The sequence below is a fragment of the Pelophylax lessonae genome, assembly GCF_965119305.1.
Source record: "Pelophylax lessonae genome assembly, chromosome: 1".
Classification (NCBI taxonomy): domain Eukaryota; kingdom Metazoa; phylum Chordata; class Amphibia; order Anura; family Ranidae; genus Pelophylax; species Pelophylax lessonae.
In genome coordinates, this window is record NC_138768.1 from 53382009 (window position 1) to 53454097 (window position 72089).

General features: G+C 45.6%; 1 protein-coding gene across 1 annotated transcript; it reads right to left on the minus strand.

The window, feature by feature from the left end:
- Positions 1-4530: 4530 nt before the first annotated feature.
- LOC309551900 (acyl-coenzyme A amino acid N-acyltransferase 2-like) lies at positions 4531-49227 on the minus strand. Its single transcript, XM_082252614.1, has 3 exons — positions 48753-49227; positions 20287-20489; positions 4531-5147 (listed from the first exon to the last, which is right to left on the minus strand). Exons 1-3 carry the CDS (start codon positions 49213-49215, stop codon positions 4551-4553), a joined length of 1263 nt encoding a protein of 420 aa, XP_082108740.1. The 5' UTR covers positions 49216-49227; the 3' UTR covers positions 4531-4550.
- Positions 49228-72089: the final 22862 nt, after the last annotated feature.

Here is a 72089-nt window from a genome sequence, read left to right on the forward strand (position 1 = left end):
ATGCTGTAAAGAAATCTGTTGACCATGCATTTGATGACAGTGGGACATTTTTCCAATACAGTATGGCAAGTCTTGCCTGTACAAGTGCTGTGAATAGGAGTGTCAACCGTGCAATGCCTGACAGCGGGACAGTTCTACTACATAGCAAAGAGAGCCAGCTGGCTCAGAGTGATGGAGGAGTAGCTGGGGCCTTGGTATAGACAAGGATGGCGGATGCATGCAAGCTGAGAGGCACGGTCTGCTTTACAGTAACTTCCATGCAGGCTGAGCTGAAATGGAGTAGCATCGGAAGGGTTACTGTACCGCGCGGGAAAGGGCACGCTGGAAAATCTGGAGTTGTGGGCGGAGATGCCGCTCACGCACAGCCAATCTGGAGAAGGAAGGAAAGTCTATAATTTACATCCGCCTCCGGGTGTCTGAGAGGGAGACACGTGTGCGGATGAGCAAGATGGGGAGTACCGGAGCGAGTGGGAGCGCAGAGGCTATACCGCGTGCTGGCGGAGAACCTGCGGAGCAGACCGGAGAGCCGAAGACATCCACCCTGTGGGATACAGGGGTGCGGATGGTGCCCGACGGGAGACTGGCATTGTGCACCGGAGGAGGTATGGAGCATTTGGGCCTGGTATGTCCTTCGTGTCTGAATGTTACCATACGTATGCAGGTGTGGGGTCAGTGCAGGCATTACAGCAATCTACTGCTGCGGGCGGAAGAGAGTGGAGGTCGGCCCAAAAAGTTGAGTCAGGATTATTGGGGAGATTAAATAAAAGAAAAATGGAATTATATAAAGGCCATATATATTCAGTCTATATAGAAATTTTGAGCAGCTTGGCATCCATCTTGTGTTGGGGGTGAATGAAAGTTCATATTTTCTTTTAAACAAAATGTCTTTTACAGAGGGTCTTATAGTTTCAACAGAAAATTCAGTTTTTTTAGTCATAAATAAGTAGTTTACTGACGTTTTTTTTTTTAGATAAGAGTCAGCCATTCTGACGTTGTACCAGATACTACTGAATGTTAGAGTTATAATCTTATCTGTGTATAACAACGAACAATAACTTCAGTATGTCCTTATTTTTGGATTCATTTAAAAATATATTTGAGACACAACATTATTATGAGTAAGTAGTATATAGCACTATTTTGTATATTATTGATATGTTGGAATGAACTTTAGATATATATGTTGGGTAGATATATACATACTATTATTTTTATTTCTCTTATGTGTCTTGAACAAATTACTTGATTTTAAGGTATGTTTATGGTCCTGTAAGTTTTTTATGGTCACCATAATTACTATACTCTCGCCACAAAGTCTGAACCATTTGACAGAGTTTTGGAGTTTAAAGTTTTACACCAGCCTAAGGTCAAAGGGTTATCTGTGGGAAAATAATGTAATTATATTCTATATCCTGAATCTAATAGTAATACAACACTGCCCTCTGGTGATTGCTTAATTTTGGGTCCAATTATTAGGAATAAAGGGGCCGGGGGTGCCGTGTAAAACCCTGAAGAATAGGGAAAAGAGGGTGCCAAGCAGGGCCGTGAAGAGTGATTCACAGTATAGTTCGCTTAGTATCTACTTCACTATAGTGGAAAAGTGAAGCAGTGGCCTTTCCACATTCAGCTATTTTCAGAAGTCCCAGTAATTGTGCATAGTTTATTCAGTTGGAGTATCCCACTCATCTCTTCTCCTATCCCAGTTTTAAATAAAAACAAACAAAAAAAAAAAAAACATCCCCTGGATTGATTATTGACTGAGTCAAGGACTTTTAATGCTATTTGTCTGATATCAGTTGCCAAGGGTAACCCAGGGGAATCCAGAAAGTGCAATTCTCAGCAGTCCTCTAGGGGGCAGTGCTACATATTTAACGGCCAGACTAAAGGTTGTCTCAATGAATGCAATCAGGGACTCTCTTGCCCAGTGTACAGAAAGCTGACATATTAGAAGCCCTCACACCTACCGCTTTTGTGAATATACCCAAGGCTGATTTACCCATTACTCCAGGCATAGGAAGTTTTGTTGACTCCTTACTAAATTTAGATGGTTTTGTGTTTGGGAATAATGTTGTGCTCATAAGCTTACATACCCTGGCAGAATTTATGATTTCTTGGCCATTTTTCAGAGAATATGAATAACACAAAAACTTTTCTTTCACTCATGGTTAGTGTTTGGCTGAAGCCATTTACTATCAATCAACTAGGTTTACGATTTTTAACAACTATATAGATCAGATCAAAATGAGGGACAAATGAGGAGGAAAGAGGGACAGAGGTACTTTGTTCCAAATCAGGGACAGTCCCCTGAAATCAGCATTAGTTGGGAGCTATGCAGGAGGGAGGGGGGGCAGGAAGGAGAAGTACAGAGGGAAAGGAGGGCACAGCAGGGGGGAGGGGGGGGTCAGGATCTAGAATGCCTTGTCACTAGCCTTCAACTGTAGAGGAATCTAAGATCTCAGCATGACTTGTGGCACTCATAAGGAGTCTATGGCTGGACCAGAGAGTCCATTGTAGTTCAGAGCCATCTTGTAGTTGGTCAGATCAAGTCTACTGTTCACTTGGCCCCGCCCAACAATCAGCAGTCCCTCAGATGGTGCTGCCGCCCCCCCCCCCCGATCCTCTATTTAAGCCCGCCATCCTCCCAGAGTTGTCCCGCAGAGCCCATCATCCGGAGCTGCTCTTTTGCATTCACTAGGCTCAATCTGGAGGATTTACTACCCACAGTACAGTGTTGTGGCTGCTGGTATGTAGCTGCAGGTTGCCATATAAACTGGAGATACGAGGTTGGTCACCTGACAAATACATTTGCTCACGTGACCTCTGTGGCTGCAGAAGATTAGTGCAAAGTGCTAGAGCAGAGCCGGGAACTGCAGGGGCCCTCCATGCACCTGGAGCCCCTGGGCAATGCCCATGGTGGTCTGTGGATTAAGGCAGCCCTGGGTTGGAGCCCCTACATGTGTATTGGCTGTCCCCCCCTGATGGTGGCCCCGACTCCATAAAAACCTAATGCTATGAGCAGTGGTAATTTTCAAAAATGTAGAATTCAGCTGAACCTCATGCATACAGTATATACTGGAGAACGTGGTCTTTGTCATAGAAGGAAGTAATGCCTAGGCCTTGGAAACCTAGGGGACCTGTGTTCCCAACTGGCCTGTGTTTACAACAGCAGCCCATCCTCTCTTAGCAGGGAGCGATCACGGGTGCCTGGCGGCAATTGGTGCCACCGGTCCCGTGGATCGGTATCCCGCTGCCTAGTGGGGGTGGGAGCATGCCGCCGGTGGCACGTGCTCACCCCCAGGAGCGCTCCCGTGAATCGCCGTACAGGTATGGGGATTTGCGCAGCTGAGCCAGCCTGCCACAGTATATATGCGCAGGCGGTCAGCAAGTGGTTAAGAGCATTCAAGTTGCCAGCCTTCCTGTTTCAAGAATGTTACCTATGGGAGCCCCATAAATGATCAGGTTGCTCTGAAACCGCACCAATCACTTATCGGAAAGCCTTCCTCTGGGGCTCTTAAAGCCAATTTCAGGGGGGAGGGGAAAATGGGTACCTGTTTTTGACAGGCACCCTTCCCTACTTCCAGGAGACATCACCGCGGTGCTGCGTTTCGATGGTTCGGCCCCCCTCCTCCACCCCCTCCGCTGGGCCAATTAGAAAGTGCAGTGCTCTTTACGCATGTGCAGTAGGGAACTGGCTGTGAAGCCAAAAGGCTTCACTGTCCATTTCCCTTACCCTGAAGGGCGGCGGCAGCACCCGAGAGCCGATCCGAAAATCGGCTTCAGGTGCCAACATCACAGGAACCCTGTGCAGGTAAGTGTCCTAATTTTAAAAGTCAGCAGCTACAGAATTTGTAGCTGCTGACTTTTCATTTTTTTGTGGGGGGCGGAACTCAGCTTTAACAAGCAGAACTAAACCCATCAATTTAACAGTTTCAAAAAACAGTTACATCCCCGGTATGTGCCGGAAATGTAACTGTCACATTGGTTGTGCTCTCAACCAAACTGTCAAAACCATCCAATGGCTGGTGTAATAACTGATCACATGTGCAGCATCATGGCAGTTAAAGATCAAACAGAGGCCAAGATGGCAACTTCCTTGGCTGAAAACAATTGGAGGATTTAGTTCCACTTTAACTACTTCTCTACCATGTCATATATAAAAACGTACCATGGTAGATGAGTGGTCAATCACCACTGTTTTCTTTCCTATTTTTTACTATATAAAAAAAAAAAATCTAAGCCAGTCCGACAGCAAATTGTTAAAAAAGTATGTAATCCTATTAAAGTAGTAAATAAACCCTCCAATTCTCCAACATAAAAATATTCATGTCCATCTGGAAAACATAGAACAGAATTTGTGTTAAAAATGTATCCTCACTCACTTTTCAAATGCCTTTAACCTACAGCACATACATGACCAGCATTACATTTCAGCTGGTCTCTTCGACCCAAACTGCCAGCCAATCCTTGTGAGGAAAGTATGAAAACATCCAACAACATTTTTTTTTCTTTATTTTTTTTTGATAGGTTTCTTTTTCTCAACCAATCATTTCTTACAATTTATTTTTCTTAGAACATGGAATATTTTTACGTAAGAAGTCCTGTATTAATGGCCAGCTGATTTCTTGAGCCTGGCAGTGCGGGACAAGCTCCCCTCCCCACTTTACCAGAAATGGTGATGAAGTTGATCTTGATGCCGGACAGAAAGGAGAACATGGAGGTTCTAGGAGGTGTCCGGCTCCGGGATAACTCTCTATGTACACATCCATCTTGCCGCACTTTTTTGCTCTGGCTAGCGACGTCCTTGCAAAATGTAAGCTTTCATTGCTCTGATCATTTTCTCCCACCAGGAAGAGGATGGGACCTTTGGCCTTTTCCACTGGAAGTACATAGGCCTGGTTTTCTGGTTTTGTTGGGTCTCCGTATATGTGAGTCGTGTCAAAAACGTCAGCATGTGTAAAAAGAATCTTCTCTCTTTGGTAGGGAATTCCAGGCAGGATAAGATCCCCATAACTGATGGTGCTGCCGTAAATAGCCACGGGTCCATTGATGCAGACCGCAGCGGCAATCTGCGGAAAATAAGATGCCATGGCGAGAGCTATCTCAGCTCCTTTGCTCACACCTAAGACTCCAACTCCACTTCTGCACACCTGAATGACATTTAGTAACAAAAGGTTATTGTCTGTTAAAGCTGAGCTCATATACATATACATATATATATATATATATATACAGTGGGTACGGAAAGTATTCAGACCCCCTTAAATTTTTCACTCTTTGTTATATTGCAGCCATTTGCTAAAATCATTTAAGTTCATTCTTCTTCCTCATGAATGTACACATAGCACCCCATACTGACAGAAAAACACAGAATTGTTGACATTGTTGCAGATTTATTAAAAAAGAAAAACTGAAATATCACATGGTCCTAAGTATTCAGACCCTTTGCTGTGACACTCATATATTTAACTCAGGTGCTTTCCATTTCTTCTGATCATCCTTGAGATGGTTCTACACCTTCATTTGAGTCCAGCTGTGTTTGATTATACTGATTGGACTTGATTAGGAAAGCCACACACCTGTCTATATAAGACCTTCCAGGTCACAATGCATGTCAGAGCAAATGAGAATCATGAGGTCAAAGGAACTGCCTGAAGAGCTCAGAGACAGAATTGTTGGCAAGGCACAGATCTGGCCAAGGTTACAAAAAGATTTCTGCTGCACTTAAGGTTCCTAAGAGCACAGTGGCCTCCATAATCCTCAAATGGAAGACGTTTGGGACGACCAGAACCCTTCCTAGAGCTGGCCGTCCGGCCAAACTGAGCTATCGGGGGAGAAGAGCCTTGGTGAGAGAGGTAAAGAAGAACCCAAAGATCACTGTGGCTGAGCTCCAGAGATGCAGTCAGGAGATGGGAGAAAGTTGTAGAAAGTCAACCATCACTGCAGCCCTCCACCAGTCGGGGCTTTATGGCAGAGTGGCCCGACGGAAGCCTCTCCTCAGTGTAAGACACATGAAAGCCCGCATGGAGTTTGCTAAAAAACACCTGAAGGACTCCAAGATGATGAGAAATAAGATTCTCTGGTCTGATGAGACCAAATAGAACTTTTTGGCCTTAATTCTAAGCGGTATGTGTGGAGAAAACCAGGCACTGCTCATCACTTGTCCAATACAGTCCCAACAGTGAAGCATGGTGGTGGCAGCATCAGGCTGTGGGGGTGTTTTTCAGCTGCAGGGACAGGACGACTGGTTGCAATCGAGGGAAAGATGAATGCGGCCAAGTACAGGGATATCCTGGACAAAAACCTTCTCCAGAGTGCTCTGGACCTCAGACTGGGCCGAAGGTTTACCTTCCAACAAGACAATGACCCTAAGCACACAGCTAAAATAACGAAGGAGTGGCTTCACAACAACTCCGTGACTGTTCTTGAATGGCCCAGCCAGAGCCCTGACTTAAACCCAATTGAGCATCTCTGGAGACCCCTAAAAATGGCTGTCCACCAACGTTTACCATCCAACCTGACAGAACTGGAGAGGATCTGCAAGGAGGAATGGCAGAGGATCCCCAAATCCAGGTGTGAAAGACTTGTTGCATCTTTCCCAAAAAGACTCCTGGCTGTATTAGATCAAAAGGGGGCTTCTACTAAATACTGAGCAAAGGGTCTGAATACTTAGGACCATGTGATATTTCAGTTTTTCTTTTTTAATAAATCTGCAACAATGTCAACAATTCTGTGTTTTTCTGTCAGTATGGGGTGCTATGTGTACATTCATGAGGAAGAAGAATGAACTTAAATGATTTTAGCAAATGGCTGCAATATAACAAAGAGTAAAAAATGTAAGGGGGTCTGAATACTTTCCGTACCCACTGTATATATATATATATATATATATATTTATATACACACACACATATACACACACACAATATTATCAAAAGTATTGGGACGCCTGCCTTTGCACACACATGAATTTTAATGACATCCTAATCGTAGCCTGAAGGGTTCAATATTAAGTTGGCCCACCCTTTGCAGCTATAACAGCTTCAAATTTTCTGGGAAGGCTGCCCACAAGGTTTAGGAGTGAGTCTATGGGAATGTAACCATTCTTCCAGAAGCGCATTTGTGAGGTCAGAAACTGATGTTAGATGGGAAGGCCAGGCTCCAATTCATCCCAAAGGTGTTCTGTCGGGTTGAGGTCAGGACTCTGTGCAGGCCAGTCAAGTTCCTCCCCCCCAAACTCGGCATGAAATTGTCCAAAATGTCTTGGCATGCTGACGCCTTAAGAGTTCCCTTCACTGGAACTAAGGGGCCAACCCCTGAAAAACAACCCCACACCATAATCCCCCATCCACCAAATGATTTGGGTCAGTACACAAAGCAAGGTTCATAAAGACATGGATGAGCGAGTTTGTGCAGGGCAGTTAAGTTCCTCCACCCCAGAGTCCTGACCTCAACCCGGAAGAACACTGTTTGGATGAATTAGAGCGCAGATTGCGAGCCAGGTCTTCTCGTCCAACATCAGTGCCTGACTTCACAAATTCGCTTCTGGAAGAATGGCCAAACATTCCCATAGACACTCCTAAACCTTGGGGACAGCCTTTCCAGAAGAGTTGAAGCTGTTATAGTTGCAAAGGGTGAGCCAACTCAATATTGAACCCTACGGACTAAGACTGGGATGGCATTAAAGTTCATGTGTGTGTAAAGGTAATTTAGTGTATATACACACACACACACACACACACACACACACACACACACACACACACACACAGCAGAGCCTGATTGCCTATTATTGCTGCCTCTCCCTTGTTCAGTCTGAGCGCCGCTTTACAGGGAATCACAGGAAACTGACATGCATGTCATTTTAACCACTTGCCTACTGGTCCAATTCTGACATTTCTTGCTTACATGTAACAATCAACAATTTTTTTTGCTAGAAAATTACTTAGAACATCCAAATATTATATATTTTCTAACAGCAAAAGCCCTGGAGAATAAAGTGGCGGCTGTTGCAATTTTTATGTCATACTATGTTTGCGCAGCAGTTTATCAAATGCAAATTTTAAGAAATCATACACTTTAATACATTTTAGTGCACATAAATACAATATAATGCCCAATTTTGTTTTTTTTTTGTTTTTGGTTTGGTTTTTATCTTATTCAAGGGGAGTCCAATTGATGACATCCTTTGAGATATGAAATTCTATATGGGTATTTTCAACCTAGGATCACTTTACTACTGTGCCTTGTAAAGGAGATACATATAGTTCATGGTGGTTCCATGGTACAGGATGCTTCTTTAATATACATATTGATGGCTTAAAGGCCCGGCCGGAGAGATAATTTATACAAATACTCCGCTGAGGGTTTACTCACTTAATTCATAAAGACTTTTTTCATTAGATATGTTTTGCTGGGAGGGTACTTGTTTTGCATGTTGATTTTATTCACTTTGACCTAAGCTATCTTGTAATGTGTGTTTTCCTTCTTTTTGTTATATAAATAAATATGATTTTGTGGATTAAATATATGTGCATTATGACATTCCCATCTGACAGGTGCATTATGGTAGATTTTATTTGAAGATGGAGTCTTGAGTCCAAGCCAGGTTTTTTACTTTTATCACTTTTTTGTTTCTGGACACCAGCACTCCCAAGTTAGTCTGTGGTTCCAGCTTCCTGGCACCTGTACCCTTCTATTGCCCTAGCAGTCCCTGTCTCAGCCTCCAGGGTTACTTGGACAGGAATTATGCAAGTGGCCACAATAATCACCTCAAGCTCCACCTAAGCCCCTTAGTCTAAAGTAGTGCCACATCAACCTCCCATTGCTAGACAGCGCCTGCAAGAAATTCTGTAAGTAACAGAGTTGAAAATAAGACTGCTTGATATACGAAGAGCGTAAAGAACATAATTAGCCCCCAAGATTTCTGTCGGGATCAATTAATAATTTTTTTGCACTTTAACAGAAATAATGTAGCACTCTCGTAGGTAGGTACTAGGATTAGCTAGATTTAGTGCTGACTCACTGTGCTCAGTGTAGCTGGGTGTTTTGATAGGTAAATTTCGCTTGCCTCGCTTTAACCGGAGTGGTGTGGCATGGTGCTGGGGGGGGGGGGGGGGGTGAATCAGTTAGGCATCCCTGAGGGACTGGCAGCCTGAGGACTCTTAACTACCAAACTTGGACCTCCAGCCTTTAATGATCTTTGCCAAACATGGACTTGTGGATTATTTACTAATCATGGACTCTGCCTCTATTTGACATGAAGGACTCTCTGCTGTTATTCAGGTATAATTACCCTTTGGGCACTAAAGTACCTTGTACAGGAATTCATGTGAGAAGCTGCCTAATATGAACTGTTCCTGTATGTTGTCTTTCTTCAGTAAAGTTATTAACTGTTTAATGCCTGGTCTGAAGTCTCTTCTTAACCACTTAAGCCCCGGAAGATTTTACCCCCTTCCTGACCAGGGGGTTTTTTGTGATTTTTTTACTGTGTGACTTTGACGGACAATTGCGCGGTCGTGCGATGCTGTACCTAAACGAATTTCACGTCCTTTTTTTCCCACAAACAGAGCTTTCTTTTGGTGGTATTTGATCACCTGTGCGATTTTTTGATCATGCGCTATAAACAAAAAAAGAGCGTAATTTTTGCAAAAATAACAATATTTTTCACTTTTTGAAATTCCCCCCCCAAAAAATGTAAAAATCAAAATTTTTTAACATTTTCGGCCAAATTGTTTTACGCTACATATGTTTGGTAAAAAAAAAAATCGCAAAAAGCGTATTTTGATTGGTTTGCGCAAAAGTTATCGCGTTTACTAACAAAGGGAAAGATTTTTGTCATTTTTGGTGTTTTTTTTTTAACGAGTAATGGCGGCGATCTGCGATTTTTTTTGCGGTACTGCGACATTGCGGCGGACAGATCGGACCCTTGACTGACATTTTTGACACTTTTGGGGGTACCAGTGACATTACTGCAGTAATCAGTGCTATATATATGCACTGTTACTGCAAAAATGACACTGGCAGGGAAGGGGTTAACTGTATTGGACAGGGAGGGGTTAAGTGTGTCCTAGGGGCATGATTCTAACTGTAGGGGGACAGGTCTCCTAGTGTAAAAACAAAGATCAACGGTTCTACATAGTAGAACTGTCTGATCTTCATTTTTACACAGGGGAGAATGACAGGCGGCTTGTTTACATAAGCCGCTCTGTCTTTCTCCCGCTGTACCGGCGATCGTAGTGTGAGTGTATTGGCTCTAAAAGGAGTGACAGGCGAGCGACGTAGACCTACGTCACTCTGCCTGGCCGGGGCTGACTGCCGCAGTAAATATACTGTGAGCAGTCGGCAACCGGTTAAGTGGTGCATGGCATATCCAAAGAACAGGGCTTGTAACATAGGGACTGTAGTGTGGAGTAGATACAGTGCACTTCAGTCCAGCATGTAGTTTGCTGTCTAGTGTAGGCTATAATGTCACTGCAAGGGACAACCGTACATGTATCATAGCTGACGCAGCCAACCAGCCAGGAAATGGATGACTTACTGCAGGGTAATGTTTACTCTGGTAGTGAAGGGGTATTGTGCTTGTCCCCTTCACTAGCAGTTGGTTCCCCAAATTTTGGGACGAGAACTGCGGCACAGAGTACTTAGGGGCCTAGCCTGGGACTCAATGGAGAGATGTAGACGGACCCCAGAAATAGAGAGAGCGCAAGTATGTAGTTATGGAGTGTAGTACATTTCCTGTATCCATTGATAACTGCGCGCATGTCACCGGGAGGGAGGTCACAGGTATTGCCAGGTTGGTGGATGCCGGTCGGGCTCTGCGGTAGCGGTTCCTAAATGCTGCGCACCTAGGAGATAGTGTTACTGCTTGCAGTGCTTAGTGTAACAATCAGTTAGCCATAGGTTAATAGAGTTAACTGTGTTCATTGTGTCTCACTTCTAAGTCTGGAGTTAAGCCTTAATGCGGATTTTAGCATGAAGCAAAACTCCTGCCTAGAACCTAGTCAATTAGTAAGTGTAGTTCTACCCCAGATGGGCGGCTAAGCTCTACCCACATGCCTAATGCATCACCTACCTTATCCCAACTATTATAGTAATAACTCTTACCCATCTCATGGGTGACTATACAAAAATAAAGGCAGCTAAGTTCCACTTCCTTAATCACCTTCTTTAGACCATACTGATGGTCATTCCCCTGTTCCACCATCCTGCAAGCATGCTCACAACGTGACTGCACTGTAAAAGTGCACTGCACTTGTTTCAAAGAGTGTGGAAGGGAAAGTTCATGGTGCCACAATTGATGATAGAGTGTGTTCATATGCAGAGAACTGCTATCACTGGTGAGCAGATAGGAAGTGACATGTATTCCCTACTGCAAAGAACAAAGTTTCCCTCTAACCAGGACTTTTAAGGGCAATAGATACACCAAAGTATAAATTCAAATGAGTATTAGGAAAGTACAAAGAGAGAAAAAGGAAAAAATTCACAAAAAAATTACAAAGTTTATTACATGAAACATAAAAAAGATCCATACATCCAGAGAGAAACTCCGGAGTGATTTAAAACAATGTCATTCGGTTGAACAATAACATACACAACACTTGACAGTGGAGAAGAGCAATAATCTGAAACATAGGTAGCTGAGACCCAACGCGTTTCGAAAATAATGAGGTCAAATTCTTCCTGAGGGGTCTATATGAGCATAGCTATGTATAGATATCAAAAAGATATAATGGTAAAACAGTGTCATTGAATTAGACCAATAACAGTTATGTAACATTACAGTTCAGCACAGTAAATTTAAAAAGGTAAGCATTTACTTTCCTACACACCTCCAATCACAGATGCTCAGATGTTTGAAATGAAAAACCTCATATTTAAAAGAACCGAGACAGGATATTTCATGCTAGGCTGGAATTGGTCAGTGCCAGAGCAGGTTTTCGTATATGGAGATATACATTGTTTTAAATCACCCTGGAGTTTCTCTCTGGATGCAATATCCTTTGATGATGTCTAAGTGGACGCGTCAGGAGATTGCAGTAGATTCTCATCTTTATTTTATTGCCTGTTACCATGCGAACATTGTAAGTGCAACACTTTATTTTCATTAAAAGTTTGTTGTAGCAATATAACGCTATGTGCACTTTTCTTCTTGGCTTCCATGTCATCTGGTTATGAGTAGGGTTGAGCGAACACGGACTGTATTATTCGTGTTCGTACCGAATAATTGGATTTTTGTTACCCGAACACGGACCCGAAAACTTTACTGTATATTCGGGTAAAAATCCGTGTTCGGTCGTTTTATTTCCGGGTTTTGCATGCATTGGCGCGCTTTTCATGGCGGGCTTTCAACAGCCAATCAACAAGCGTTTAACTGGTGTGCCTAAGTCATCCCAGGCATGCCTACAAATGTATTAGTAGCTGTGATTGGCCATCTGAAGCATGTGACCAAGTCTTTATAAGTTAGAGGCAGCGCCGCTGGGGCGTCATTCTGCTGTTTAGTTCAGGAACAGAGCACACATCAATGTGCTGGCTGCTGATTAGGGACAGACAGGAAAAAAAAAACATTTGTGTCCGGATAGAATTGAGGGACAGGTCGGAGTGTGTTAGGCAGGGCGAGTTGTAGGCATTTTAGGGCGAGGCTGCTGCTGATTTTTAGGGTCAGACAGTGTGTTCTACAAACTACAATCGATATTGCTGTGTGGGGTGGGGTTTGCAGTCACCCGATCTACGATCTTATCAATCCTTTTAGGGAGAGAGTCTGCTGATTTTTAGGGTCAGACAGTGTGTTCTACAAACTACAATCGATATTGCTGTGTGGGGTGGGGTTTGCAGTCACCCGATCTACGATCTTATCAATCCTTTTAGGGAGAGAGTCTGTTGATTTTTAGGGTCAGACAGTGTTCTACAAACTACAATCGATATTGCTGTGTGGGGGGGGGGGGGGGTTTGCAGTCACCCGATCTACGATCTTATCAATCCTTTTAGGGAGAGGCTGGAGATAGGCAGGTGTCAGTGGTCCACATCCATTTTGCTGTGTGTGGGGTGCAGTGAACACAATCTTTTTGGGGTGCAGTGAACAATCTTTTTGGGGTGCAGTGAACACAATCTTTTTTGCCCACTGAGGAGGAGGGAGAAAAGTATTTTTCTATCAGTCACTGTGTGCAGCGTTTTTCCTTCAGCTGTGCTGTGCTGACTCTGATCATACACTGCTGTGTTCAGTGTTCAGTTCATATGTGCTATTATTGAGTGGTTTCAAAAATCATACACTTTTTTCTATTCCACTATTCAATATACAGCCTTGGGTTAAAAAAAAATTAAATTGTGGCCTGCAGCAGAGCTGAATGATATTTGGGGTTTTTGGGGTTCATCTCATACTTCTGAAAATTTAAGGGTGCTGCCTGTTCCAAACTCCTCCTACTCCTAATCCAGCCTTTTAGGGGTACAAACAATAGTAATTGGGGCCTAGTGTGCTTCTGTACGTGAGATACATACACTTTTTTTTTATCATATTTTCTATTCCGCTATTCAAAAAAAACCTTTGGGGATCAGTTAAATTGCGGGATAGTCTGTGTTGGTACGTGTGAGATCCACCTTTCCAAGTTTTTGGGGTTCATCTCATACTTCTGAAGATTTGAGGGTGCTGCCTGTTCCAAACTCCTCCTACTCCTCATCCTGCCTTTAGGGGTACAAACAATAGTAATTGGGGCCTAGTGTGCTTCTGTACGTGTGAGATACATACACTTTTTTTTATCATATTTTCTATTCCGCTATTCAATAAAAAACTTTGGGGATCAGTTAAATTGCGGGATAGTCTGTGTTGGTACGTGTGAGATCCACCTTTCCAAGTTTTTGGGGTTCATCTCATACTTCTGAAGATTTGAGGGTGCTGCCTGTTCCATACTCCTCCTACTCCTCATCCTGCCTTTAGGGGTACAAACAATAGTAATTGGGGCCTAGTGTGCTTCTGTACGTGTGAGATACATACACTTTTTTTTATCATATTTTCTATTCCGCTATTCAATAAAAAACTTTGGGGATCAGTTAAATTGCGGGATAGTCTGTGTTGGTACGTGTGAGATCCACCTTTCCAAGTTTTTGGGGTTCATCTCATACTTCTGAAGATTTGAGGGTGCTGCCTGTTCCATACTCCTCCTACTCCTCATCCAGCCTTTTAGGGGTACAAACAATAGTAATTGGGGCCTAGTGTGGTTTTGTACGTGTGAGATACATACACTTTTTTTGATCATATTTCCTATTCCGCTATTCAATAAAAACCTTTGGGGATCAGTTAAATTGCGGGATAGTCTGTGTTGGTACGTGTGAGATCCACCTTTCCAAGTTTTTGGGGTTCATCTCATACTTCTGAAGATTTGAGGGTGCTGCCTGTTCCATACTCCTCCTACTCCTCATCCAGCCTTTTAGGGGTACAAACAATAGTAATTGTGGCCTAGTGTGGTTTTGTACGTGTGAGATATACACTTTTTTTGATTATATTTTCTATTCCGCTATTTAATCAAAACCTTTGGGTATAAACAATTAAATTGCGTGATAGTCTGTGTCGGTACGTGTGAGATACACCTTTCCAATTTTTTGGGCGCATCTCATACTGCCGAGGATTTGAGGGTGCTTCAGTCTGCCTCCTGCCTGTTCCGAACTCCTCCTACTCCTCATCCTGCCTTTAGGGTAGAAAAAATTGTAATCGGGGCCTAGTTTGTGTTTGTACGTGTGAGATACACCGTTTTGTAAAATTTGTCCTATTCCGCTATTCAATATACACCCTGTTTGAGTGTAAAAAATTAAATTGCGGGATAGTCTGTATCGGTACATGTGAGATACACCTTTTTAAATTTGTTTGGCGCATCTCCTTCTAGCGCCGAGGATTGCAGGGCGCTTCAGTTTGCCTCCTGTTCCCAACTCCTCCTACTCCTCCTCTTCCTCATCCTGCCTTTAGGGCACAAAAAATTGTAATCGGGGCCTAGTCTGTGTTTGTACGTGTGAGATACACCGTATTATAAAATTTTTCCTATTCCGCTATTCAATATACACCCTTTTGGAGTGTAAAAAATTAAATTACGGCATAGTCTGTATCGGTACGTGTGAGATACACCTTTTAAATTTGTTTGGCGCATCTCCTTCCTCCGCCAAGGATTGCAGGGCGCTTCAGTTTGCCTCCTGTTCCCAACTCCTCCTACTCCTCTTCCTCATCCTGCCTTTAGGGTACAAAAAATTGTAATCGGGGCCTAGTCTGTCTTTGTACGTGTGAGATACACCGTATTATAAAATTTTTCCTATTCCGCTATTCAATATACACCCTTTTGGAGTGTAAAAAATTAAATTACGGCATAGTCTGTATCGGTACGTGTGAGATACACCTTTTAAATTTGTTTGGTGCATCTCCTTCCCCCGCCAAGGATTGCAGGGCGCTTCAGTTTGCCTCCTGTTCCCAACTCCTCCTACTCCTCTTCCTCATCCTCCCTTTAGGGTACAAAAAATTTTAATCGGGGCCTAGTCTGTGTTTGTACGTGTGAGATACACCGTTTTATATCCTTTTTTCTATTCCGCTATTCAATATACACCCTTTTGGGGTGAAAAAAATTAAATTTGCTTCATACTTTGCATATTTGACTGTGAGATACATCCGTGCGATACTGTTGTTTTGTTCCGCTATTCAATAAACACCTTTCTAGGGCAAGATCTTAAATTACAGAAATATGAGGAGACCGTCAAATAGGGGCCTTGGCCTCGGTCGTGGTGCTGCTGGTAGAGCTCCTGTTGCAAGGAGAGGACGTGGTCGATCTGTGCCAGCTACACGCACAAGTGAAACACCTTCCTCAAGAGTTAGTAGGCGACAGAACCTGCATCAGTATTTGGTAGGGCATCATACGCCTCTAGAAGTGATGAGGCCAGAACACAGAGAGGCGATAGTAGATTAGTTTGCTGCTGACAGTGCCTCCAGTTCCTTCACATTGTCTCCCACCCAGTCTACTGCAGAAAGGTCAGAGTTGGCACCTGCAGCCGATGTCCAACCGTCTTTCACCTCACCCCCTTGCAAATCAGGCAAGCAGTCTGAGCCCCAAGCCATACAGCAGTCTCTTGTTCTTTTTGAGGACTCTGTCAGCAGGGTTTCCCAGGGCCATCCACCTAGCCCTGCCCCAGAAGTGGAAGAGATTGAGTGCAGCGATGCCCAACCACTTATTTCTCAAGATGAGTACATGCAAGGACCATCGCAGCACGTCTCCGATGATGACGAAACGCAGGTGCCAACTGCTGCGGCGTTCAGCATTGTGGAGACCGACAAGGAGGGCAGGGGTGAAGACTGGGTGGAAGATGATGTGGAGGACAATGAGGTCCTCGACCCCACATGGAATGAACGTTATGCAGGTGACCTGAGTAGTTTGGAGGAAGAGGCGGTGGTCGCACAGAGCCACCAGCACAGCAGAAGAGGGAGCAGGGTGCAGAAGCGGAGCGGCCGTGCCCTAGACACTACGCCTGCTACTGCCCAACGCAGCAAGGGAACGAGCGCACCAAAGTCAGCTCAAAGGAGTTCTCTAGCGTGGAAGTTCTTTAGAAAATGTGCTGATGACAGGACACGAGTGGTTTGCACCCTGTGCAATCAGAGCCTGAAGCGAGGCATAAACCTTCTCAACCTGAGCACAACCTGCATGATCAGGCATCTAAGTGCAAAGCACGAGCTGCAGTGGAGTAGACACCTTCAAAACCAAGAAAAGTCTCTGGCTCATCCTGCTTCCTCTTCTGCTGCAGTCTCGGCCGCTCCAGCCACATCTGTAGTGATACCGGCACCTGCCACCCCGCAAACAGAGGATCTGTCAGCAACACCACCACCTGGGTCACCAACCATCTCCACAATGTCCTTCCACCACCGAGGATTGCAGGGCGCTTCAGTTTGCCTCCTGTTCCTAACTCCTCCTACTCCGCTTCCTCATCCTCTACCGCCTCCTCAACCGGACAGCGTAACACCTTCACCACCAACTTCAGCACGGCCAGGGGTAAACGACAGCAGGCAGTTTTAAAACTTGCCTGTTTGGGGGACAAACCACACACCGCGCAGGAGTTGTGGAGGAGCATTGAACAGCAGACAAATTAGTGTTTTCTGCCAGCGAGCCTCAAGCCCAGCCTGGTGGTGTGCGATAACGGGCGAAATCTCATAGCAGCTCTGGGCCTAGCCGGTTTGACGCACATCCCTTGCCTGGCGCATGTGCTGAATTTGGTGGTGCAGAGGTTCCTTAAAAACTACCCCGATATATCAGAGCTGCTGCAGAAAGTGCGGGCCGCCTGTGCGCACTTTCGGCGTTCTCACCCTGCTGCTGCTCGCCTGTCAGCGCTGCAGCGTAACTTCGGCCTTCCCGCTCACCGCCTCATATGTGACGTGCCCACAAGGTGGAACTCCACATTGCACATGCTGCAAAGACTGTGCGAGCAGCAGCAGGCCATAGTGGAGTTTCAGCTGCAGCATGCACGCGTGAGTCTCTCTGCGGAACAGCACCACTTCACCACCAATAACTGGGCCTCCATGCGAGACCTGTGTGCCTTGTTGCGCTGTTTTGAGTACTCCACCAACATGGCCAGTGGCGATGATGCCGTTCTCAGCTTAACTATCCCACTTCTATGCCTCCTTGAAAAAACAATTCGGGCAATGATGGAAGAGGATGTGGCACAGGATGAGGAGGAGGAGGAGGATGAAGAGGTAACATTTCCAAGGCTTTCAGGGCAGTCATTCGCAAGTGGCTCCGAGGGTGGGTTCCTGCACACACAAACGCCAGGGACACAATTGTCCAGCAGGGGCACAGTTCTGGAGGATGAGGAGGATGAGGAGGAGGAGCTGGAGGAGGAGATGGAACCATGTTCACAGCAGGGTGGCACCCAGGCCAGCTCATGGCCATCACTGGTGCGTGGCTGGGGGGATACAGAGGACACGGACGATACACCTCCCACAGAGGACAGCCTTTCGTTGCCTCTGGGCAGCCTGGCACACATGAGCGATTACATGCTGCAGTGTCTCCACAACGACCGACTGGGTGTCCACGCTGCTGGATCCCCGTTACAAGGACAACATACTGTCCTTAATTCACTCACTGGAGCGCGATCGCAAGATGCGCGAGTACAAGCGCACGCTGGTAGACGCGATGCTGCTGGCATTCCCACCTGACAGCGAGGCCACAGTGGAAGCACAAGCAGTGCTGTATCTTGGCCTAGGCCAACAAGGCCCAGGCCTAGGGCGGCACTTTGCAGGGGGGCAGCAGAAAAGCTGCACCTGCACAAAAAAAAAAATAGCCTCCTCCTAGCTCCCGCACGAAAAAGGGTCCCCGCCAGCTTGCGCCCCACTTTTAGTATAGTGCCAGTCTTATGAGGCGAATTGGGCCAGAGGGCAGGGTCCAGAAGGGCAAATAAGTCTGGCACCCACATAAAGCACTCACACTTCTACCTACCAGTATGATAGTACCGGCGGGTAAGGAAATTTGGTCCAAATATCTTAGGATGCACTAATGTCCACTGATAGGCTGCACTGGTGGCCACTGATGAGGCTACACTGATATGCTGCACTGATGGGCAGTAATGAGGCGGCACTGATAAGGCTGCACTGATGGGCAGTAATGAGGCGGCACTGATAAGGCTGCACTGATGGGCAGTAATGAGGCTGAACTTATGGGAACTGATGAGGCTACGCTGATGGGCACTGATACGCTGTGGTTGTGGTCTGTGGTTTATAGATGACAGAACGCTTCAGAAACAGGAAGGGGTGTGGCCTTTACAGGAAGGGGTGGGTCATATTTAAATTAGGGGGTGCACAAGTTTAGTCAGGCCTAGGGCAGCACAAAACCTAAATACACCACTGAGCACAAGGCAGAGGAGAAGGAGGAGGAAGAGGTCGCCAATGCAACCAGGGCACCGCCAGCACCTCAGAAGGCAGGGTTAGCATGGCCGAAAATGTGGAAAAGCTTTGTCAGCACGCCACAACAAACAGCAGCACCAGCAGCTCATATGGAGCGTCTTAGCAGGAGGCAGCATTTCACCAACATGGTGGAGCAGTATGTGTGCACACGCCTAGACGTACTGAATGAGGGGTCTGCCCCCTTCAACTTCTGGGTCTCCAAGTTGGGCACGTGGCCTGAGCTTGCCCTTTACGCCTTGGAGGTGCTGGCGTGCCCTGCAGCCAGTGTATTATCTGAACGGGTATTTAGCACGGCTGGGGGCGTTATCACAGACAAGCGCAGCCGCCTGTCCAGAGACAATGTGGACAAGCTCACGTTCATTAAATTAACCAGGCATGGATCCCACGGGACTTTTCCGTGCCTTGTGCAGAATAGCGATGGATACCGACCTTACCCAGCCATTATTCTATTTTTGCTCTCACTCTTTTGGGGTGTACCCTCATTTAAAATTTCTGAAAAGAAGCAGCGTTGGCTACCTCGTCCTCCTCAGGGCCAGATTAACGTAGGAGCTATTGGAGCTGCAGCTCCAGGCCCCTACCTTTTATATAGGCCCCGGGTTGGCCATATTCACTGTTACCGCTCTTCTGTCACTTGTAAGCACAGAAGTCTGGCTTCTATGCTCGCTCCCCCAGGCAGCTCCCTCAGAACCTCCCCACACAGCACGAAGGCCGGACAAGGAGGGACAGTTGCCGATGCATGGATGTGTTTATGGGCTTCAGAGACAGCATCCCATGTTGAATTAGGCATGCATGGCTGCACCCTTCCTCCTCTGGGTGCATGCCAATGCACGGCCCTTAAGGCCCTCCAAAATCCTCAGCACCAAGCCCATGATGCTCTTAATCCGGCCCTGGTCCTCCTCCACCAATAGCCAGTTTGATTACTGGTTCTCTGGGCCTACAGAAGATTCCCGTGTCTCAACCACTGGTTGATTGACTGGAGAAAGGACACAAGTGTAACTACTCCAGTTAGCCAGGGTTCAGAATGGCAGCATTAGAGAAGAGAGATCCTAAAGCAGGAATATGCATGAGATGTGTATTCTCTTCCTACTGACAGTACATTTGTGGCTAGAGGGAGAAGGTAACTCCTGCATGCAGCTGGAAAGCTGGATTATAAGAAAAACTAGGCTCCTGCTAGATTGCCTATGTACTATTATAATTGCCTGTTTGTTGCCTGTGTATTTGTAATCATTACCCGTTTGTTGCGCGTGTATTGTAACCACTAGCCACTTGTTACCTATGGATTGCCAATGGTATTATCATGAGTTTCGAATTTCCTAACCTATAATGTTTATTCACGAACATGAAGCATTTTTATCTACCTGCAATGTTTTACTTACTTTCGGGTGACTGCTTAGAAACTGAGCAGCTTCTTCAAAATATTTTAGATCCAGATAGTCGAGGGTCTTTGGCAAATCTTCATAAGCAAAATAAGCCAAAGCAAGAGTGGCAAAGCCACGACTAGCCAGGAGGCTGCTTCGAAATTCTATGAGGCCACCAGCACCGCCAAACAGATCAATGACTCCTTGGAATGGGCCTTCACCTGGATGGGGAGCAGAAAGGTTAGTTCTACAGGCTTTCAATTATATATACAACTTATAGGGTAAGCAGTATACATTATAGGGAGTTACAGTTATGGCAAAGGTTAAGCTGAACCTAACAGTTCTATACAGTACATAGTTGCGTTACATATATAGTAGCTGTTTTACCTTCTTTTATTTCTCACCATGCAATTCTGAGATTTACACAGCCCATCAAGAAAGCAAAGCCAGGCTTGCAATCTGACTTTTCTCTACTAAGGTTTAGCAATACAGCAAAGTCACCCCCTATCCCCATCCCCATCCCCATCCCCATCCTGTTATTTACATTCTGGTGAGGATTGCAAACAGACAGGTACGTTTTTATCTATCTATATATACACACACGGACATGAAAGGCGAAGGTGATTGATGGATGGATTGATGTGTCACCTCGCATGCTTTCATATGTTGGAAACTAAGGTGGAATCTGGTCCAGGTTTTCCAGGCCACCTTGGCAGTGTGGTCTCCGAGCCGGATTTTTCTTTCCATCTGTGACCAGCAGCAGGTGGTATAAATAAGGAAGGACTGGAACAAGCGGTTGCTCTTACCCTGGGACTTGGGAAGCCAAACCTTATGCCCCGTATACACGTTCAGATAATCGGACGACTTATCATTCGCATTTTGTTGCATGATACTAACATTGAATTCAACAATGCGTACAAACCGTATGATTTTTGTCGTACGATTCTGGAAAAGCTTCCTGGTTGCTTAGCTACGTATCAGATGGTGAAAAACAAAAACAATGGCAGCCAGACTTTTTCCGTGCTATTTTAGTGTTTCTGAGCATGCGTGGTCTTTGTCGATCGATTTTTAGCGAACGCATAGTGTACTGATGAAACGATTGTCGTTCACGAGGCTGTCGTACAACAGAAGTTTTCCTGTTTGTCCCTTCGCATTTTGTTGAATGAACTGTCGGCTGTCGGAAGCTGTGTACTAACGATTAGGGATGATCGAACTTTTGAAAAGTTCGGTTCGACCAGAACACCCGAACTTCACGAAAGTTCGGTTCGGATTTCAGAACCCCATTGAAATCAATGGGACCCGAACTTCTGTAATCAAAAAACACAATTTTTAAGCCCTAAAACCCAATAAATGCCCCTAAAAAGTGCCTAGGGTTCTGGGTCATGCCCCAGGGACTATTAATCACACAAAAAAAAGTTCTTAAAAATTGTCGTTTTTGATAGATAGCCAATTATTGAAAAAAAAAAAAAAAAAAAAAAAAAAGAGATTTCTTTGGATTTAGTGTATGGGGGGTCTAAAAGTTGTACCTGTGAAGTTTCAGCTCTGTAGCATGTCCAGAACCAGAATTACAGCATACCAAACCTTCAAAAATGACTTTTTTGCTTAACCGCACCTTTCTTTTGCTCCTAATCAACGGCTCAGCCAATGTGTATGATGGGGACATAATGCAGTGCACTGGGAACAAGATTAGAGGTTTTTTTGGAAAAAGGTGCTGTCTCTTTAAATGTGCATATAATTAACGGGTGTATTTCCACAATGGGGCTTTTATTACCAAATGTTTCAAGAAGTCCAAAGATGTATGTAATTGCACTTTATTTCATGTAAAATGGTGTTTGGTGCACTTTAACTTGAAATCTCACAAGAAACAGAAATATATGCACGGATACATTGAGGGTTAGGGGTAGGGGCCACAATGTAGTGCAGAGTGAACAAGATTAGAGATGTTTTGGATGAATACTGTTGTCTCTTGACTTTGAATAGAAGTAAAGGATGCTTAAAAATTGGGCATTTGGTGGTGCGGACGATGCCTTGACACCATATCCCTATGAAAGTGCTGGTAATGAAAGCAATAATTGCCTTTGTAAGGAAAAAAATTACAATGATATGCATCTGTGTGACAGGTGCGCAAAAATTGTTGTTTGGGTGTTGGCGGAGCCATACCACTGTAAGCCCAAAGAGCTGGTGTTGAAGAAGGCGTAAAAATTATGAAGGTGTGCACCTGTGGAACAGGTGCGCAAACATGGTAGTTTTGGTGTTGGCGGAGCCTCCCCACCATAACCCCAAAGAGCTGGCTTTGAAGGAGGCCCAAAAATTGTAAAGGTGTGCACCTGTGGAACAGGTTCGCAAACATGGTAGTTTTTGTTTAGCATAGCCTCCCCACCTTAACCCCAAAGAGCTGGTGTTGAAGGAGGCCCAAAAATTGTAAAGGTGTGCACCTGTGGAACAGGTTCGCAAACATGGTAGTTTTTGTTTAGCATAGCCTCCCCACCTTAACCCCAAAGAGCTGGTGTTGAAGGAGGCCCAAAAATTGTAAAGGTGTGCACCTGTGGAACAGGTTCGCAAACATGGTAGTTTTTGTTTAGCATAGCCTCCCCACCTTAACCCCAAAGAGCTGGTGTTGAAGGAGGCCCAAAAATTGTAAAGGTGTGCACCTGTGGAACAGGTTCGCAAACATGGTAGTTTTTGTTTAGCATAGCCTCCCCACCTTAACCCCAAAGAGCTGGTGTTGAAGGAGGCCCAAAAATTGTAAAGGTGTGCACCTGTGGAACAGGTTCGCAAACATGGTAGTTTTTGTTTAGCATAGCCTCCCCACCTTAACCCCAAAGAGCTGGTGTTGAAGGAGGCCCAAAAATTGTAAAGGTGTGCACCTGTGGAACAGGTGCGCAAACATTGTCGTTTTTGTTTTAGCATAGCCTCCCCACCTTAACCCCAAAGAGCTGGTGTTGAAGGAGGCCCAAAAATTGTAAAGGTGTGCACCTGTGGAACAGGTTCGCAAACATGGTAGTTTTTGTTTTAGCATAGCCTCCCCACCTTAACCCCAAAGAGCTGGTGTTGAAGGAGGCCCAAAAATTGTAAAGGTGTGCACCTGTGGAACAGGTTCGCAAACATGGTAGTTTTTGTTTAGCATAGCCTCCCCACCTTAACCCCAAAGAGCTGGTGTTGAAGGAGGCCCAAAAATTGTAAAGGTGTGCACCTGTGGAACAGGTGCGCAAACATTGTCGTTTTTGTTTAGCATAGCCTCCCCACCTTAACCCCAAAGAGCTGGTGTTGAAGGAGGCCCAAAAATTGTAAAGGTGTGCACCTGTGGAACAGGTGCGCAAACATTGTCGTTTTTGTTTTAGCATAGCCTCCCCACCTTAACCCCAAAGAGCTGGCGTTGAAGGAGGCCCAAAAATTGTAAAGGTGTGCACCTGTGGAACAGGTGCGCAAACATTGTCGTTTTTGTTTTAGCATAGCCTCCCCACCTTAACCCCAAAGAGCTGGTGTTGAAGGAGGCCCAAAAATTGTAAAGGTGTGCACCTGTGGAACAGGTGCGCAAACATTGTCGTTTTTGTTTTAGCATAGCCTCCCCACCTTAACCCCAAAGAGCTGGTGTTGAAGGAGGCCCAAAAATTGTAAAGGTGTGCACCTGTGGAACAGGTGCGCAAACATTGTCGTTTTTGTTTTAGCATAGCCTCCCCACCTTAACCCCAAAGAGCTGGTGTTGAAGGAGGCCCAAAAATTGTAAAGGTGTGCACCTGTGGAACAGGTGCGCAAACATTGTCGTTTTTGTCATAACCAAAATGAGGTTCTGTGAACGTAAAGAGAATGAGAGGAGGGTTTGAGGGTGGCACCATGGTCCAGGCTTAAACTGAGGCTCAACTGCCACATCACAACGATAGCCTAGTCTACAAGGTCTGCATCAGGTGCATCAAAGCTTGATATCCACGACTGATTCATCTTAATGAATGTCAAACGGTCGACTGAGTCGGTGGAGAGTCTAGTTCGATGGTCTGTGACGAATCCTCCTGCTGCGCTGAATGCCCGTTCCGATAGGACACTGGAAGCAGGGCAGGCCAACAACTCCATGGCATACTGGGCCAGTTCTGGCCAGTGGTCTAATCTTAAGACCCAGTATGCCAGTGGATCGGATTCGTCACATGAAAAGCCCTCTGTGTCACTTTGTGCCCTCACGTAATCGTCCACCATGTGATGCAGACGCTGTCGATGCGATGTGGCAGCTGAGAGGCCTGGGCGGTGAGGACTAAAAAAAGACCGAAAGGCATCCGTCAACCGCACGCCTTCTCCAACGCTCCTCTCGTGACCACCAGTAGAATCCATGGTAGGTTGTCCCCGCCCCTGCACCCTACGGGAGTCGGGGAACATGTTCACCAGATTCCTCTTGAGACTGTCCTCAAGGGATTTGATCCTGTGGACTCTATGGGTGGATGGGAAAAGCTCCGAGACTTTACACTTGTACCGGGGGTCAAGTAGGGTGGCCAACCAATAGTGGTTAGTCTCTTTAATGGCCTTGATTCTGGGGTCCTTTCGCAGGCTCTGGAGCATGATGTTTCCCATGCGTCGCAAATTAGCGAAGGCCTGAGAAGCTGACTCCTCGGGGTCACTCATAACGACATTATCTTCAACGGGCTCCTCCTCCTCCCAGCCACGTACTACTCCAAAGTGTCCCGAGGGAGTCAAACTAGGCCTTGCAGATTGCCGCATGTCTTCCTCCTCCTCCTCCTCAAACCCTGCAAAAGTTCCCGCAGAATCGTCCTCCTCCTCCTCTTCCACCCCTGGATCCTGCTCGGGCCTCTGGGAGCTAGGCATAATGGGGTCAGGATTCTCAGGATAAAGGGGGCCTTGAGAGGCAAGGAAGTCCTCCTCTTCCTCCTGCTGCTCTGCCTCCAGTGCCCTGTCCATAATGCCACGCAGAGTGTGCTCCAACAAAAACAGTACCGGTAGGGTGTCACTGATGCATGCGCTGTCCCGGCTGACCATCCTTGTGGCCTCCTCAAATGGCGAGAGGACAGCGCATGCATCCTTAATCAAAAGCCACTGCCGTGGTGAAAAGAAGCCCAGGCGCGCAGAGCCAGTGCTGGTGCCGTACTCGCATAGGTATTCATTGAGGGCCCTCTGCTGCGTGTACAGGCGCTGCAGCATAGCCAAGGTGGAGTTCCAGCGGGTGGGCATGTCACAGATGAGGCGGTGTACCGGCAGGTGAAACTCGCGCTGCACTTCGGCCAAACGTGCAGTGGCACTGTACGACCGCCTGAAGTGACTGCACACCCTTCTTGCCATCCTTAGCACATCCTGCATTCCCGGGTACGAGTTCAAAAACCGCTGTACCACGAGATTCAGGACATGCGCCAGGCATGGCACATGGGTTAACTTTCCCTGACGAAGGGCGGCCAGGAGGTTTGACCCATTATCAGTAACCACCATCCCTGGCTGCAGCTGGCGTGGTGTCAACCACCTCTGGGCCTGTGCCTGCAGAGCCCCAAGAATCTGAGGGGCAGTGTGCTGCCTGTCCCCTAGACACACAAGCTGCAGCACTGCGTGACACCTTTTGGCCTGAGACATAGAATAGCCCTTTGAACGTTTACGTGGTATCTCATCATATTCAAAGGACCATTCTGCAGAGGAGGGCATGGAGGAGGTAGAGGAGGATGAGCAGGAGGGGGTAGAAGTGATCGATCTACCCGGATCAGCGACACCACCAGCTGTTTGCAGACGTGGGGGCAACACTGGCTGCAGCACCGAGCCCTGGCTACAATCCCTTCCACTGGCAAGCAGTGTCACCCAGTGAGCAGTGACAGAAATGTACCGTCCCTGCCCATGTTTGCTTGACCAAGTGTCAGCCGTCAAGTGTATCTTACGGCTGACTGACTTGGCCAGGGATGACACTACATTGCCTTCCACATGTTGGTATAGGGATGGCAGGGCCTTACGGGAAAAGTAATGCCGACTTGGCACCTGCCACTGTGGAACTGCACATTTTGCGAAGTCACGGAAGGGAGCAGACTCTACCAGGTTAAATGGTAATAGTTGCAGAGCCAGTAGTTTAGCCAAACTACTGTTTAGACGCTGGGCATGTGGGTGGCGGGGAGTATACATTTTTTTTCGTTCCAGCATGTGTGGAATCGAAATTTGGCGTCTAGATGATACAGCTGGTGGTGTGCTGGAGGTAGATGCGACACTGCCTGCTATATCATCATCCCTGCCAGTGGAGGCTGCCAACAGGTGACGAGTGACTATAGCAGGGCCAGGAACAGACTGATGTGCAGGTGGAGCAGGTGGAGCAGATGGAGCATGAGGAGGAGCGCGAGGAGAACTAGGAGGCCGACTGACCAATCTTTGGCCCTTTTGTGGGTTCTTTAAATGCTCCTGCCAACGGGCCGAGTGGTGGGTTGTCAAATGCCTGTTTAGGCAGCTTGTACCCAGGTGGTTGACATTTTTGCCACGTTTTATACCCTTCTTACAAATCTTGCAGATCGCAACTGTTTTATCTGCATGGGATGTCTCAAAAAAGGCCCAGCAAGATGAGGTGTGTATAGTGGCCCGGGAGACAACAGGTGCGGCCTTAGATGGAGTAGGCCGTCTGCTCTCCCCTCTTGCTTGCTCTGCCTCCTCCTCAACCTCAGACCCAACATCTGACTCCATCAAAGACTGAGCATCAGGCCTGGCCTGGGAGACAACAGGTGCGGCCTTAGATGGAGCGGGCCGTCTGCTCTCCCCTCTTGTTTGCTCTGCCTCCTCCTCAACCTCAGACCCAACATCTGATTCTATCAAAGACTGAGCATCAGGCCTGGCCTGGGAGACAACAGGTGCGGCCTTAGATGGAGCGGGCTGTCTGCTCTCCCCTCTTGTTTGCTCTGCCTCCTCCTCAAACTCAGACCCAACATCAGACTCCATAAAGGACTGAGCATCAGGCTGGAGTAGATGGCCGACACTGTGGTCAAACAGCTCAGCTGACTCCTCTGCCATGTCTGAAATTGGGTCTAAGGGAGGACATGAGGTGGACATGGACTCATCTGTATTTGTTCTGACAACTGCAGAAGACTGACCACTTTTCTCTGCCTGGGTCACTGTAGTTGCAGATGATGCCGATGATGAGGGTTTGTTCATATAGTCCACCACCTCCTGTACATACTGTGGACGTATAGCTTGGCCACTGCCGGAGAACAATCCAAATGGTGGCCTGGCTGAGGACTGACCACCACGTCCACCCCTGCCTCTAGACACCCTAGAAGCTGTGCCCCTTTCCGCAGCAGGGCCACGTATGCCTTTTCTTGGTCTACCAGGCATATTTGTCACTGATGCGTTGGCAACTGTGTGCGGTGAAAAACGCACACTGCTATGCGACCCACAGTTGTCGCTGGATACAGCACAGCAGTTGCGGTTCACGCACAGTAGCAAAGCCTTTTGCACAGTGGACCTAACGCTTTGAACAACAGGCGTTAGGTTGTCACTGATGCGTTGGCAACTGTGTGCGGTGAAAAACGCACACTGCTATGCGACCCACAGTTGTCGCTGGATACAGCACAGCAGTTGCGTGTCACGCACAGTTGCAAAGGCTTTTGTACAGTGCACCTAACGCTTTGAACAACAGGCGTTAAGTTGTCACTGATGCGTTGGCAACTGTGTGCGGTGAAAAACGCACACTGCTATGCGACCCACAGTTGTCGCTGGATACAGCACAGCAGTTGCGGTTCACGCACAGTAGCAAAGCCTTTTGCACAGTGGACCTAACGCTTTGAACAACAGGCGTTAGGTTGTCACTGATGCGTTGGCAACTGTGTGCGGTGAAAAACGCACACTGCTATGCGACCCACAGTTGTCGCTGGATACAGCACAGCAGTTGCGGTTCACGCACAGTAGCAAAGCCTTTTGCACAGTGGACCTAACGCTTTGAACAACAGGCGTTAGGTTGTCACTGATGCGTTGGCAACTGTGTGCGGTGAAAAACGCACACTGCTATGCGACCCACAGTTGTCGCTGGATACAGCACAGCAGTTGCGTGTCACGCACAGTTGCAAAGGCTTTTGTACAGTGCACCTAACGCTTTGAACAACAGGCGTTAAGTTGTCACTGATGCGTTGGCAACTGTGTGCGGTGAAAAACGCACACTGCTATGCGACCCACAGTTGTCGCTGGATACAGCACAGCAGTTGCGGTTCACGCACAGTAGCAAAGCCTTTTGCACAGTGGACCTAACGCTTTGAACAACAGGCATTAGGTTGTCACTGATGCGTTGGCAACTGTGTGCGGTGAAAAACGCACACTGCTATGCGACCCACAGTTGTCGCTGGATACAGCACAGCAGTTGCGTGTCACGCACAGTTGCAAAGGCTTTTGTACAGTGCACCTAACGCTTTGAACAACAGGCGTTAAGTTGTCACTGTATTTTGCTGCCTAGCAAGCACGTATACCTGCTGTGATACAGCAGCACTGTGCCACGTGCTCACTAAACAGAACCCTCACACTTTCCCTACAGAAACTAAATTTTCAAATCTAACTAATGTAGTACAAAGTTCCCTAACTACACTAGATATCCCTTTCCACTAAATAGAAAGCTCCATACAGCAGAAGACTGACACTGTCCCTTAAGTTTTTTTTTTTTTTTTTTTAACTCTAAGAACCAGCACAATCGCTGTATCTAACTACACTGGCTGTAAGCTAAATACAATTCTGCTATATGGAGCTTTAGAACCACTCGATATGTAGGAAATGTAGTGTAGCAAGCAGGAGTCAGACAGAACTGCTTCAACTCTCTTCAACAGGCTCTGGATAACTGTGCTAGGGGTTAGGCGGGGCCATCTTATATAGTGTGGGGCGTATTCACTCCTGATTGGCCTCTGGTCCCCGTAGTCACTCCAATCACGTTCCTAGGAGACTCCTGCCCCCTCATTGGCTTTTGCAGACGTTTCTGGGCCAATCACGGGCTTTTAAAGCCCAGTTCCTGTCCCAGTGCATTTTGGGCGGTTCTGGTGGCCGAATACCGAACTTTTGCCGCAAAAAGTTCGGTATTCGGCCGAATATCGAACATCCAATGTTCGGGTCGAACCGATGGTCGACCCGAACCGTTCGATCATCCCTACTAACGATCAGATTATCGTGTGATCAGGTCGAAAGCGAGTTTTGTCGTACGATTATCGGAACGTGTGTACGGGGCATAAGAGAGCTACATATTATGTGACGATTGCTTTGTGAGAGAAAGAAAAAAAGGATAGCATAACGATTGTTTTGTTGGTGACTGGGAGAGGCCCTATTTTTTAGTAAAATATAAAATATGGTATAACGCCTAGTAAATAGATACCTAAAATGTCACACTTTAAAATTGCACATACTTGTGGAATGGCCCCAAACGATGGTATTTAAAAATCTCCATAGGCGACACTTTATAGGCTTTTAAAAGTTACCAGTTTAGAGTTACAGAGGAGGCTTGGTGCTAGAACTATTGCTCTGACATTTGTGGTAATACCTCACGTGTGGTGCGATCAGGGCCGGCGCTACCTGTAAGGCGACCTAGGCAGCCACCTAGGGCGCAACTTAACAGGGGGCGCCCTGGCGCCGGCTTCCTGCACCCAGAATCAGTAATGGACCGGACCCTGGCAGGTGCGGCACTCCTCATGGTGTGCTGTCTGAGCACTACAGCAAGCCACACTATGTGAGGACCTCCAGCGTCGCTGAAATCCTCATAGGAAAGCATTGAATAATGCTTTCCTATGGGGAGGTCTAATGCGCGTGCGCGGACATTGCTGCGCATGCGCATTAGGTCTCCACCCCCGGCTGACGTCAGCAGGGTGGAGAGTAGGCGGAGCCTGACCCAGCACCAAGGTAAGTCACTGAAGGGGTTTTAACCCCTTCAGCAACTTGGGATAGGGGGTGGGAGAGCAGATGGAGAGGGCGGCAATTTTTATTTTGCCTAGGGTGGCAAAAATCCTTGCACTAGCCCTGGGTGCGTGGTGCTATCACTGATTATGTATGTGTACGGGACCAACACGTGTTTGACTTTGCACGCAAGCACAGAGGGAAGAGATTAACTGCTAGCAACTCAGTTCCTGAGCGTTTTGAGCCCTGCCTGTCCACCCTGTAATATAAATAGAGGGGAAAGGATGGGTTCCGGAGCTTACTCTCTCTCAGAGATGCAGTAACCAACATAGAGCACTAAGAGGGATAACTGTGCCTAGTAGTTTGTAGGAAGACACCAGAAGGCTAAAGAGCTGCCAGTCTTGGAAGATGCCAGTTATGGACTATCTCCTGGTTAAGTTATACCTAGGCAGCTTAGCTCAGTTAGTTAGGGTTATGTCACATTGGAGTGTATTTGTTAGACTTTGCTGCAAATGCTCAGTAAATTTGCATCAATGGTTGTAAGCCTGATCTGAAGTAATATTGTATGTAAAGAACAGGGTCAGTAAAGCATATGTGGGGTATGAATTAAAGTCACTACAAAATGCCTGCTCGGGAAGAGAAGTCTGAGAATGAATGTGGTTGCTATGAGTAACCAGAACTAATGCAAGGTATAGTGCAGCCAGTCTTGAAGCATGGTACCTGGCATGGACAAGGGTCGTCCAGTAGTGATGGGATTGGTAATCTGGCTCTCTCCGCAGCGATTTGTTCCCTGGAGACATTGGGACTGAAACATTTGGTGCTATATAAATCCTATAGAATAATTACTGTGTGTTATGGAAATGGAAACCCATAGTTTGGCCGCATGGTACGGGAGTGAGGTCTGCCCTTAGTGAACGGCAGGACCCCATTCTGTCACTGGGAGTGGGATACCATACGCATCCCAGTCTTAGTCCGTAGGGTTCAATATTGAGTTGGCCCACTCTTTGCAGCTATAACAGCTGCAACTCTTCTGGGAAGGCTGTCCACAAGGATTAGGAGTGTGTCTATGGGAATGTTTGACCATTCTTCCAGAAGCACATTTGTGAGTTCAGGCACTGATTTTGGACGAGAAGGCCTGGTTCACAGTCTGCGCTCAAATTCATTCCAAAGGTGTTTTCGGGTTGAGGTCAGGGCTCTTTGCAGGCCAGTCAAGTACCTCCACCCCAAACTTGCTCTTTCATGCTTTTATGGAGCTTGCTTTGTGCACTGGTCCAAATAATTTGGTGGAGGGCGGATTAGGGTGTGGGGCGGTCTTTCTGGGGTTGGGGTTGGCCCCTTAGTTCCAATAAAGGGAACCCCTAAGGCATCAGCATATCAAGACAATTTCATGCTCCTGAATTTGTGGGAACAGTTTGGGAATGGCCCCTTCCTGTTCCAACATGACTGCACACCAGTGAACAAAGCAAGGTTCAAAAAGATGAGCGAGATTGGGGGTGGAGGAACTTGACTGACCTCAACGCGATCACTATTGGGATGAATTAAAGCAGAGACTGCAACAATGCATGGTCGTGCGACACTGTACCCAAATAAAATGTATGTATTTTTCCCCCACAACTAGAGCTTTCTGTTGGTGGTATTCTTCTGCATTTTTATGGATCACTTCTGCAGTTTTTTTTTGCGCTATAAACAAAAAAAGAAATTTTTTTACTTTCTCCTATAAAACATATCCAATAAAAAAATGAAATTTCTTTATAAATTTAAGCCAATATGTATTCGGCTACATATTTTTGATAAAAAAAATCCCAATAAGCAAATTTTGGTTTGCAAAAGTTATAGCGTCTACAAACTTTGGGATATATTTATCTCTGATAGACAGAGCCAAAAGCTATACTCTCTCTAGCACCTTCCTAGGAGGGTGATACACTCCCCCCCCAAACCAAGCCATGTCCTCACTGGCTCTGCCCCCCTACAAAAATCCTCTCTCAAAAATTTCAAATGGAGTGTCCCACAAACCTGGAAAGGGGGAACAGGGAAATCACAAATGTACACAGTCAATAGACATAAATTACGTGAAAAAAAAAATAATATATATTGTAACAGGAAGTCAGCTAAATCTGGGAATGTAGTCACAGGAAGGAGATACATTTCCACCTGATTTAGAAAGTCCATTAATTAATTTAGGGTGTTGGCTACAGAGCTAGCCAGCAGGAAGTTGAAAGGCCTTCACCTGTTCAGAATGAGGGAGTTAAGGCTCTATAATTTGTTCAGAGAAATTCCTATTGTTTGCTGCCTCCAGAAGCTGTGTCCTGAAGCCATGTGGGCTGGGAGCAGGAGGACAGTCAGCGTGTGCCTCCCGACAGGATGTGTGGGCCTGGGAGAAGACCCCCCGGAGTGATGTGTGCCCGGGACGGTAACCAAGGGTGAATACGTCTCAAAGGTGAGAAGACGAACTGTTGATGTGAAAGAAACAAAAGGACTGTGTTGCCCTGTGAAGCTATTATAAAAGGACTATTGAGTGTCCGCTGTAGGACAAGGAAGTCTGCCCGACGGTAGGTTGGAGACAGACACTTAGGCAGGTTCCAGTTGTGAGAAGGTAGCCGCCCACAGAGGCAAGGATTTATTTTCTGTTTTATTTTATTTTGGATGTTTTGCTGCATACAGCCTGGTGAAGAAAACACCATTTAATAAACCACACTGTTTGTTTGCAAGCACTTGTCGGCTACCTCTCTGGGAAAACGCACCCCCCAAGGGGTCACCCATACGCCTTCCACCGAGCTAATCCCTTACATATGGTGGAGGTATGCAGTGGGCAGAAGCGAAGATCCCTGCAAGGAAGTGCAAATGTTTGATGAACTTTGTCTGGTGCATGAGATTGCACAATCTATGTGTGCAGGAGAGAAGATCCTGACAGAAAAAAAAAAAAAAAAAAGTGTTTTAAAGAGACAGGGGTCTCAAAATTTTTTGATGAACTTTGTTGTGTCTGGTGCAAGTGACTGCACAAACTGTGTGCGCAGGAAAAGAGATCCTGCAAGAGAGAGAAAAACTACATGTGTTGAAGAGACAGTGGTCTGAAAATTGTTTGCTGGACTGTGAAAAATTTGTTTGTGGAGTTATTGAAGATGGGGCGGTCCAAACGCCTGAAAAATGCAAAGATAGATGAAATGAGAGACCGGATTCTATGGATGGAGGGGATGTTGCCGTCTGAACCAGCCCCATCCATGCCTAAAGAGAGTCTACTAAAGAGGAAGGTTGTTGTCCCTAGCAACACTGATGAAACTGCTATGGAGACGCAGTGTGCTCAGATGAAAAGTAAACTCAAAATGGAGGAGATGTTGAAACATCTGATTATATCAAATGCAGCTCAACAGCAAGCAAATGCAGCTCAACAGCAGGCAAATACGGATTTTCAGCAGAGCTTTGCAGCTCAACAAAAGGCTCATCAAGAGAGCATGGCAGGCTGGAAACAGAGACGCCAGCAGCCAATGGAGGCCATCGGTTTGGAGGAAACCGAGTATGTGTGCAGGGCTGAGTTGGATGCCTTGCAACGGAAAATGGAAGAAAAGGAACAAGCCTTGGAATTGCTTAAAATGGAGCATAGAAACTTGCAGGAAATGAATGAACTACTCAAGTCTCATGTGTTACAGTGGGAAGAATCCACTGCTCTTCTTTTGGTCGAGTTGCAAAAACGCAGAGAGACTATAATGGAGAAAGATACCATCCTCATGGAAAAGGAAAGTGAAATTCAGACTTTGCAGAAGCAAAGTATGGCTGATATGTTGGAGTTGCGTAATCAGCTGAAAAAAAGTCTTCAGTCTTTGGGAGCTACAAAAATAGACCTGCAGGAGTCGCAGGAACAGAATGTCGCTCTGAAAACGACATTGTCTCTCAGCGACAACGAGAAAAGTGAAAGAGAGGCTAAATTACTGAGTACTGTGTATGAGCTCACTACTTTGAGCAATGTGGTAAATGAATGGCGTGCGGACTGTGAAAGTTGGAAAGGGGAAGCCCAACGTGTCCAGCAGCAGTTAAAGGAGAAAGAAGCCTGTGTGGCAGAATTACAGTCTCATTCCCAGAAACTAGCCAATGAGGTGAAGGCTCTTATGCAGGGAAAAGAAGATTGTGAACATAAGAGGGAAAAAGTAGAGGCACAGCTTCTGGAATCGCAAGTCAAGGTGTCAGAAGGTGACCGATTGTGTGCTAAGCTGTCAGAGAAGGCAAACCGACTGCAGGTTGAGTTGGACAATGTTACAAATCAGCTTTCTCAAGCAGACAGCAAATCTAGAGAAATTGCGGAAGATTTTTCTATCTTGGAATCGCAGCTGCAAGACACGCAGGAACTCTTACAGGAAGAGAGGTGTCAAAGGCTGAGTTTTAGCACAAAGCTCAAACAAATGGAAGATGAGAAAAATGGCTTCCTGGAACAATTAAAAGAGGAGGCGGAAGCAAAGAAAAACCTATCAGAGCAAGTCGCAACATTGCAAGCTCAGATAGCGGTTATGAAAAAACGCATGGAAGAAAGCGTTGGTTCATTACAGTGTGTTGAAGATGTGAAAAAGAAGTTTGATCAGATGCTTGGTGAAGAGAAGAATGTGTCTGCAAAATATGCAGAAGAACGCGCACGTGCAGAAACGGAGGTGCGTGATAACGAGAGCAAAGCCTTGTTCTTGGCTCGCTCTTTGGAGGAAGCTCTAGAGTGTAAGGCTGAACTAGAAAGTGTTAAACAGCTGCGTACAGAAATGGAAGAATTGGTCAGCTCCAAGGATGATGTTGTGAAAAGCGTTCAGGAGCTAGAAAAGTCTAAGCGAGCCTTAGAACAGCAACTAGAAGAGATGAAGATTCCGTTGCAGGAACTGGAAGAGGAATTCCAGGCAACAGAGGATCTGTCCCAAAGAGGGGATAGTGTGCCTGATGCAGTTTTTAAAAGGATCAGTGTTTTGGGGTCTGTCCTGAGTGAGCCTCAGAAATGTGACGACATGTGGCTTGAATCACCCCTTTGGAATAAACCGTTCCTTCAAAAACTTCAAGCATTGGAAAATGTATCATTAGAACTTCAGCAAACAAAGGAGCTGAGTAAGAAATGTGGTGATTTCTCAGTTCAGGCTGAAAACCTAGTGGAGAAAACTAAGGCTGTTGGTGAAAACGTGAAGCAAATGAATAAGTGCCTTTCAGGGAGTGTTTCCAAAATGGAACTGGTGAAAGACGGGTGGCAGAAGTTTGATCGTGATCTTGAGATGCATTCCATGTGGAATTCAGATAGAGAAAAAGAACTAGGTGACCTTGAGCGGTCAAATAGTTCAGCAGAAAGTGCATTGAAGAAACCTGTAAAAGAATGTGTTGCAGTTCCATGCTTCTTCACTGATGCAGAGAGGAGGTCTATAATGGATACCACCCAGATCGCTGGGTTCAACTGTGTTGTTGCCTTTGACCCCTATGTTGGTGGAAGGAAAGTTGATGATGTTCTGGTTGGCTACTTCTGTGAAGAGTTTGACAAGAAATATAAACTGAATATCAAATCAAATAGTAGGCCTTTACTGCGACTCGCTCAGGAGGGCGAAAAGTTTAAGAAGTTGATGAGTGCAAATGCTTCAGATCTGCCTATGAATATGAAATGTTTGAATGATATTGATATCTCTGGGAAAAGGAACAGGGGTCACTTTGAAGAAATGTGTGACAGCCTGTTGTCTCAATTGGAAAATCCTCTGCACAGCATCTTAGAGCAAGCAAAGCTCAAGAAGGAAGATCATTCCCTTTTACAACAAAAAGTCAATGATTGTGTACAGCTGTATGGAGAGGCAACTCAAGTCACAGAGGGATGTCAAGAGTCCCTACTTGGAACAAAGCTTAGTGAAGCAAAGGTTCTCAAAGTTTTGTGGAAAACATTTATGGATTGCAGAGAGAGGCGTCTTAAGAATGTTGAAGACATTAAGACTAGCCCAATTGAGTTGCCTATGGATCACGGTCCTCCGTGGTGGATTGGACAGACGGTTATGAGGGACAAGCTGTCTGACATTTATGAGAAAGCTGTCAATGAAGATGACAGAAACGAGAAGGAGCGAAATGATGCCAAAAATGCAGTTGAAGAATGTGTATATGAGATGAGAGACAAACTGTGTGGCATTTATGAGAAATCCGTCAATGAAGATGACAAAACAGTTTCATCCGGAAGCTTGAGGATAATAGGAGGCTTATCAGTGAGTCAGCAGTGCTTGACACATGCGTGCCTGGAAATCTGTGTCCCAACCCTAGGGTTGAAACAAGAGGGGGGGGTATGTAACAGGAAGTCAGCTAAATCTGGGAATGTAGTCACAGGAAGGAGATACATTTCCACCTGATTTAGAAAGTCCATTAATTAATTTAGGGTGTTGGCTACAGAGCTAGCCAGCAGGAAGTTGAAAGGCCTTCACCTGTTCAGAATGAGGGAGTTAAGGCTCTATAATTTGTTCAGAGAAATTCCTATTGTTTGCTGCCTCCAGAAGCTGTGTCCTGAAGCCATGTGGGCTGGGAGCAGGAGGACAGTCAGCGTGTGCCTCCCGACAGGATGTGTGGGCCTGGGAGAAGACCCCCCGGAGTGATGTGTGCCCGGGACGGTAACCAAGGGTGAATACGTCTCAAAGGTGAGAAGACGAACTGTTGATGTGAAAGAAACAAAAGGACTGTGTTGCCCTGTGAAGCTATTATAAAAGGACTATTGAGTGTCCGCTGTAGGACAAGGAAGTCTGCCCGACGGTAGGTTGGAGACAGACACTTAGGCAGGTTCCAGTTGTGAGAAGGTAGCCGCCCACAGAGGCAAGGATTTATTTTCTGTTTTATTTTATTTTGGATGTTTTGCTGCATACAGCCTGGTGAAGAAAACACCATTTAATAAACCACACTGTTTGTTTGCAAGCACTTGTCGGCTACCTCTCTGGGAAAACGCACCCCCCAAGGGGTCACCCATACGCCTACCACCGAGCTAATCCCTTACAATATATATCTGCTGTACAAATATTCACAAGGTTATCTACACACAATAGGTGCATTTAAATAAATGCACCCCCTGCCAAACAAAAATCTGACTGGACAGGTAAAAATAGCATCCTGTCTAAATACAATATTTACATTGTACAAATGGTTAGGGCCTACCCAGACCCGGAAATCCAGGGCAAGCTTGCAAAGGAAATGTGAATTAGGTATATATTAAGCATGACTATTTGAACCAGTGAGATTGTCCTCTCCTCAGAGGCGACCTTCTCACTACATACTTTTCAACTACACATTCACGTAGAAGCCACTTCCAATCCACTTGACTCTGCGTTTGACTGTTACTCCTGGGGTCAGGTAACAATGAAACCCTACCAAGCTATCTAGACTTTACACACCATTCTTGGTGACTGGATGATAGGCACAGTCCCTCTTCCAGCACTAGGGCACTGACTCTCCTCCTATCACAGTCAAACTCATAAGTTCAGAGTGAAGGCATGCGGAGTCCACCCGACTGATGCTCACAGTGTCCTTTCCTCCTGTAGCACCGAGGCAACATTTCTTCTTGCGACAAGCTATTTTGCTGGAGCCTGAGTAAGCTTGTCCAACCTCTAAGTATTACAGGTCTCTTCAAGGGGTCCCTCACATCCTGGCATCCCCTTCTCTGAAGAGACCTCAAGCCACTAACTGCTTCCCTGAGGTAGTAACTTAAAGTTCTTGCAACTGGCCCACTGGCCCGACGGGATCTTTGCAAAGTATCTTTGTGAAAGGATCCTCTTCTGTACTTTCCCCCATGGCCCGAATGCACACATTTCATGGTAGAGTGTCCCCTTTAACTTTAAGGTAGTGAATGATCCTGGTCCGATGGCCCAAAGGATCTCCAAAGAATATTCAGTAAGAACAACTTCCTGTAGCAGCTGAAGAATAGAAATGCGCAACTATCGAAGTCTTTTGAACAAAGAGTCTCTTAAGGATAGAGGGTCGTCCCTCTCTTGGTGATACTACCTAGTGGTAGCAGTTTAGTTGATTTCCTGATACCTGTTGCAAGGATAGAAATGAAAGGGGTATTGGGAATAGGGCCTTGGCTCTAACAGCAACAACTTGAGCCTTGAGCTGTAGCTTGGGGCTCTCTAGCCCCTTCTCTTCCATAAATTCTTAGGCTAGCCAGCATTAACACGGTACCTCTGCAAAGGTGAAGTCCTGCATCCTCAGCAGTAATAGTCTGGATGAAGGATCCGGATGGTTTCCCCCTCAGGATCCTGACACGGACAGACCAAGACTGGCCAGATCCGTTTGGGCGACGGACCTCCACGCGGTCTATGTAAACAGCCCCTCCCAAGTTCAAATTTGTTTTCACAGAACAGAAGGTGTCCAATACGGCCTAGGAATGTACGGGAACTCCCAGATTGCCTCTTTGTACCATTCTTCCCTCTTGGCCTCAATCTCCAGCATCATCTCCCGAGGAGCATAGGGGTAGTCGTACTCGTAACTCCAGGGCCACCTTCCTCTGAATGAAGCACTGGCATCTTGAGAACCTGGGGAGGGTCTGCCTGTTTCCTTTCCCAGGTGGAGAATATAGGGTCTCTCCTCTCCTGATGAGGTTAGCATAGGCCTCCTTTTGATCCCAAGCCCAGGTGTGGATATGAGGTGGGGATAGGTCTGGGACCCTTGTAGCGTAAGCGTCACCGAACCCCAAATTCTTGAAACACTTCATGCGTACCACTGAATCTCTCATCTCATCAGGCAAGGTAGGACTGGCTGAACTGCTCCTCATCCGTTACCCAGTCCCACTCTGTTTCCTCCTCTGATTTCCAAACATCTATCCCTTCCTCCAAAGATCCATACCAATGTTGAAAGCTGGGGGTCCCTACATCAATGGCCCCGGCCTTCTCTTCACTCATCACACTGGAGACCCTCTTCCCGGTGGCCCATTGATTTCCCTCTGACTTGGTTGGAATTAGTTCTGCCTGTGCAGGTTTAGCTGGCCCTTTTTTTGGCCACTACTCAGCCTGAAACACCTGGGTGCACTTCACCTCCAAGGTGTGAGTCTCCCTGGTCCGGCATACGGCAGTGAAAGTCTGCACTCCTGGCCCTGGCCCCTTGCAGCACCGCCCTTCCTCTGCCTACAGGGATCCTCATGGGCATCAGCACTTCCCGAGTGGCTCCCGTCTCCCACTTCACACACAGCTTTCTGGGCTGACAGTCACACTTCACAGCCTGCATAAGTAGGTCACCACAGTGTCCCCATGGACAAATTCAAAGCACCGACCACATACTAGTCCCAAGTGCTACTTGTCCTTCCCACTGCACAGCACCAGTCCTCCCCTGGGCACCAACTGCACTCCGGTGTCCCACAGGACTGACTCCAAGGACTCTTCCAACCATTCAGCTACTCAGCTAACACGTGGGATAGCCCCTGTGCTCCGGCTCACTCCGGCACCCGCCATCTTGCTCCTTTACACGTGTCTCCCTCTCAGCTACACCCGAAGGAGGAAGTGATGTCTTGTCTCCCTTCCTCCATTCGAATAGGCAGCTTGTGGGCAGCAACTCCGCCCACAACTCCAAATTAGCTGGTTCTCTGGCGGTTGCTCCTCCTGTTAGGCAGACCTCTTCAGCGCGTGCTTTCCCGCACGGTACAGTAACCTTTTCATTGCCGCTCCAACTCTGTTCAGCCAGCATAAAGATCACTGTACGGCAGATAGTGTTCCCCAATCCACACACATCGGTCACCACTGTCTGCCCTGGGCCTCATTTGCACTTCCATCTTGCCAAGCCAACCGATCTCCCCTGCTGCTTTGGAAAATTGTTCCACTGTCAAACGGCCATCATTTTTCTTTACAGCACATGTACGGACATACCTTCCTATACTGTTTTGGAAAACTGTCCCGCCGTCATGAATTGCACGGTCAACATTTTTCTTTATAGTGCATGTACTGACACGACCCCCGACACTCCGATCCTTGTCCCGGGTCACCACTTTCTTCCTCCACACTTGCACCAATTACTGTAAAGCAGACACGGTTTTTGTACAATATGGTGTGTAGCACCCTCTCAGGTAGGCAAAGCATATATGTGACCCTGTTCTGCTTATCTGGAGAGTCTTATCTGTTAGCCTGTCACATGCTTCCAGGTGTGACCTGTTGAGTCTGGGGAGTCTCCCCACTGTATCCAATGAGGGACCTTGGTGGCCCGTCGAGGAAACCTAGCCAATAGCACACCAGGGCTTGTGACTGTCCCAGTGGGTGGGCATTGCTGCAATGCATCCTTGGATTGGGAATAAAGCCGGAGGGGGCATGTGACAGGGTGTCTTTTGGTGGAGCAAAGTCCCAGGAGGAGGTGGACGGCCTTCTCTCCTCCTGCTGATGTGAGGAATGTGGCCCAGGCAGTCGGCCTAGGGACCAAGGGTTGAGCTGTGCTGCAGAAGGATCCAGTGTGCTGACCAAGTGGAGCTGCTGGGCAGAATACTTCTGTAAAAACTGTATCATGAGTACTCTCTGCCCAGGGGTCTGCCTAAAAGAGGGGATTACTCCAGAGGGGTCAAGAGGATCCAGAAGTCAGCTAACCTAGATTGATGCAGTAAAGGGGGTGCAAAGTTGTTAAGCCCTGAAGATTAGGGGGTAAAGGAGGCGCAGGAAGGGCCCTGAAGTTGCTCAGCAGTGCAGTCTACTATAAAGGACAGCTACCTAAGGAAAGGAGTGCCTTAGGAAGCCAAGAGGACTCTTTCACAGTCAAGGGCAAAGTAAAGTAAGCGCCCAGCCGTAACTAGCTCAAACAGCATTAACCATTGTCCATCAACATTTTTCAATATTGTCCCAGCCTATTGTGCATAGTTCAGTTTAATTGGAGTATCTCACTCATCCCTTCTCCTATCCAAGTTCCTAATAAATCATAAAAACCAAAGAAACTGGATTGGTCCTTGTCTGAGGTAAAAACACTTGGAAACATGTCTGAACGTTCTACTGTTGCTAATGGTAACCCAGGGGAACCCACACACAGTAGCTTCCATGGGAGTATTGCTACAGGTGCACCTCCTCTTCATCAACTCTCCTGCACTTTTCTTGTAAGAACAGATTGTTTCCTTGACAAAAGTTCACCCATTGCCATTGGCAGTCATCTTGAACTTGACCTTCCATCCCACTCTCCCTGGTCCCTGTAGAGCCAACATCACTCTCTTCATTAACACTCTAGCACATTTCTTGAAAAAGCATGCTGCTATTTTGAAAGATTTTCCGGCCGTTGCTATTAGCAACCGTTGCGGTAATCCAGAGGCGAATCCCGGACGTACCCCTAAATGTAGCACTGCCCCCTAGAGGACAGCTGGTTTGTTCACCTTGGGATCCCCCTGGGCTACCGTTCGCAACTGCAGCATGCACAATTTAACTCTTCACTCTCTGGCTCAGTCAATGAACAGTCCAGGGGATGTAGTTTTTGTGGTTTTATTTAAATTAGGGATGGGAGAAGGGAAGAGTGGGATACTCCAGAATTGAACTATTCACAAAAGATGAGGACTCCTGTCTGTAGATGCAGCCAGGCTGCTGGTTCATCTTGCCACTAGACGAACTTTAGGATTAAGTCTCTGAGTAGACGACTTGACTGAATAACTATCTTTAGGGTACTCGCCTAGCACCCTCTTTCACTCCACCAGCTGACACCCTCTCAGGTCAGGCCCCTAGACACGATCCCCTGTACTCCTGATACTGTTTTTCTAGGGTCTCCAGTGTCTCAACCCCTCCAGTCAGTTCTCCTGGACCTCTGGGTTCAGCTCCTTCCTTCTGGTCCACCAGGCCGACTGCCTGCGACCACACACCAACTGTTACAGAGGAGGAGGCAGCCACCACCCTCCTTTCCGGGAGTCTACTCACCAGCCAAAGACCCTGAGCACGCGTGCTCCTGGCTTTTATACCACACCCCAGAATGCAGCGAGACAACCAGTCTGTGCGAATCACTGAGGCTGTATCAAAACCTGTGTACCCATTGGCCTGGTTTCCTCTACTGTCCAATATGCATCCCTATGTGTGGAACACTCCCTAGACCAGATGAATCACACACTGAGCACCATGAACAGACCTAACTCACAGATCCTGCTCTCTGTTGAGCAGAAAGCAATATAGAATTTGCCTGTTGCTCCATTGATAGGCAGACAGAGCCAAAAACTGTACTCTCTCTAGCACCTATCTAGGAGGGTGCTACATTAGCAAGGCAGTGGTAGTCTTAGAGTTGTGTTTTGGGGTCGTTCAGTAGGTTGGAATACCTCAATGAACTGTAGCCTCCCAGTGCCGGCAGCACTCATGCAGCCCCAGACCACGACACTCCCACCACCATGTTTGACTGTATGCAAGACACACTTGTCTTTGTACTCCTCACCTGGTTGCCTCCACACACACTTGACACCATCTGAACCAAATAAGTTTATCTTGGTCTCATCAGACCACAGGACATGGTTCCAGTAATGCTTGTCCTTAGTCTGCTTGTCTTCACACCTTCCTACCACCACTGCTGCCACTCATCCCATTCCATCCCCCCATCACTACCACCGGTACTGCGACTCATTCTAACAACTTGCTGACCGCCCTATAATAGTTTTACTGCAACAGGGCAGTGGCTGTGTGCAGGATCACATACAGTATCTCACAAATGTAAGTACACCCCTCACATTTTTGTAAATATTTTATTATATCTTTTCATGTGACAACACTGAAGAAATTACACTTTGCTACAATGAAAAGTAGTGAGTGTACAGCTTGTATAACAGTGTACATTTGCTGTCCCCTCAAAATAACTCAACACAGCCATTAATGTCTAAACTGCCAGCAACACGTGTGAGTATACCCCTAAGTGAAAATGTCCAAATTGGGCCCAATTAGCCATTTTCCCTCCCTGGTGTCATGTGACTCGTTAGTGTTACAAGATCTCAGGTGTGAATGGGGAGCAGATGTGTTAAATTTGGTGTTATCCCTCTCACTCTCTGATACTGGTCACTTGAAGTTCAACATGGCACCTCATGGCAAAGAACTCTGAGGATCTGAAAAAAATAATTGTTGCTCTACATAAAGATGGCCTAGGCTATAAGAAGATTTCAAGGAGCCTGAAACTGAGCTGCAGCACAGGGGCCAAGACCATACAGCAGTTTAACAAGACAGGTTCCACTCAGAACAGGCCTTGCCATGGTCAACCAAAGAAGTCGAATGCCCGTGCTCAGCACCATATCCAGGGGTTGTCTTTGGGAAATAGACATTTTGAGTGCTGCCAGCATTGCTGCAGAGGTTGAAGGGGTCAGCCTGTCAGTGCTCAGACCATACGCATCACACTGCATCAAATTGGTCTGCATGGCTGTCATCCCAGAAGGAAGACTCTTCTAAAGATGATGCACAAGAAAGCCTGCAAACAGTTTGCTGAAGACAAGCAGACTAAGGACATGGATTACTGGAACCATGTCCTGTGGTCTGATGAGACCAAGATAAACTTATTTGATTCAGATGGTGACAAGCGTGTGTGGCAGCAACCAGGTGAGGAGTACAAAGACAAGTGTGTCTTGCCTACAGTCAAGCATGGGGGTGGGAGTGTCATGGTCTGGGGCTGCATGAATGTTGCTGGCACTGGTTTGCTACAGTTCATTGAGAGAACCATGAATGCCAACATCTACTGTGACATATAGAAAAAATGCTAAAAGGGGGTCACCATGAGACAAGTGCAAAAAAGTGTAACCCAACTTAACATGGGAGACGCCCATGTACCCAATAGTCAATGGGCTACTGCACTCGCGACATGGAAGACTCCAAAAAGCATATGAAGGGGAGGGGGGGCTTCTTGGACACTTTTTGCACTTGTCTGATGGTGACCCCCTTTTAGCATTTTTTCTATATTTCATTGGGGACGTAGGCGTCTTTATGTACAAATCGACATACATGGCCATATAGCAGTCTTTTTCTATACTTTTTGGGTGGATAACACACCCGGGGCTTTCACCCCCTTTCCTTTGGGGGTTTCTGCTGGCCAAATTGATATAAATACTTTACCCCCTTTTTTTTGTAATGCTAGCATATTAACCTTAGTTGGTTTTGTTTAATTGTGCTTACAGCTGTGTGTTTTCTCTTTTCTTCCCCTGTTCTACGTCTACGGAGCGGCTTGGGAGTGTGCTGCACTCCATCTGTTCTGCATCATCATGGATATTTTGGGAGCAATATGGAACACGTTTATGTCTGATATACAGCAAGGATGCAATGTCTGCCCTAAAAATGATGAGGATATCAAAGTATACTTTTTTAAAGTACAGGGGTTGCTCAAACGTAAGTCACATCTTCATTGGCATATTTCATTTTTAAGGAAATATATGTAGGAGGAGATCAGTCCACAAGGTTTGAGATTGCAAATTTTCCCCACTATAAAAGATCCATCAGAGATCTTTAAACAGTCATGGGAGTTGGCTCTTACCAGCTGCAGCAAGGAATTGATGCGTCTGCTGGTAACCCAATATACAACCGATATGGACACCCTTAATAAGGAAATTGAACAATTAAACAAACAATATGAACACATAAAAGATTTACCCACTTTCACCACAAAATGGCAAGAGTTAAAGACACGACTCAAAACCATGAATAAAGACATCATTTTAAAAAAACAAAACAAATACAATAAGGATCATCTAGCCTTTCTGGAAGGCCGAGCATACAGATGGAATAGTAGAGGTAATACACGGGGACACTATTCACGCAATACAGTTTTTGAACAAACACATATTGATGAAACTACAGAATCTGACTCATCACTCTCTAGTTCCGTTAGACACGATACACGTTCTCGATTTTTGAATCCACATAATGCACAAACTCGTAAACAGTAGAGGGGTAGAAACAATTTAGGACCTTCACCACAACACCACATGTCAAAAAAATGCACGGAATCCCACACAAGGGGTGATATACCCCCTGGTAACAATTTGGCACCTATAGTACACAATATTTTGACTCAAAAAAACAGTACCACCAATTCACAAACCACAAAAAACACGATTTTTTTTAGATCAAGCAATGCCACAACCCCTGACCCCCAAATCACAAACCAAGCAAGGGAGCCTAGACGGATTTGTCCTTCAGACCCCACAACCCAGCACAACAACAAATGCACTGACCTTAACATAATTAACCTCAATGACATCGCTCTTACCCCGGCACAACAATCTGTCCTTAGCCTAGGGTTGGGCTTTTGTCCCACCCAGGCCATCGACATTTCCAATACTATCAAAGACATACAAATGTTTGCACGTAATCTGACCTTTAACCACTTACCGCATATCGACATAGGGCTACGTCGGTAAACTTTGCGGGCTTATACCGGGATGATGCCACTAGCTAGAGACATCATCCCGGTACCGTGGTTTGAAGCCGACGGTCGGCTTTCTGTCGGTAACGACCGATGCGGCTCGGGAGCCGCTCGATCGTTAGCCGGGGGGGCGGGAGGGGATGTCCCCCCCCCCTCCCGCCGCCTTCCGTGGCTTTGCTCGGGGCTCCCGTCCCACCGGGAGCCCCGAGCACCCAGCCGGCACGTCCGCCGGCTGGATGGAGTCCCGTTGAATGCCGGAAACGGCATCGATCGGGGCTCCGATGACGTAACCCGGAGGCGGCGTCCATGACGTCACTTCCGGGTTACTGTGCTGCAAAAGGCGTCAGTTTTAAAAAACGGCTGTATGCAAAAATGCCGTTTTCGGCGTTTTGCATACAGGGAAGTGTAGTGGAGGGATCGAGGGTCTTTTAGACCCTCGATCCCTCCATAAAGTGTACCTGTCACACATATTGCTGTCATAAGGGATGTTTACATTGCTTGTGACAGCAATAAAAGTGATCAGATTTTTTTTTTTTTTTAAAAAAACCTGTAATAAAGTTGAAAAAAAATAAAAAATAAATAGGGAAAAAAAAATAAAAAATTTAGCCGCCCCCGTCACCGTTAGCTCGCGCACAAAAAAAAACGTATACGCAAGTCGAGCCGCGAATGAAATCGCTGTTCAAACCCCACATGTGAGGTATCGCCGCGATCGCCAGAGCGTGGGCAATAATTAAAAAAAAAGAGCTACACTCTACCTCAAAACTGGTAACCGTTAAATAAATTTAAAGCGTCGCAGATTGAGATCTCTATTGACCGTAGTTTGTCGCCATCCCACGGGGGGGGGCGCAATTTTAAACCGTAACATGTTGGGTACCTATTTACTCGGCGTGACATCATCTTTCACAATATACAAAAAAAATGGGCTAACTTTACTGTTTAGTATTTTTTAAATGCAGTGAAATGTGATTTTTCTAATTTTTTCCAAAAAAATGGCGTTTTAAAGACCGCTGCGCAAATACCGCGTGACAAAAAATTTTGCAATGACCGAAATTTTATTCTCCAGAGTCTTTGCTAAAATAATATGTATAATGTTTGGGGGTTCTAAGTAGTTTTTTAGGAAAAAATACTGGTTTTAACTTGTGAACAAAAAGTGTCCGAAATAGGGCTGGGGCTTAAGTGGTTAAATATATATATGATGAAGAACGTAAACAAAAACAGATAGAGAGAGACATCTCGGAAAAAATGAAGAATTTTACCATGGCAGAGTGTATTTGGCCTTGCTGTATGAGGAGGGGAATACGGGCGACCCCATGATTCCCCAGACTTCGTCCTCTGGGGTTTTGGGTCCCCCGTCTCCTCCTCCTCAAGTTCAGTTGGGCCCGCAAGGAAGGGCCTTTAAGCCAAAATCCCGTAAATTCCCAGATCTTACCACTTGTCCTAACATTTGGACATTTGTACAACAAATGACCAAAGATCTTAAATCTCAATTGTGGCACCCTGTCTCTATGAATATAACCCCCGAACAAGAATTGGCTATTTTAGAACTCAAAAATAATCAACAAATTATTGTGAAACCTTCAGATAAGGGGGGTAATGTTGTTATTATGACACACCCTCAATTTCTAGCTATTATTGTTATAAGGTACTGGATAACAGAGAATGGTACATTCCTATTTCACAAACCACAATAGATGGCTATATTAATGAATTTAGATCTTTACTTGTTGATGCCCACCTTGCAGGATTGATCAATAAAGATACATTAAATTTTTTGAATGTCAAATTTCCCAGATGATCTACTTTTTATTGCCTACCAAAAGATACACAAAAATAGGTCTGACCCTCCAGGCAGACCTATTGTGTCTGGCATTGGGTCTCTGACCGAGAATGCAAGCCGATACATAGACTCCTTCTTGTTGCCACATGTTTTACGTCTACCATCATATATTCAAGACACTTCTGATTTTCTGCGACACTTGGATGGGATTCATGTTCCTCTGGATGCCCTGCTCGTGACAGTTGATATTGAGGCTTTATACTCCAGTATCCCTCACGAGCAGGGTATCCGGATGACTGAATCCTTCCTTAAAGAACAGGATAGGCATACCTGGCCTTTAATGGCCTTCTATATTTCATTGGGGACGTAGGTGTCTTTATGTACAAATCGACATACATGGCCATATAGCAGTCTTTTTCTTTTCATCTACTGTGACATACTGAAGCAGAGCATAACCCCCTCCCTTTGGAGACTAGGCCACAGGGCAGCATTCCAACATGATTACGACATCAATCACACCTCCAAGACGACCACTGCCTTGCTAAAGAAGCTGAGGGTAAAGGTGATGGACTGGCCAAGCATGTCTCCAGACCTAAACCCTATTGCGCATCTGTGAGGCATCAAACGGAAGGTGGAGGAGCGCAGGGTTTCTAACATCCACCAGCTCCGTGATGACTTAATGGAGGAGGGAATAGGACTCCAGTGGCAACCTGTGAAACTCTGGTGAACTCCATGCCCAAGAGGGTTAAGGCAGTGCTTGAAAATAATGGTGGCCACACTATCGACACTTTGGGCCTAATTTGGACATTTCCACTTATGGGTGTACATTACATTGTAGCAAAGTGTCATTTCTTCAGTGTTGTCACATGAAAAGATATAATAAAATATTTACAAAAATGTGAGGGGGTACTCACTTTTGTGAGATACTGTGTGTGTGTGTGTGTGTGTGTGTATATTATATATATATATATATATATATATATATATATACACACACACACATTGGATTGAGAGTAACTTGGTTTAAGAGCATTCCTAAAGGCAAGCAAATTTGTTTTATAAATGTTGACTTGATAAACAAGCAATGTCTTGATATACAAGTAGCGTCATGTCACAACTGAGTATAAAAGAGAAGAGAGGTGCCTCTATATGCAATATGCTTACATGTAATGAAGGTAAAACATTTAGCAACTCACATGGTTGATTATTAAAACAGGTACATCTAAGTATGCAGGCATCTGGGGTAAAGCTGTCCACATAGACGGTCCTCTGCACCGCCGTCAACGTCATCCCTTCCACACTGCGCTCCACTAGCGCTTCAAGCCTCGCTTTCAGATAGCTCTACTGCAGGGTAGTATTTCCGGTCAGGACTGCAGACTGCCAGCGGTGAGGAGGATGGTCTATGTGGACACTGAAGGACTTCTAAATAAATGGTTGTGGAACTAACCATCTGAGTTTCCATTATTTCTTATGGGGAAATTTTCTTTGATATAAGAGTGCTTTGGATCTCTGGAACTAATTATGCTCGCATCCCAAGGTTTTTCTAAATATATATATTTTCATAAAATGGCAATGTGGCTTTGTGTTAGAAAACTCAGCAAGAACTTCTTGCCTGGAGGAATGAAGAGAGCTCCTCGAAGTCGTCCTTCTCGAACTTGCAATCTTTGGACCCCTGGAGCCACATACCACCTTCTTAGACAAGCAGTTGCTTCAGGAGAACATTCTGGCATAGCATTAAGTTCCAGATGACTGTAGAGTTCCAGGTGAATCTCCAAGGGACTCCCCATCACATCCCGCTTGATCAACCTGAAGTATGGAGTAACTGGCTTCAGAGACCAGAAAAGTCCCATTGGATGAACCCCATGAAAGTCTCCACCAGTGGCTGGGGACTGCTGAAGATCCACCTTTCCTTCATCGTCACTTCTATAGAAAGCTCTGGAGTAAAACATCTCTCCGTGATGATCTTTCAGCCATAATCTAATGGTAAAAATCTGATGTGGAGGAAGGCCCCAAGCTTTGATCTTCACTGGTTCATCCGCTAAGGCAGACTCTGGTGCGACCATGAGATGCACCATAGCGAAATACTATGGATCTGAAAGAGGAAAATAGACACAGGTCATCAAAAACAAATTGAGGCTCAATTATTTTTAGGTACTGAAAATGACTCAAGATCCTATACGACCTATTCAAAAGAGCAGCCTTTCTCAACCAAGCTTTCTCGAGATGTTGTTAATTGACTTCCATTTTATGGTGTTGGCCAACACCACTTGGTAAAGTCAGTGTTATTACAACAGTTATCGTTTCAGCTAGCTTTAGGGGTGGCATTTGGAAAAAGGAACATTGTTCACACTGACCCCCCATGAATTGGTTGTAGCAGGGGTTCCCTGGGACCTGAAAATTATTTCAAGGATTTCTCTAGAGTAAAAAGTCTAGAAAGGCTTTAAAAGTGTGAAAGAAAAACTTTTCATATGAATGGGATTTCAAATGTGCCCCGCACAAAAAGTAGCTGTAAAAAGGGCTTTTTACCTGGCGAAACATGCCAGAACTGCGTTCCAGGACCATCGCCAAACAGTCAGGGAAGCACTTTCCAAATTTCTTAGCAGGGTGGCCAAAAGTGGGCTGGAAGACACATAAGCCAATAGGGCTCATATAGTCCTGGCTGCAGCCAGTGGTGTATTTTGGTTTTGTGCTGCCCTAGGCAAGACTAACATTGGGCGCCCACCCCTCCTCCACCTATGTAACTTTGCCCCACTCCTTTTTTAATGGATGTGGCTCCCTCCAAAATTGAAGGACTACAAGTCCCAGCATGAACCCCTGAGATCTCACGAGAGAGGCGGTGGGTGAGGGAGAGAGAGAGGGGGTGGGTCAGGGGGGGTGAGAATGAGAGGGGGGGTTGAGAGAGAGAGATGAGAGAGAGACAGACAGAGAGAGAGAGAGAGAGAGAGAGAGGGTGGGTGAGAGAGAGAGGAGAGGTGAGAGAGAGGGGGGGGTGAGAGAGAAGAGGTGTGAGAGAGAAGGGGGGTGAAAGAGAGAGAGGGAGGGGCGGTGAGAGAGGGGGGATGGAGAGAGAGAGAGGGGGGTGAGAGAGGGGGGATGGAGAGAGAGAGAGAGGGGGGTGAGAGAGAGAGAGAGAGGGGCGGTGAGAGAGAGGGGGGATGAGAGTGAGAGAGAGGGGGGTTAGAGAGAGGGGGGGAATGAGAGAGGCGGCTCTAGAAACCAGTGGCCAATAGAGTCTCAGGTGGAGGGGGGTGGCTTCTTTGCTGCCCCCCTGCAAAGTGCCGCCCTTGGCCTTGTTGGCCTAGGCCAAAATACAGCACTGGCTGCAGCCTGAGAGAGTGGAAAGCAGAGTGATATCATTCGCACTCCGTCTCTCTCTGCAAAGCAGATACTCCTCTTGGCCCTAGTCACACTTGCAGCTGTGTGGAAGAGCGGCACGTGTAGCCTGAGCTGACCACTGTGTGCTTTGGAGACAGTGTTATAAAGCCTTTGCTGGTAAATGATGGATTGCCAGTGTTACAGGATGGGACTTTGTCTATTAATGCTGCTGGGATGTGGGCCTGTGACTGTCTCTTAGCTGGATTGGACTCTTCGCTGGATTGGGCCATCTCTTACTTGGATATATGGGAGATGTTTCTATGCTGGATATATAATGGGCATGCCTCTTTGCTGGATATGGGGCATATCTCTGATGTGAGAAGCAAGGAGGAAAGCAGAGAAGTGCATATGACAAGAGTGTTGAAATTGCCTGGAAGTGCCTCTGAGCTTACTTTGGTAAGTCCTGGATAATTCTAATTTTAAATTTTACTGCATTGCTTTTTATAAACCCCTTGGCGCTGGCCGTATGCAAATATGCAGCCTCTCGTCTTCTGGTCCTTAGCACCAATCGGCCGCATATTTGTGTTAATTGCTGTGTAAACACCTGTGCTGAGAGAGCGCAGTTCCAGCACAGTTAGCGTCCCCTAACCGAAAGCTCCCGACCGCAACGAACGATCAGGAGCTTTCGGTTATTGGACGGTTTTTTGACCACATTACCACCGTGACAGCCAGTCATTGCAGGCAAGTGATTTTAAGCTGCGTCCCGCCTCCCGGCGTCTTAAACCTCTTAAAGCGCTTGGAGCGGCATGCGCTAATGGGATAAATTCCATACAAATTACTTGTATACCTCTAAATTTTAGTTGGTTCTCTGTTCTCTAAAGGGGAGGTGTGCAGGGGTTGAAACAAGAGGTGGTTCTAGGGCCAGAGACAAGCGTGACCTAGGGAGGGGAGTGAGTTCCTGCATCTTTTTGCTGAGAAAAAAAACACTGGCTGTAAGTATATTAAAAATAAGTATTTTATTGTATATAGCTATTTAAATCCTCAAATCATGTTTACAACAATTCATGGGTACATATGATACCTTTTGGATATGAACTGTAATGTATTTTGCAAATATTGCCTTGTGTCATAGGTAGGGTTGCCACCTGTCCGGCATTCACCTGGACAGTTCGGGTTTTGAATCATGTATCCGGGTTTCAGTCCGCCTGAACCCCCGGACCTATTATTCAGACCCCGCTGAGAAGTCCTGTATTATGGGGGACTCTGATGTGGGTTCCCCATTCAGGTGTCTCCCTCCCCTGCCTGCACTGTCCAGCGCTTTCCCTAAGACTCCAGTGCTGTGTGAGTTTTGCAGTGCAGTGCGATAAATTGCAGGGAAGCTGTGCATTGTGAGGGTGGAGAAGCGCGCCAGCGCATACTCAGCGCAGACAACCAGCCCAGGGGTCTTCCCATTTGCAAGACGAGCATGTAACCTGTCCGGAGTGCGAGTGACCCAGAGCCTGCTGTGGGAGCTAAGGGGACACCGACCACTGGGTGAGTGCAGAGCCAAGAGCCTTCCTTACCTCCTCATATCTTCCTTATTTCCTGCAGCTGGACACTCACAAATAGTGTTGAGCGAACACGGACTGTATTATTTGTGTTCGTACCGAATAATTGGATTTTTGTTACCCAAACACGGACCCGAAAACTTTACTGTATGTTCGGGTAAATTCCAATTTTTGGGGCGCATCTCATACCGCCGAGGATTGCAGGGTGCTTCAGTGTGCCTCCTGCCTGTTCCGAACTCCTTCTACTCCTCATCCTGCCTTTGGGGGTACAAAAAATAGTAATCAGGGCCTAGTCTGGGTTTGTACGTGTGAGATACACCACCGTTTTGTAAAATTTTTCCTATTCCGCTATTCAATATACACCCTGTTTGAGTGTAAAAAATTAAATTACGGCATAGTCTGTATCAGTACATGTGAGATACACCTTTTTTAATTTGTTTGGCGCATCTCCTTCCACCGCCGAGGATTGCAGGGCACTTCAGTTTGCCTCCTGTTCCCAACTCCTCCTACTCCTCTTCCTCATCCTGCCTTTAGGGTACAAAAAAATAGTAATCGGGGCCTAGTTTGTGTTTGTACGTGTGAGATACACCGTATTATAAAATTTTTCCTATTCCGCTATTCAATATACACCCTGTTTGAGTGTAAAAAATTAAATTACGGCATAGTCTGTATCAGTACATGTGAGATACACCTTTTTTAATTTGTTTGGCGCATCTCCTTCCACCGCCGAGGATTGCAGGGCACTTCAGTTTGCCTCCTGTTCCCAACTCCTCCTACTCCTCTTCCTCATCCTGCCTTTAGGGTACAAAAAAATAGTAATCGGGGCCTAGTTTGTGTTTGTACGTGTGAGATACACCGTATTATAAAATTTTTCCTATTCCGCTATTCAATATACACCCTTTTGGAGTGTAAAAAATTAAATTACGGCATAGTCTGTATCGGTACGTGTGAGATACACCTTTTAAATTTGTTTGGCGCATCTCCTTCCACCGCCAAGGATTGCAGGGCGCTTCAGTTTGCCTCCTGTTCCCAACTCCTCCTACTCCTCTTCCTCATCCTCCCTTTAGGGTACAAAAAATTTTAATCGGGGCCTAGTCTGTGTTTGTACGTGTGAGATACACCGTTTTTTATCCTTTTTCCTATTCCACTATTCAATATACACCCTTTTGGGGTAAAAAAAATTAAATTGCGGCATAGTTTGCATATTTGACTGTGAGATACACCCGTGCGATACTGTTGTTGTTTTGTTCCCGCTATTCAATAAACACCTTTCTAGGGCAAGATCATAAATTACAGAAATATGAGGAGACCGTCAAATAGGGGCCGTGGCCTGGGTCGTGGTGCTGCTGGTAGAGCTCCTGTTGCAAGGAGAGGACGTGGTCGATCTGTGCCAGCTACACGCACAAGTGAAACACCTTCCTCAAGTGTGAGTAGGCGACAGAACCTGCAGCAGTATTTGGTAGGGCATCATACGCCTCTAGAAGTGATGAGGCCAGAAGAAGTACAGGCGATAGTAGATTGGGTTGCTGACAGTGCCTCCAGTTCCTTCACATTGTCTCCCAAAAGATCTTTTGAAAAAGGCATTTATGCCGAAACATGTAAAGAGGACTTGGTCAGCCCAGCTGTTTTACATCTTATATGCCTGTCTTTCACGGATGTCTGTAAGTGTATCAGCTTTATTGATATTAAATTGATTTTAGCAATATTACGCTATATGTCCCTCCATTTTTTCCGGTTTTACCACCCACCATGTGGAAGGGGAATCTCTGAATTATTTCATCCACCGGAGATTTGCATGGTTGCCGTTGGAATCGGTGAAAAATCTGTGGGGACACTCCATCATTCTTAAGCCTGTTTGACTCCTACACTATAAGGTGTTTTGGGGTCCCATCCATCTGGTGAGCGCAATATATTTCTACCTTCACTGGTGACGGGATTTGCTGCACTTATATATGATTTGCACCATTATATATTGGACTTTTTCTCACCATCCATTGTTTATGTTACTTGTGGAATGCTTCCTGCGATTGGACAATTTATTTTGTTGGGAATTTTTTTCTTCTAGCGCTGCACATATTTTTGTATTTGTATTGATTTACCACTCTCCTTAGTTCAGTGATTGATGTCAGCTGCTTACATTTTTTAAGTTAGCGCAATAATCTCTATTTTATTCTCTTTCCAGGGAAATGGCTGCTGAATAAGGACATCAGACCAGCTCCCCCTGCAGTCCAATACAGGCATAATTACTACATTGTCCTGTGCTCACTATTTATATAATATCTTCTTCTCTATTTGGGGGTGCCTGTGGATTGCTTTGAACTTTTTGGAATAAAGGTGCTTGGAAGGGTTGTGGAACGCACAGTGCCGCTTTGTGACCAGTTTGAATGGGGTTGTGTTCAGTAGAGCTGATTCAGGTTTTTGATGGAGGTCCACTGCCCTACTGACACCATCTTCTGGCCTACTGACATCTCCACTGCCCTACTGACACCGTCCACCATCTTCTGGCCTACTGACACCGTCCACCATCTTCTGGCCTACTGACACCGTCCACCATCTTCTGGCCTACTGACACCATCCACCATCTTCTGGCCTACTGACACCGTCCACCATCTTCTGGCCTACTGACACCGTCCAACTTCTTCTGGCCTACTGACACCGTCCAACTTCTTCTGGCCTACTGACACCGTCCAACTTCATCTAGCCTACTATCATGTCCACTGCCCTACTGACATCATCATCTGCTCTATTGACACCGTCCACCATCCTACTGACACCGTCCACTTTTAAGGTAGGCTAGGTTCATATTTTAACTGACATTTCTTTTATTAATCTAATCATATTTTATGGGTACAAGAATGCTTTTGTTTTATTTAACCATGCCCCTTTAAGTCCCCCCCACTGGTAACTCAATTTAGCCACACCCACTGTTCACCACAGCGCGCTATGCTCGCCTCATTACTACTCTCTTTGGGTCGCCAACAGGTGTCCCAAATCTTTTACAATCCTATAGCCTGTACTACAAAAAAAAAATTTAAGTGTTTAGGTTTGGCTTTAAAAAAAGGTGGCAACCCTAGTCATAGGTGTCACTGTTCTATTGCTTTAAACCTCCCCTGTGGGAAGAAAAAGGGTGAAGCAGAGTCAATGGCATGATATTTATTGTCACTAATATCGTTGTCTATACCAGGGGTTTTCAAAGTACAGGCCCGCGGGCAGCTAGGATGTTTATTCCAGCCCGCAGCTTGAGTCCTCAGACTCCCTGCAGGCACCGGTCCATGCACAAGCTTTGTCGGGTTGTGGGGCTTCCACTGCATACTCCCCCTCCCCCCCTGCAGTATTCAGAGCAGGTCCTGCAACCTGACCACCAATGAAGTACTTCAGTGGAGATCTGCTGCACCTTCCGGCTTCCGCTCGCTGTTAACACAAGTGTCTTTTACACAGTGTGCCTGTGGTATAGCAGGACTGGAGCTGGAAGGTGCAGCAGATGTGATGCACTAAAGATAGTGGTTTGTTACTAGTTTCAGAGGCACACTGTGATTTTGGGAGGGACATAAGGGAGGGGAAGGGCTCTGGGGAGGACATAAATATGTGCAAGGGGGACTGTGATGGGGGCACAAATGTGTATAGGGGGCTGTGAGAGGGACAAAAAAGAGGGGGGTTCTGAGGGGACATAAATGTGCATGGGGGGGCACTGAGTGGATCACAAATGTGCATGGGGGGGCACTGAGGGGGGACACATGTGCGTGGGGGAATCAGAGGGGGGAGACACAAATGTGCGCGGGGGAATCTGAGGGGGGGGAGACACAAATGTGCGTGGGGGAATCTGAGGGGGGGACACAAATGTGCGTGGGGGAATCTGAGGGGGGGAGACACAAATGTGAGGGGGGGAATCTGAGGGGGGGGGACACAAATGTGCGTGGGGGAATCTGAGGGGGGACACAAATGTGCGTGGGGGAATCTGAGGGGGGGGACACAAATGTGCGTGGGGGAATCTGAGGGGGGGGAGACACAAATGTGCGTGGGGGAATCTGAGGGGGGGGGACACAAATGTGCGTGGGGGAATCTGAGGGGGGACACAAATGTGCCGGGCGCCTCTGAAAGGAAACTGTTAAGATATATGACATTTTGTTTATATGCCCTTATACAGCTTATCCATTGATCTACAGTCATATGAATATGTTGTCTGTTTGTTAACCAGGAAGTGTTTAAATAAAGTTGCACTCACTAAAAAAAAAAAAGAGAAAAAAGAGGCAGCAGAGACTGCAGTGTGTGTTCCTGAGAAAACTAAAGCATGGTGCCTGTGTGAGTCTGTCCTCCATCAAAGATCTGCTATAATCCGGTTATCCTATCTCTTAAGTAAAAAATGGCAACAGGTTATGGGCCCAGGAGAGAGGGAACAAGCCGATGGAACAGGCTGCTTTTCGATGGAGATGAGAAAAATTATGAGCTGTGGGAGACAAAATTCCTAGGCCATCTGCGCTTGATGAATCTTAAAGAAACAATCCTTCAGGAACCATCAGACGAAACAGACCCTGTGCAAGACAGGAATAAGAATGAGGAAGCTTATGCTGAGTTAATACAATTCCTGGATGATAAAAGTCTATCTCTTATAATGAGAGAAGCAACTGATAATGGAAGAAAAGCGCTGAAAATCCTGAGAGATCATTATGCTGGCCAAGGTAAGCCACGTATCATAAATTTATACACAGAACTAACATCTCTTCAGAAGTCTGAATGTGAAAGTGTCACAGACTATATCATACGCACAGAAACAGCGATTACAGCACTTAGAAATGCAGGAGAGACCCTCAGTGATGGACTATTAGTCACTATGATTCTTAAAGGCCTGCCTGAATCATTCAAACCATTTGCAATCCACATAACACAAGGTAAAGAAGATATGACTTTTACTGACTTTAAAACCCAGTTAAGGATTTTTGAGGACACTGAAAAATATCACAGCAGCACAAGCACTGATAATGTAATGAAAATCAGCACCCCTGTTGTACCAACAAGGGAGAAAGACATCATTGTCTGCTACAGTTGTCATCAGGTCACAAAGCTAATGCATGTCCATACAAAATGAATAAGAGGAAGACAAATTGGTGTAATTATTGCAAGAGCTCCACTCACAGTGAGACATTGTGCAGACGAAAGGCACGAGACAATGTAAAGCAGGTAGTGGATGATACAGAACAAACATTTGCTTTTAAAATAAGCGAAGACCAGTTAAACAATCCCAAAACAAAAAGCCTGATGGTAGATACAGGAGCAACATCGCATATTATCACAGACATCAAGAAATTTAAAAGATTTGACACCTCGTTTAAGCCAGAGAAACATTACATGGAGTTGGCAGATGGGAAAAGAACTTCCGGTGTAGCACTCAAGAGAGGCGACGCTGAGGTATACCTAATGGACAGTAAGGGAAGACAAAGGAGGACATTGCTACAAAACGCATTGTTTATCCCCACATATCCACAAGACATTTTCTCTGTTGAAGCAGCAACAAGAAATGGGGCGTCTGTTGAATTCAGACAAGATGACAGTATTCTGATCCATAAGAATGGTACAAAATTTGTTATAAAGAAATACAACAGGCTTTACTATTTGAACACCTATAAGGAATGCGATGACAGTTGTTACGGTTGTTATGATATTCAGACATGGCATGAAATCCTAGGTCATTGTAATTACGATGATATCTTGAAACTACAGAATCTAGTAGATGGAATGAAGATCCAAGGTAAGGTTGATAAGTCCAACCTGAATTGTGAGATTTGTATCCAAGGGAAATTTGCTCAGAGTAGAAACAGGGAGCCTGACACCCGTGCAAAATACCCACTTGAACTAGTACACACAGATTTAACAGGTCCTATAGAGCCAGTTGCAAAGGACGGATTCAAATACGTCATAGGATTCACTGATGATTATTCTGGTGCAGTGTTTGTATACTTTCTGAAAAACAAGAGTGACACAGTTCTAGCCACAGAGAAGTTTATCGCTGATACTGCCCCCTATGGGATCATCAAGAGAATGAGGTCAGACAATGGTACCGAATTCACATCGAATGACTTCCAGTCACTACTCATAAAGAAGAGCATAAGACATGAGACTTCAGCACCTTATTCACCACATCAAAATGGAACAGCTGAAAGAAACTGGAGAACACTGATAGAGATGGCAAGATGTATGCTAATAGAGAGCAAAGTACCAAAAGAGTTATGGACATATGCAGTGATGACAGCAGCTATGATTCGAAATAGATGTTTTAACAATCGTTTGAAGCAAACGCCATACAACATACTGACAGGGAAGAAACCATACTTATCAAAAATGAAGATTTTTGGGTCAGAATGTTTTGCATACAAACACGATAAGAAAAAGCTGGATCCAAAATGCACAAAAGGAATTTTTGTAGGATATGACAAAAATAGTCCTTCTTACCTAGTGTATTACCCTGAAACTGGCAAAGTCTTCAAGCACAGACTAGTAAAATTCATTGAAAAGGATGTAATCGAGAAACAAACTCAGACTGAGCTGTTGGACAATAATGATGATTTCTATGAGGAAAGGAGTGTAATTCCTGTATCAGGTCCAATGACTAATGAGACCCCAGATTCTTTAGAGAAGATTGTAGAGGACAAAGATGAAGACCATGGTACAAGATACCCTACAAGAAATAGAAAAACTCCTCAGTATTTAAATGACTATGTACTAGAATCTGTTGGTGATGATCAGGTACTAATGAACATAGATTACTGCTATAGAGCACATGATGTACCTCAGACCTTCAGAGAAGCTATGGAAACACCCCAGTCACAAAGTTGGTTAAATGCAATGAAAGATGAGATGGAATCACTAAAGGAGAATGATACCTTCAAATTGACCACACTACCAGAAGGCAAACATTCAGTGGGGGGTAGATGGGTGTATGCAATAAAAAGCAATGCAGATGGAACTGAAACGTACAAAGCCAGATTTGTGGCAAAAGGCTATAATCAAGTAAAGGGAACCGACTACATGGAAACTTTTTCTCCAACTGCGAATTTTACTTCATTACGCATTTTGATGCAAATGGCAGCACAATATGATTTAATCTTGCATCAAATGGATGTGAAGACAGCTTACTTGCATGCCCCAATTGATTGTGATATATATATAGACCAACCAGAAGGTTTTGAGATCAAAGATGACACAAATAAAAAGCTAGTTCTCAGACTAAAAAAGTCACTGTATGGTCTTAAGCAATCGGGAAGAAACTGGAACAAGATGCTACATGATTATTTATGTTCAAATGCATTTATACAAAATTCTGTAGACCATTGTGTTTATGTCAAACAGAACAGAGATGAACAAGCAATATTACTAATATGGGTGGATGATCTCATCATTGCTGCAAGCAATGAAAAACTACTCAATGATGTGAAGTCAACACTTGCGACAAAATTCAAAATGAAGGATCTTGGAAAACTGAACTATTTTTTGGGCATTGATTTTAGACAGACTAGTGAAACGGTGAAGATGAATCAGAAGAGATACATTTTGAAAATGATAGAAAGATTTGGTATGTCAGATTGTAAACCGAGATCTACTCCTTGTGAACAAAAATTAGATTTCGACGACAAAAGTGAACTTGCAGATGTAAAAAGCTATCGGGAGATAGTAGGCAGTTTGATTTATGTGGCTACGTGTACAAGACCGGATTTGAGTTGGACTATAAGCAAACTGTCACAACACTTTTCACAACCAAGTGTACAACACATGATCACGGCCAAACACGTACTGAGATATTTGAAAGGAACTGTCAATTTTGAACTATGCTACAGAAAATGTAAAGGGAAATTAAAACTAGAGGCGTATAGTGATGCCAGTTGGGCCTCAGACCAGATTGATAGGAGAAGCACAACAGGATATTGTTTTAGCCTGACTGAAAATGGACCTCTGATTTCTTGGAAATCAAAGAAACAACCAACAATTGCACTATCTTCATGTGAAGCTGAATATATAGCATTAGCTGCAACCACACAGGAGAGTCTATATCTTACACAACTGCTGAGAGAATTGGACAGTGAATGTCAGTTTGAGCCAGTGAAGATTTTTGAAGACAATCAGAGTGCGATAGCTCTCGCAAAGAACCCAGTTTACCATCAAAGATGCAAACATATTGACATTAAATTCCATTTCCTTAGGTCTATTCTGAGTGAAGGCAAGATAGATCTTGAGTATTGTTCTACGGATAAAATGGTAGCTGATGTTATGACTAAACCAATAACAAAGTTTAAGCTTGATAGGTTTGTGAGTTATATTTTTGGAGTATAGAGAGTAAAATGATGTAACTATACTAAACTATTTTTCATAAGCAGTATAAGAGCAAGTGGGGGTGTTAAGATATATGACATTTTGTTTATATGCCCTTATACAGCACTCACTAAAAAAAAAAAAGAGAAAAAAGAGGCAGCAGAGACTGCAGTGTGTGTTCCTGAGAAAACTAAAGCATGGTGCCTGTGTGAGTCTGTCCTCCATCAAAGATCTGCTATAATCCGGTTATCCTATCTCTTAAGTAAAAAATGGCAACAGAAACAAATGTGCATTGGGAGGGCTCTAAGGGGGGTACAAATCTGCATAAAGGGGCTTTGAGGGGGGACACAAATGTGCGTTGGGGAGGTTCTGAGGAGGGGCACAAATGTGCATGAAGGGGCTCTGAGGCGGACACAAATGTGCATGGGGGAGGGGCCTGTGAAGGGACACAAATGAGCGTGGGGGGGGAACAAAGGTGCATGAAGGGTCTCTAAGGGGGACACATGTGCGTGGGGGAATCTTAGGGGAGGACCCAAATGTGCGTGGGGGAATCTTAGGGGAGGACCCAAATGTGCGTGGGGGAATCTTAGGGGGGACACAAATGTGCGTGGGGGAATCTGAGGGGGGACACAAATGTGCGTGGGGGAATCAGAGGGGGGGACACAAATGTGCATGGGGACAAAATGTGTGTGTGGGGGGTTGGGGCCTCTGAAGGGACACAAATGTGCATAGGGGGGCTCTGTGGGAGGTACAAATGTGCATAAAGGGGCTCTGAGGGAGATACAAATGTTTGTTGGGGGAGCCCTGAGGGGGACACAAATGTGCATGAAGGGGCTCTGAGGTGGACACAAATGTGTGTGGGGGAGGGGCCTCGGAAGGGACACAAATGAGCATGGGGGGCACAAATGTGCATGAAGGGGCTCTGAGTGGGGAAATCTGAGGGGGGACAAATGTGCGTAGGGGAATCTGAGCGGGACACAAATGTGTGTGTGTGGGGGGGGGGGGGGACTCTGAGGACATAAATGTTATTGGAGCTGTGATGGGGACACAAATGAGTGAATGAGTGAGGGAATCTAAGAGGGACAAACATGGGGGGGGGGGGGGCTCTGAAGGAGACACCAATTTGTGTGGGAACTACCATGAGGACACCAATTTATGTGGGGGGCACTACCATGAGGACACCAATTTGTGTGGGGGGCACTACCATAAGGACACCAATTTGTGTGGGGGGAACTACCATGAGGACACAAGTGTGGGGGGGCTCTGATGGGGACACAGGTGTGGGGGGGCTCTGATGGGAACACAGGTGTGGGGGGGCTCTGAGGGGGACACAGGTGTGGGGGGGCTCTGATGGGGACACCAATTTGCAGGAAGACCGATGGGTACACAAATGTTTGGGGGGCTCTGATGGGGACTGCCACCAAAGGCCTGTCAAATTCTATCCTATTCTTCTGCAGATTCATTTAAATAATATTTTCGGCCTGCGAATTTGTGTAAAATATACCATGTGACCCTCTAAGTGAAAAGTTTGGAGACCCCTGGTCTATACCCTTATCCCCATTTACATTCATAGCAATTTATCATTGGTTACTGTCATTCAAATGATATTTGTGCCCATAAGAGGTACGCTGTATTCTCCTCAGTGAGTGAACCCAGGGTCGTAGATAATTTTTTTACCTGGGGGGGGGGGGGGGTTCAGCTCAGGGCTAAGCTGCATTTTTACCATTCCCCAACTGCTCTCCCTTAAGCTGCACAGCCAGCAGATGGGGGCAAATGTTATACAGGCTGTAGGTAGTAGCGCCTATCAAATGTGACCCATTCACCATGCAGTTGGGGTGCAGGTTTTTATGGTTTAAAACAGGTGGTGAGGAGGCAATGTTAATGCCTCTTCCCAGATGGAAAAACCTAAACATAATAAAGACAGAGAGGGAAAGAGGAGCCTACCATAAAGATGAACTTGTCGCTATCTACACAGCAAGGGGCAACTGTTGAGAAAATGTAAAAAAAAAAATCCTGGATTGATCACAGAGCTCCTGTGATCCTGCTATATAGGATCACATGTCTCTGATCATTTCACAAGCCCCGCCCCCATACAGTTAAACTCACTCCTCGGCTCACATTTAACCCCTTGACCACCCACAGAGTTAACCCCTTCCCTGCCAGTGTCATTACAGTAACAGTGCATATTTTTAGCACTGATTACTGTAGTAATGTCACTGGTCCCCCCAAAAGTGTCAAAAATGTCAGTTAGGGGTCCGATCTGTCCGCTGCAATGTCGCAGTCCCGCTATAAATCGCAGATCGCCACCATTACTAGTAAAAAAAAACAAAAAAACAATAAAAATTACCACTTTCCCGTAGTTAGTAGACGCGATAACTTTTGCGCAAACCAATCAAAATACGCTTATTGCAATTTTTTTTTTTCTTTTACCGAAAATATGTATCAGAAAACAAATTGGCCTAAAATGTTAAAGAATTTTGATTTAAAAATTTTTTTTTTTGCGAATGTTATAAAGCAGAATGTGAATTTTTTTATTTTTTTTCAGAATTGTCGCTTTTTTTTTGTTTATAGCGCAAAAAATAAAAATCGCAGAGGTGATCAAATACCACCAAAAGAAAGCTCTATTTGTGGGAAAAAAAGGACATCAATTGTGTTTGGGTACAGCGAAGCACGACCGTGCAATTGTTCATTAAAGTAATGCAGTGCCGAATTGCAAAAAATGGCCTTGTCATTAAGAGGGCAAATCCTTCTGGTCCAGAAGTGGTTAAAAGAAACATAAGGGTTACACTGAAAGCAAGCAGGTAAGAAGTGATAAAAACATAGTGAACAGTCCTATAGGCTGCACTTATTCACTTTAAAGAATTTGGTTGGAATGGGTTTACTACCACTTTAAATAAGACTGCTGATATTTATGTAGATGAAACAGTATAGCCATCTTGAAACTTATTATAGGCTTACCCAGGGCCGGAGTGGGACTCCTTTTCAGCCCTGGAGTTTCATGCCTTAGACCTGCCCACTTTAGTTCACGACTGACTATATTAAAATAATGTAATTAAAACCTCAGAATATAAGTTTGCAAGGGCTGCGGGCATGGTACAGGAGAATGCAGGGCTGAGGGCATGGTACAGGAGAATGCAGGGCTACGGGCATGGTACAGGTGTACTATCCCCGCAGCACTGCATCTCTTGTAGTATGCCCGCAGCCCTGCATAATGGCAGGTAGTGCGGCTCTGGAAGAGTCTCACTAACCTGTTCATTGCACAGCGAACGTGTGCGGCCTTTCCCGAGCGGCGGCGCATGCGCGGCAACATGTTGGCGCTGGGCGGGCCATTTTTAAATCTAAGGTGTCTCAGGAGCACATCGGGCCGGCCACGTTTAAGTGACACTGGCGTGGCCACGGGATGCACCCCCCAAAATTTTGCGCCCGGTACGGCTGCCCCCCCCCCCCCAGCACCCCCCATGCAACACCACTGGAGTGGGGCTGCTGTGAGTGCAGGCAGCCTGGTGACAGCATTCAACCCAGTGCCCCAGTGCCATGACAACGGCCCTCGCACCACCAGCCCACCGGGAACTCTCCCGGTGCTCCCGATTAGCCAATCCGGGCCTGGGCTTACCTATAAGTAAAAGTCATCAAAGTGGGTTTACAATTACAACCTCTTTAAATAAGTAGTGTTTGTGCAGAGATAATCAAATGCTGCTGTTCTCACCAATCACAGAATGTAAGCTGACAGCGGGTAAATACTCTGCCTCTGGCTGAGATTCCTAGGCTGAGCATGCAGTCTCTCTGCTCGATAATCTCTCCTCAACAATCCCAGGAGAAGGAGATAGCAGGCACGGAGGATGTGTGGCAGGAGTCTATTCCACAGAGACCATCACCATTGAGAGAAAGCTCGGTAGTGACGAGCGACACAGACTGAATTCTCAGCGTAGGAATCTCAGCCTAGGAATCTCAGCCAGAGGCAGAGTATTCAGCCAGTGTCCGCTTACATTCTGTGATTGGTGAGAACAACAGCGTTTGATTATCTCTGCAAGAACACTACTTTTTAAAAGCGTGGTATATTCCACTTTTTAACTTTTACCTACAGGTAAGCCTATAATGAGGCTTATTATAATAAGGCTTACCTGTAGGTAAAATTAATATCTCCTAAACCTGCACGGTTTAGGAGATATTTGCCCTGCATGCAGTAGCTGACACCAGCGGCACATGCGCTCTGAAGGTCCGGCGTATCTTGCCAAACCTTCAGGGCTCCTTGCCGGAAAATGAACTCCCGCGCACATGCATGGGAGTGACGTCATCACGGCCTTCCAGCCGAACCCGGAAGAGGCGCCGAGGGAACATGTCAGCTGCCTCAGCGGTGTCCGGGCGACCGTGTTGGGGCTTCGTTCTAAGGTAAGTACTGTATTTTATAATGTGCTAGTAGCAGTGTTGGGGGTAGCTAGTTACAAAGTAACTAATTACAGTAACTACATTACTTTTTTTGGTAACTAAGTAAAGTAACTAGTTACAATACTAATATTGGTAACTACACTACTTTACTAGGCTATAGGAAGTAACTACACTACTTTACTAGGCTATAGGAACGCGCCTTCCTGCATTACCCAAGCCGTGCGATACAATTGTTATTTCGAAGAATAGAGAGGGATGAAGTTTATGAATTTTTGTTGCACTTTATGTTTTATTCTGTTTTTTTCAGGTTTTGTTCTCATGTTTCCCAAAGCCTGTGTTTATACAATAAACTCTATGCAGAAAGAGTGTCATGTATCTTCTTCTACACGGTCAATTAAGAAAGAGGAAAGTAAAGTAATAAGTAGTGAAGTTACTTTTCAAATGCAGTAACTAGTAAAGTAATCTCATTACAATTTACAGAAGTAACTAGTAACTAGTAACTAGTTACATTTTTTGAGTAACTACCCCAACACTGGCTAGTAGTGTTTGTTTGTTTTTTTCTTTTTTTGGGGATACAACTGCTTTAAAGCAGAGTTCCGGCCTCAAATACCTTTTTTAACTAAAAATACCCCTATAATACTAATCCATCGCCCTTTACAGAACCGCTATTCTCATACTTACAAGATGTACAGTATTGGATTTTAGTCAAAATCTTACTTTTAAAAATGCTGTCTGAGTGCAGCCATCTTGGATGTGGGCATCTGAAGCCACAGTGTAATCTGCTGTGTCCTTCCTGATTCCAGGGAGTGTTCTGGGAGTTCTTCCCGATTCCAGCCTCCTGGGAGTGACGACAAACAGCTCCCAGGATGCAATGCAAAGGCGGAAGTGATGGCGGTGTCCGCAGCCACAGAGGGGGGAGAAGGAGGAAGTACAATCAAAAATGCCCTGAAAATAAGGTAAGGGACCACCGAAAAAAATTGAAAATGCCCAATTGTTGATCAGCATAGCGAGCACTCCAGGAATCGCTAAAGTTGCAAAATAGGCCGGAACTCCGCTTTAACCTGTTGGGATCCTGTATTGCCTCATTGGCACTTCAACACACACACTTCTGTCTACTGCAGAACTGTCTTTTGACTTTTACTAGTGTGTATGTGATTTTACTGTTGGAGCAAAAGATCAGCCCCAGCTGTGCTTTATCTTGTTGAACTGGCAGGACAGGTTACAAGCAATGAACACTGACGGTTTCAATGAAGTGCTGGTTTTCAAGTTGGCTATACTGCTCATTCTACATAAATATCAGCAGCAGAGGCATAACTAGAACCTTCAGGGCCCCGGTACAAGAAACCGTGAAGGGCCCCCCGGACCCCTGGCGGGGGACCTTCCCTTCAAGACTGGGGCTCTTCCCACTGATCCTGGGGCCCTTTATTCTCGTTGCAGAGCCCTTTATTACAGTCCTGCAGCGGGCCCCCTTCCTGCAATCTTGGGGCCTCTGCACGGTGGTGGAATGCCAGGGCCCGGTTGCAAGTGTGACCTTTGCGATCCTGGAAGTTCACCCACTGGTGTCAGTAGTTTTTATTTTTGTCATTTTAATTGTATTATTTTTTATCATTTTATTTTATTTCATTACAATGTCACTGACTACGACTGTCCATTCAGAAAAGGAACGAGCTGATAAATTACATATTTACCAACGCTTTCCTGGTTCTCTATTGACACATCCCCTGCAGCAGCCGGCAGGAGAAGAGAGGTAGGAAGCTGGCAGCACAGTGGGATTGGGGGGGGGGAGGGGGCCAGGGGAGCACACAGGGGCCCAGAAACAGCAGAACACAAGATAGGAGGGGGGGGCAGCAGACAGAGGAACCAATCTCCTCTATTTTCCTCCTGCAACTACAGGAGGAAACATGAGGACAGTGATTTCTCTACATGCTGCAACCCCCCCGCCCCTCCTATCCAGGTGTACAGGGGAGCCACACAGGCCCCCTGGAGCATGGGGCCCGGTTGCAATTGCGACCCCTGCAACCCCTGTAGTTTCGCCCCTGATCAGCAGTCATATTTAAGTCTGCAGCCAGTTACCAGGTACTTTGGATGTACCATACACTTCATACTGATCTGCAATCTACTGTGCAGTTTTTGTGTCAGTCCACCAGCTGCAATTTTCGCTGACATCTACACAGTTTTTCAATCCCTCTCTCCTACCTTGATCCCCTAGCATATATGGCAATTCATTTTCATTACTGCCCTGATCAGCAACACAGTTAATTTTCCATGGAATCGAACCTTACTGTTTGTATCATTTATTTATTCTTGGGCTTATCTAGTATTACCCACACATACATAGTGCCTTATTTGCCCTTATTAGATAAATGCATGCTTGAATGGAGGAGTGTGTGAAGCAGCTGCCTGTCCCCAATGTCAACGTTGTCAATTTTAATAATTGGTGAAGGTATATTTTCACTTATTTTTATAGTGTTTGCATTTTTCTACTATAAAGTAATTTTTGAATACATGATACCCCCGTGATGAATCTCTTGAGGTTTCTTCCTCTAGTCTTTATTATATGGATCAACACTCAAGCAGGGACTGGCAAAATTTAGATTCATGTATGTGCAGGGAAATTGTACAGAAGTAAATCTACCGATCGACTACTGTATAACCGCCCTATCAGATATCCCCTTCTCAATCCGCACCACAGTCTATAGCCAGAAACGATGATTGGTATATACTGATGGTGGGGAACTCTCCCTGCTGTCACAATACAAAGGCTCAGTGGGGAGGACTCCCTCATCCACGCTCGAATCAGGTCCGTTTTTTTGTTCAACAATTGACTTCTCTATAGCCAGCTTAACAGGGAAACTCCTCCACTCTCAGAATTTACTGATCAGCACTGAAGCCGCTAATTGAATGAACATTTTCCAACATTCCCATTAGACAAAAGTTGACCGTTAAATCAACATCTGTTAATAGGACAGGGCATGGATGGGTTAAAATTTGGCTGGTCCCTGCTGAACTGGCTGAATTTCAATACATCTATGGTACTACATGATTTATATAAGGCTCAATTCACAAAGCTGACACACCAGGATAAAAATCCTTATCAAAAAAGTGACAGTTCATTTCCAGTCCAATATGTGGTCCAGTCCAATATGTGGTGTTAAAACTTTGTGAATTTATTTTTTTATTTTTTATTGTTAATTAAAAGGTACAGTGCCTTGCGAAAGTATTCGGCCCCCTTGAACTTTTCGACCTTTTGCCACATTTCAGGCTTCAAACATAAAGATATAAAACTGTAATTTTTTGTGAAGAATCAACAACAAGTGGGACACAATCATGAAGTGGAACGAAATTTATTGGATAAATCAAACTTTGTTAACAAATAAAAACCTGAAAAATTGGGCGTGCAAAATTATTCAGCCCCTTTACTTTCAGTGCAGCAAACTCTCTCCAGAAGTTCAGTGAGGATCTCTGAATGATCCAATGTAGACCCAAATGACTAATGATGATAAATAGAATCCACCTGTGTGTAATCAAGTCTCCGTATAAATGCACCTGCACTGTGATAGTCTCAGAGGTCCGTTTAAAGCGTAGAGAACATCATGAAGAACAAGGAACACACCAGGCAGGTCCGAGATACTGTTGTGGAGAAGTTTAAAGCCGGATTTGGATACAAAAAGATTTCCCAAGCTTTAAACATCCCAAGGAGCACTGTGCAAGCGATAATATTGAAATGGAAGGAGTATCAGACCACTGCAAATCTACGAAGACCTGGCCGTCCCTCTAAACTTTCAGCTCATACAAGGAGAAGACTGATCAGAGATGCAGCCAAGAGGCCCATGATCACTCTGGATGAACTGCAGAGATCTACAGCTGAGGTGGGAGACTCTGTCCATAGGACAATAATCAGTCGTATACTGCACAAATCTGGCCCTTATGGAAGAGTGGCAAGAAGAAAGCCATTTCTTAAAGATATCCATAAAAAGTGTTGTTTAAAGTTAGCCACAAGCCACCTGGGAGACACACCAAACATGTGGAAGAAGGTGCTCTGGTCAGATGAAACCAAAATCAAACTTTTTGGCAACAATGCAAAACGTTATGTTTGGCATAAAAGCAACACAGCTCATCACCCTGAACACACCATCCCCACTGTCAAACATGGTGGTGGCAGCATCATGGTTTGGGCCTGCTTTTCTTTAGCAGGGACAGGGAAGATGGTTAAAATTGATGGGAAGATGGATGGAGCCAAATACAGGACCATTCTGGAAGAAAATCTGATGGAGTCTGCAAAAGACCTGAGACTGGGATGGAGATTTGTCTTCCAACAAGACAATGATCCAAAACATAAAGCAATGGAATGGTTCACAAATAAACATATCCAGGTGTTAGAATGGCCAAGTCAAAGTCCAGACCTGAATCCAATCGAGAATCTGTGGAAAGAACTGAAAACTGCTGTTCACAAACGCTCTCCATCCAACCTCACTGAGCTCGAGCTGTTTTTCAAGGAGGAATGGGCAAAAATTTCAGTCTCTCGATGTGCAAGACTGATAGAGACATACCCCAAGCGACTTACAGCTGTAATCGCAGCAAAAGGTGGCACTACAAAGTATTAACTTAAGGGGGCTGAATAAATTTTGCACGCCCAATTTTTCAGGTTTTTATTTGTTAAAAAAGTTTGAAATATCCAATAAATTTCGTTCCACTTCATGATTGTGTCCCACTTGTTGTTGATTCTTCACAAAAAATTGCAGTTTTATATCTTTATGTTTGAAGCCTGAAATGTGGCAAAGGGTCGAAAAGTTCAAGGAGGCCGAATACTTTCGCAAGGCACTGTAACACTTAAATCTCACAAATCCATATCCAAGTCCTATCTTTTTACCCGAACCTGACACATTGACAAAAAGTAGATATTTGGATGCCAGATAAAATACCAATCGAATTAAGATCAAACTTGATCACTGTCATTGCTAGGGGAGACAAGCTAGCGATCAGATGCCTTACAGGTCAGAGGTTATTCCGAGATAACCCGTGTTTAGAGTCTGTGAATAGTAGATTACATACCAGACCATAAGATATCAGTTTCCAGCATGTAACCCTTACATATGTCAAGATATTAAGAGTGGTATGACTCTGTCCACAAAAGTACATTTGGAATAGTCGTAAACCACTGGACAGCCCTTTTGCCACTCTGATTGTAATTGGTCAGGGGTGTCCGTCACCGCCCCTTTTGAACTCAGAAAAAGACAGGAACTGATAGACCAGTCAGTCTTCATTCTACCATCCAAGCAATAACATCGCTTTAAGAGAAGGACCGATCGCATGTTCAGTTTCTGGAACTCTGATAATACCAGGACTTTTTAAATGCAAGTAGATTTATTCTTTATCTTCATATTTCTAAATTGCCGTATTGTGTCTCTATTTCTTTGTAACCCATTTTTCTGTAAATATTTTTATTTGCACCAATCTTCACCTTTCTTATAATTAAACCTTATTTTGAAAAGCGTTAACTTTGTCTCTAAGCTCTTAAACGCAAACTGACCCAAAAGAACCTGCCTCCTGAAAGAGCGCTACTGTTTAGGATAACCCATCTGAACATTCTTGTCTGACAGTGTGGGTTACAGATGGTTATTCTAAAGTCATAATTGGTATTTCTAAAATTACAAGCGTCCTCTGGGCTCATTATAACGTAGAGGTGGTGGCAGAGAAAGGGTTAATTGTTTAATTAGCCCGGTGACAATCGCTCTCAGTCTGCTGGCATCTAGATTGTGGTCCCGCAAGCTGGACAATCTGTGTGCCGGGTGCAGATGAGAGTGGCATTGTTACGCAAGTGACGGCAGGGTGTGAGATTGCTTGGTCTTTGGTCACGAGTTGGATGAGAAGGCCAGGGGACTGATACCCGCCACCGTCACACTTGACTCTTCAGGGCCCAACCGCTGGCACCCCCTCTACACTTCCAGGGTCCTCTCACTAGGCAACCCCCTTGTCACTTGCAGGCTCCAGGATCCCTGGGACCTTCACCGGAGAGGTCCCCTCTACACTAGGCAGACCCCAGGGGCAGTTCACACTACTCACAACCTTGGAAGGCTTTCCTGGAACTGAACCCCCCTATCTCCACTGGTCCTCGGCACACTGGATCCCCTTTGCAGCTCAGCTCCGCTCTCCCTTCTGGATTCTCAGGCAGCCACCCAAGATACCCGATCCTTCTGACAGGAGAGACGGCCGTACTTTCCCTCCTGGGACTCTGCTTTCCGCCAAAGACACTGCGTCATGCGTTCCACTCAAACTTATACCCATTCCCAGAATTCTCTGCGGCAGAATCTGCCTTCTGGGGTAGATACAGGCCTGAATGGGCCAGTGATTGGGTTTCCTCCTCCACTGCCCAATGAGAATCCTCTCTTGGAGCCAGTGGGGAGACTGCCCTCTCAGCAGGCACACCTGGGAGACATGACAGTCCAGCTGAAAATATGGCCCTGCTGTTTGGCAGCGAAAGCCCATTATGCTTTTACCTAGCACCTACCTGGTAGGGTGGTACAGAACATGCAATATATTTAAAAATAGGTCTAGGTGCTTTAGTCTGGGTTTAGATCATGGCATTGCAGTAACAATTTATGTCTGTTGGTGAGCTGCAGTGCCATACGTTATGAATGGGACTGCAACACATAATAATTACACAGATACTGAGGCTAATATAATGCAGATAAGGCACCGAGTTTAATTACCACCTTAATCAGCCACAGAACCTGTGTAATTAATGTGTGTCCTGGTTTAAAGGGATGAGGTGGCAACCCTAGTGTGAACCCAGACATAAGCTGGATACACACTATACAACTTTTGTTGTTAGATTTTCTTTCCTTCAACTATGTATTGCAAGGGCCTGACTGATTGCCTACAAATTGAAAGTGTTTAGATTTGATCTCATATTATGTGGTTTTGGTAAATCTAAAGGAAAAAAATCTAAAGACAATTGTATAATGTGTATAGTCCATTAGGGAGAATGAGGCTACATCCAGGGGCAAGAATTCGTTTGGCATCCCTGCACAGCTTCTGGGCATGCCCAGAAGCTGTTTAGCAGGGAATGACGTGCCTGCGCCAGAACTGATGAGCGGGGCCGGTGCAGGCGCATTGACTCCTGGGAGCGATGATGTTCAGCTCCCAGGAGTCAACGCAAGAAGGAAGTGACGGCTGCGGCCGTGTCCGCAGAGGGAGGAAGAGGAAGGTAAGTATATTTTCTTTAAAAAGAAGGTAAGTGAATAAAAAAAAATGTAATTATCCAATTGTTTTACAGGTTATTAAGAGCAAGAGAACAGTGAAAACATTTTTTCAGGGTGGAACTTAGCTTTAACATCGGAGTCAAGGAGGATAGGTTAGCCCTGAAATGGGATGGATTTTGTGTGTTCTCATTCCCCTCTTTC

What these genes read in the sequence shown, in the direction of transcription:
- LOC309551900 (XM_082252614.1), bottom strand. Translation starts at nt 49,215, where the DNA reads ATGGTGCATCTCATGGTCGCACCAGAGTCTGCCTTAGCGGATGAACCA. An exon ending in AGCTCTCTTCATTCCTCCAG is followed by an intron (nt 20,490 to 48,752) that starts GCAAGAAGTTCT and finishes CTCCCCATCCAG; the next exon opens with GTGAAGGCCCATTCCAAGGA. An exon ending in TTCTAAGCAGTCACCCGAAA is followed by an intron (nt 5,148 to 20,286) that starts GTAAGTAAAACA and finishes AATGTCATTCAG; the next exon opens with GTGTGCAGAAGTGGAGTTGG.